Genomic DNA, 72,089 nt, shown 5'->3' with positions numbered 1-72,089 from the left:
CACACAACCACCCTCAAACAGAAACACACACAACCACCCTCAAACAGAAACACACACAACCACCCTCAAACAGAAACACACACAACCACCCTCAAACACTACCACACACAACCACCCTCAAACAGAAACACACACAACCACCCTCCAACACTACCACACACAACCACCCTCAAACAGAAACACACACAACCACCCTCAAACACAACCACACAAAAGTACTACCACACACAACCACCCTCAAACACTACCACACACAACCACCCTCAAACACTACCACACACAACCACCCTCAAACACTACCACACACAACCACCCCAAACACTACCACACACAAACACCATCAAACACTAACACACACAACCACAGAAAAGTACTACCACACACAACCACCCTCAAACAGAAACACACACAACCACCCTCAAACACTACCACACACAACCACACAAAAGTACTACCACACACAACCACCCTCAAACACTACCACACACAACCACCCTCAAACACTACCACACACAACCACCCCAAACACTACCACACACAACCACCCTCAACCACTACCACACACAACCACCCCAAACACTACCACACACAACCACCCTCAAACACTACCACACACAACCACACAAAAGTACTACCACACACAACCACCCCAAACATTACCACACACAACCACCCTCAAAACACGACCAAATGTATCCATATTTTTTTTTTCGTTACCCTCAAACACTACCACAAACAATCACACCAAGCATTACCACTCACAATCACCCTCAAACACTACAACACACAACCACCCTCAAACACTACCACACACAACCATCCCAAACACTACCACACGCAACAATCCCAAACACTACCACACACAACCACCCCAAACACGACAAAACACAACAGTCGCTATGAGGGGTGGCCAGTCCTTTTCTGGCTGTGGCGGGTGGAGATTATAACAGAACATGGCCAAGATTTTCAAATGTTCATAAATGACCGGCATGGTCAAATAACAATAATCACAGTAGTTGTCAAGATTGCAGCAAGTCAGCACCTCAGGAGTAAATGTCAGTTGGCTTTTCATAGCCAATCATTAAGAGTATCTCTACCGCTCCTGCTCTCTCTAGAGAATTAAAAACAGCAGGTCTGGGATAGGTAGCACGTCCGGTGAACAGGTCAGGGTTCCCTAGCCGCAGGCAGAACAGTTGAAACTGGAGAGGCAGCACGGCCAGGTGGACGGTGGACAGCAAGGAGTCATCATGCCAGGTAGTCCTGAGGCATGGTCCTAGGGCTCAGGTCCTTCGAGAGAGAGAAAGAAAGAGAGAATTAGAGAGAGCATACTTAAATTCACACAGGACACTGGATAAGACAGGAGAAGAACTCCAGATATAACAAACTGACCCTAGCCCCCCGACACATAAACTACTGCAGCATAAATACTGGAGGCTGAGACAGGAGGGGTCAGGAGACACTGTGGCCCCATCCGATTATATACCTGGACAGGGCCAAAAAGGAAGGATATAACCCCACCCACTAAGCACAGCCCCCACACCACTAGAGGGATATCTCCAACCACCAAATTACCATCCTGAGACAAGGCCGAGTACAGCCCACAAAGATCTCCGCCACGGCACAACCCAAGGGGGGCGCCAACCCAGACAGGAAGACCACGTCAGTGACTCAACCCACTCAAGTGACGCACCCCTCCCAGGGACGGCATGGAAGAGCACCAGTAAGCCAGTGACTCAGCCCCTGTAATAGGGTTAGAGGCAGAGAATCCCAGTGGAGAGAGGGGAACCAGCCAGGCAGAGACAGTAAGGGCGGTTCGTTGCTCCATAGCCTTTCCGTTCACCTCCATACTTCTGGGCCAGACTACATTCATTCATATGACCCACTGAAGAGATGAGTCTTCAGTAAAGACTTAAAAGTTAAGACCGAGTCTGCGTTTCTCACATGGGTAGGCAGACCATTCCATAAAAATTGAGCTCTGTAGGAGAAAGCCCTGCCTCCAGCTGTTTGCTTAGAAATTCTAGGGACAATTAGGAGGCCTGCGTCTTGTACGTGTAGGTATATACGGCAGGACCAAATCAGAGAGATGGGTAGGAGCAAGCCCATGTAATGCTTTGTAGGTTAGCAATAAAACCTTGAAATCAGCCCTTGCTTTAACAGGAAGCCAGTGTAGGGAGGCTAGCACTGGAGTGATATGATCACATCTTTTGGTTCTAGTCAGGATTCTAGCAGCCGTATTTAGCACTAACTGAAGTTTATTTAGTACTTTATCCAGGTAGCCAGAAAGTAGAGCATTGCAGTAGTCTAACCTAGAAGAAACAAAAGCATCCCGCAAAGACAGAGGTTTTGCTAACATTTACAATAGCAAATTTCAATTTACACACAAATAAAAATCGTCTTTTGAGCTTCTAGTCGTGAAATCTGTGCAGCCTACTCAATCAGTTGTTATAGCTACTGTTTACATGCATCCTGGGCCATATACAGCGTTCCTCACTGAGTTCCATTAATTCCTATCGGAACTTGTAGTCATAGCAGATAATATTCTAATTGTTGGTGATTTTAATATTCACATGGAAAAGTCCACAGACCCACTCCGACATGTCTCTGGACCTAGTTTTGTCCCATGGACAAAATGTTGTGGATCTTAATGTTTTTCCTCATAATCCTGGACTATCGGACCACCATTTTATTACATTTGCAATCGCAACAAATAATCTGCTCAGACCACAACCAAGGAGCATGAAAAGTCGTGCTATAAAATCGCAGACAACACAAAGATTCCTTGATGCTCTTCCAGACTCTCTCTGCCTACCCAAGGACATCAGAGGACAAAAATCAGTTAACCACCTAACTGAGGAACTCAACTTAATTTTGCGCAATACACTAGATGCAGTTCCACCCCTAAAAACTAAAAACATTTGTCATAAGAAACTAGCTCCCTGGTATATAGAAAATACCCGAGCTCTGAAGCAAGCTTCCAGAAAATTGGAAGGGAAATGGCGCCACACCAAACTGGAAGTCTTCAACTAGCTTGGAAAGACAGTACCATGCAGTATCGAAGAGCCCTCACTGCTGCTCGATCATCCTATTTTTCCAACTTAATTGAGGAAAATAAGAACAATCCGAAATTTATTTTTGATACTGTCGCAAAGCTAACTAAAAAGCAACATTCCCCAAGAGAGGATGGCTTTCACTTCAGCAGTGATACATTCATGAACTTCTTTGATGAAAAGATCATGATTATTAGAAAGCAAATTATGGACTCCTCTTTAAATCTGCATATACCTCCAAAGCTCAGTTGTCCTGAGTCTGCACAACTCTGTCAGGACCTAGGATCAAGAGAGACACTCAAGTGTTTTAGTACTATATCTCTTGACACAATGATGAAAATAATCATGGCCTCTATACTGTACCTTCAAGCTACATACTCAACCCTATTCCAACTAAACTACTGAAAGAGCTGCTTCATGTGCTTGGCCCTCCTATGTTGAACATAATAAACGGCTCTCTATCCACCGGATGTGTAATAAAGCCTCTCTTGAAAAAGCCAAACCTTGACCGAGGAAATATAAAAAACTATCGGCCTATATCGACTTTTCCCTTCCTCTCAAAAATGTTAGAGAAACAGCTGTTGTGCAGCAACTCACTGCCTTCCTGAAGACAAACAATGTATACGAAATGCTTCAGTCTGGTTTTAGACCCCATCATAGCACTGAGACTGCACTTGTGAAGGTGGTAAATGACCTTTTAATGGTGTCAGACCGAGGCTCTGCATCTTTCCTCATGCTCCTAGACCTTAGTGCTGCTTTTGATACCATCGATCTGTCACACCCTGAGCATAGTTTGCTTTGTATGTTTCTATGTTTTGTTTGGTCAGGGTGTGATCTGAGTGGGCATTCTATGTTGTGTGTCTAGTTTGTCTGTTTCTGTGTTTGGCCTGATATGGTTCTCAATTAGAGGCAGGTGTTAGTCATTGTCTCTGATTGGGAACCATATTTAGGTAGCCTGTTTGGTGTTGGGGTTTGTGGGTGATTGTTCCTGTCTTTGTGTTTGTTACAGCAGACAGGGCTGTTTTCGGTTTTTCACCTTTCTTGTTTTTGTATATTGTTCTATATTCATCTTTATTAAAGTTGTATCAAAATAACCACGCTGCGTTTTGGTCCGCCTCTCCTTCAACAGAAGAAAGCCGTGACAGATCACCACATTCTTTTGGAGAGATTGGAAACCCAAATTTGTCTCCAGGGACAAGTTCTGGCCTGGTTTAGATCTTATCTGTCGGAAAGATAACAGTTCGTCTCTGTGAATGGTTTGTCCTCTGACAAATCAACTGTAAATTTCGGTGTTCCTCAAGGTTCCGTTTTAAGACCACTATTGCTTTCACAATATGTTTCACCTCTTGGGGATGTCATTTCGAAAACATAATGTTAACTTTCACTGCTATGGGGATGACACACAGCTGTACATTTCAATGAAACATTGTGAAGCCCCAAAATTGCCCTCGCTAGAAGCCTGTGTTTCAGACAAAAGGAAGTGGATGGCTGCAAACTTTCTACTTTTAAACTCGGACAAAACAGAGATGCTTGTTCTAGGTCCCAAGACACAAAGAGATCTTCTGTTGAATCTGACAATTAATCTTAGTCGTCTCAAATAAAACTGTGAAGGACCTCGGCGTTACTCTGGACCCTGATCTCTTTTTTGACGAACATATCAAGACTGTTTCAAGGACAGCTTTTTTCTATGTAACATGTAACATTGCAAAAATGAGAAACTTTCTGTCCAAAAATGATGCCGAAAAATTAATCCATGCTTTTGTTACTTCTAGGTTAGACTAGCGCAATGATCTACTTTCCGGCTCACACACACAAACACTCCAAACGCGGCCACAGACAACCATCCCAAACACCACTGTGCACAAACATACCCGAAACACTACCACACACAACCACCAACAAAAACCACCATAAACAATCACCCCCAATAACTACGACACAAACCATTCCCAAATACTCCTACAAAAACTAAAACACACAACCACCCCAAAAATCTACCACCCCAAACATTATCACACAACCACCCAAAAGCACCACCACAGACAAGCATCCTCAAACTCTACCACACACAACCACCCCAAACACTAACACACACAAAATCCCTCAAGCACTACCACAGATAACCACCACCAAACACTACCACACACATCCACCCCAAACACGACAACACAACACCCTCAAACAAAACCACACACAACCACCCTCAAATACTACTGGACAAAACCACTAACAAACACTACCACATCCAACCACCCTTAAACACAACCACACACAACCACCATCAAACAATACCACACACAATCTCCCTCAAGCACTACCTTACACAACCACCCTAAAATACTACTAGAAACAACCACCCTCAACCATCCCAAACAGTACCACACACAACCACCCCAAACACTATCACAAACAACATCCCTCAAACACTACCACACAACCACACTCAAACACTACCACACACAACCACACTCAAACACTACCACACACAACCACACCCAAGCATTCCACCCTCCAACAATACCACACACAATCTCCCTCAAGCACTACCTTACACAACCACCCTCAAAAACTACTAGAAACAACCACTCTCAAACACTACCACACACAACCACCCTCAAACATAACCACATACATCCACCCTCAAATACTACTGGACAAAACCACTAACAAACACTACCACATCCAACCACCCTTAAACACAACCACACACAACCACCATCAAACAATACCACACACAATCTCCCTCAAGCACTACCTTACACAACCACCCTAAAATACTACTAGAAACAACCACCCTCAACCATCCCAAACAGTACCACACACAACCACCCCAAACACTATCACAAACAACATCCCTCAAACACTACCACACAACCACACTCAAACACTACCACACACAACCACACTCAAACACTACCACACACAACCACACCCAAGCATTCCACCCTCCAACAATACCACACACAATCTCCCTCAAGCACTACCTTACACAACCACCCTCAAAAACTACTAGAAACAACCACTCTCAAACACTACCACACACAACCACCCTCAAACATAACCACATACATCCACCCTCAAATACTACCACAAACAACCACCCTCAAACATTACCACACACACTTTCACACATAACCACCACGAAACACTGTCACATGCAACCACCCCAAACACTACTGTACACAACCACCCCAACCACTACTGTACATAACCTCCCCCAAACACAACTGTACACATCCAACCCCAAACACTACCATACACAACCACCCCCAACTCTACTGTACGCAAACACGCCCAAACTCTACCACACACAACCTCCCCCAACACTACTGTACACAACCACCCAAACACTACTGTACACATCCACCCCCAACCACTACTGTACACAACCACCCCCAACTCTACTGTACGCAAACACCCCCAAACTCTACCACACACAACCTCCCCCAACACTACTGTACACAACCACCCAAACACTACTGTACATAACCTCCCCCAAACACAACTGTACACATCCAACCCCAAACACTACTGTACACAACCACCCAAACACTACTGTACACATCCACCCCCAACCACTACTGTACACAACCACCCCCAACTCTACTGTACGCAAACACCCCCAAACTCTACCACACACAACCTCCCCCAACACTACTGTACACAACCACCCCAACCACTACTGTACATAACCTCCCCCAAACACAACTGTACACATCCAACCCCAAACACTACCATACACAACCACCCCCAACTCTACTGTACGCAAACACCCCCAAACTCTACTGTACGCAAACACCCCCAACACTACTGTACACAACCACCCAAACACTACTGTACATAACCTCCCCCAAACACAACTGTACACATCCACCCCCAAACACTACTGTACGCAAACACCCCCAAACTCTACCACACACAACCTCCCCCAACACTACTGTACACAACCACCCCAACCACTACTGTACATAACCTCCCCCAAACACAGCTGTACACATCCAACCCCAAACACTACCATACACAACCACCCCCAACTCTACTGTACGCAAACACCCCCAAACTCTACTGTACGCAAACACCCCCAAACTCTACCACACACAACCTCCCAACACTACTGTACACAACCACCCAAACACTACTGTACACATCCACCCCCAACCACTACTGTACAAAGCCGCCACCAACACTACTGTACACAACCACCCCCAAACACTACCTACTGTACACAACCACCCCCAAACACTACCTACTGTACACAACCACCCCCAAAACTACCACCCCAAACACAACTCTGCACAACCATCCCAAACACACATACACATAGACCTTTAATACCAGCACAGAGATGCCACAACAACTGTACCAACAGCTTTCTCCTATCTGCACCCCAAACATAGCTACTGTTCAGGGACTCTTGCAGTACACAGTACAGTGCAATACAGTACACCCCCCAATACTACACCTAAACCTCATGTTTAGGCATCCCAAATCATTATTTTTTATTTTATTTCACCTTTATTTAACCAGGTAAAATAGTTGAGAACAAGTTCTCATTTACAGCTGCGACCTGACCACGATAAAGCAAAGCCGTGCGACAGAAACAACAACACAGAGTTACACATGGAATAAACAAGTGTACAGTCAATAACACAATAGAAAAAAATAAAGTCTATATACAGTGTGTGCAAATGGCATGAGGAGGTACGGCAATTAACAGGCCACAGTAGCAAAGGAATTACAATTTAGCAGATTAACACTGGAGTGATAGATGAGCAGATGATGAGCAGATGATGGTGTGTAAGTAGTGATACTGGTGTGCAAAAGAGCAGCAAAGTAAATAAAAACAATATGGGGATGAGGTAGGTAGATTGGATGGGCTATTTACAGATGGACTGTGTACAGCTGCAGCGATCGGTTAGCTGCTCAGATAAGTGAAGTTTAAAGTTAGCGAGGGAAATGTAAGGCTCCAGCTTCAGCGATTTTTGCAATTCGTTCCAGTCACTGGCAGCAGAGATCTAGAAGGAAAGGCGGCCAAAGGAGGTGTTGGCTTTGGGGATGACCAGTGAGATATACAGTGGGGCAAAAAAGTATTTAGTCAGCCACCAATTGTGCAAGTTCTACCACTTAAAAAGACGAGAGAGGCCTGTAATTTTCATCATAGGTACACTTCAACTATGACTGACAAAATTAGAATTTTTTTCCCAGAACATCATATTGTAGAATTTTTAATGAATTTATTTGCAAATGATGGTGGAAAATAAGTATTTGGTCAATAACAAATGTTTTTCTCAATACTATATACCCTTTGTTGGCAATGACAGAGGTCAAACATTTTCTGTAAGTCTTCACAAGGTTTTCACACACCGTTGCTGGTATTTTGGCCCATTCCTCAATGCAGATCTCCTCTAGAGCAGCTATGTTTTGGGGCTGTTGCTGGGCGACACAGACTTTCAACTCCAAAGATTTTCTATGGGGTTGAGATCTGAAGACTGGCTAGGCCACTCCAGGACCTTGAAATGCTTCTTCCTAAGCCACTCCTTTGTTGCCCGGGCGGTGTGTTTGGGATCATTGTCATGCTGAAAGACCCAGCCAGGTTTCATCTTCAATGCCCTTGCTGATGGAAGGAGGTTTTCACTCAAAATCTCACGATACATGGCCCCATTCATTCTTTCCTTTACACGGATCAGTGGTCCTGGTCCCTTTGCAGAAAAACAGCCCCAAAAAGCATGATGTTTCCACCCTCATGCTTCACAGTAGGTATGGTGTTCTTTTGATGCAACTCAGCTTTCTTTGTCCTCCAAACACATATTAATGCCAAATCTGTTCAGTCTCCTGAGGGGGAAAAGGTTCACGGCTGTCTTGGTGTGTTTGAACCATGATAGTTTGTTGGTTAGGTCCAAGGGACTTGCAACTCTCGACCCGATCCACTACAGCCCTGTGGATGTTCTGCCCGCCTTTTCCTGTAGTCCACGTCTCTGACCTCCTCCTTGTAGTCTGTCTCATCGTTGTAGGTGATCAGGCTTACCACTGTTGTGTTGTCAGCAAACTTAATGATGGTGTTGGAGTCATGCTTGGCTAAGCAGTCGTGGGTGAACAGTGAGTACAGGAGGGGACCAAGCATGCATCCCTGAGCGGCCCCAGTGATGGGGATCAGCATGGCAGATGTGTTGTTGCCTAACCTTACCGTGGTCCATTGGGAAGCTTTTGTGGAGTGATGGGTAACGATGCTTCGAGGGTGACTGTTGACGTGTGCAGAGCGTCCCTGGTTCACGCGCAGGTCGGGGCGAGGGGATGGACGTAAAGTCTATACTGTTACATTGATGCTGTTGACCCGGGTAACTGGTTGCTGCGGAAAAGGAGGAGTTCAAAAGGGGGGTGAGTGTGACCGATGTGAAATGGCTAGCTAGTTAGCGGTGGTGCGTGCTAATAGCATTTCAATCGGTGACGTCACTCAGTTTGAGACCTTCAAGTAGTGGTTCCCCTTGCTCAGCAAGGACCACGGCTTTTGTGGAGCGATGGGTAACAATGCTTCGAGCGTGACTGTTGACGTGTGCAGAGCGTCCCTGGTTCAGGCCCAGGTCGGGGCGAGGGGACGGACGTAAAGTCTATACTGTTACATTAGCTTAGTGATGAGCTTGGTGGGTACTATGATGTTGAACACTGAGCTGTAGTCAATGAATAGCATTCTCACATAGGTGTTCCTCTTTTGTCATGGTGGGAAAGGGCAGTGGTTGGGTGGGATTGAGATTGTGTCATCTGTGGATCTTTCGGGGCAGTATGCAAATTGGAGTGGGTCTAGGGTTTCTGGGATAATGGTATTGATGTGAGCCATGACCAGCCTTTCAAATCCTGGAACATATTCCAGTCTGTGCTATCAAAACAGTCCTGTAGCGCAGCATCCACGTCATCTGACCACGTCCGTATTGAGTGAGTCACTGGTACTTCCTGCTTTAGTTTTAGCTTGTAAGCCGGAATCAGGAGGACATAATTATCCTCGCCCTCCATTGCCAAAAGAAGGGTGAGGGAGAGCTTTGTATGTGTCTGTGTGTGTGGAGTAAAGGTGGTCTAGAGTTTTTTTTCCTCTGGTTGCACATGTGACATGCTGGTAGAAATGAGGTAAAACGGATTTAAGTTTGCCTGCATTAAAGTCCCTGGCCACTAGGAGCGCCACTTCTGGATGAGCATTTTCTTATGGCCTTATACAGCTCATTGAGTGAGGTCTTAGTACCAGCATTGGTTTGTGGTGGTAAATAAACAGGTACGCATAATACAGATGAGAACTATCTTGGTAGATGGTGTGGTCTACAGCTTATCATGAGGTATTCTACCTCAGACGAGCAATACCTCAAGACTTCATTAATATTAGACAATGCGCACCAGCAGTTATTGACAAATAGACACACACCCCTGCTCCTCATCTTACCAGACGTAGCTGCTTTGTCCTGCTGAAACACGTAGAAGTCAGCCAGCTCTATATTATCCATAATATTATCCATATTATCCGAGTAGTTCAGCCACGACTCGGTGAAACATAAGATACTACAGTTTTCAATGTCCAGTTGGTAGGACAGTCTTAATTGTAGATCATCCAGTTTGTTTTCCAATGATTGCACATTGGCCAATAGTACGGATAGTAGTGGAGGTTTACTCACTCGCCTACGAATTCTCACACCCTGACCGCCGACCTCTTTTTCTCAGTCTTTTCTTCAAGCGAATGACAGGGATTTGGGCCTGGTCTCGAGAAAGCACTATATCCTTTGCGTCAGACTTGTTAAATAAAAAATATTTGTCCAGTTCGAGGTGAGTAATCACTGTTCTGATGTCCAGAAGCTCTTTTCGGTCATAAGAGACAGTAGCAGCACCATTATATACAAAATAAGTTACAAACAATGTGAAAAACATAACAGAAAGCACAGTTGGATAGCAACCCGTAAAACAGCAGCCATCGCCTCGGCACCATTATATCCCAAAAACCATATAGTTCAGTGTTTCTTTTTGATTTATTTCTCTGTGTTGAGAAAGGATGCAGTCATGCAATAATATTACATGTTCTTACAAAGATAAACATAAGAACTCAGGAAAAGTATGTGTACTGTAGAGTTTTCAGTGTTCCACTCTCCTATGGTGGGCTAAAGTACAGTAGGATGCTTCTAAAATGTCATCCTTTGACTAAAGGATGAATGTGGGAGTGGGGGTCTCACACAAACACACAGACACACACACAGAGGCACACGCACGCACACACGCTGCCTGATGTAACAGCTGGTCCAGACACAGCCGAGACCATCCAATCGGAAATAGTAATTAATGGCATTAGAATATCGCACAGTTTGGTGCCATTGAGGGACTTTAAAATGTGTGAATCCACAAATTTATCTGACCTAGTGACGGGTGGCTTTCCACCCTGCAGCTAAATAGGTGAATTATCACAAGGCCTATTTCTGCTCTCCCCACCACATGGATATGAGATAGACAGACACACTACCTATAAAGTTGGCAACAATTTCTGTGTATTAAAATGGTTATGAATATTGATCATAGCTAATGACTGAGAGCCTATGCATGTGTCTGTTATTGATATGGAGGATTAAGAGAGCAATGCCTTCACTGCATCAGTTTCAGGACTGATGTCTCATTTTATATCTCTATGTTTATGCATCAGACATTTGTTTGTTTCAATCAGTGCTTCTGTGACTCATTGACAAGCATTGTTGGTAAAACCCTTGGACTCTTATTACAGTAAAATATGCTTAATTTCTAACAGTATATACCTTCATGGACAGCACAGAGGGGAAATATACAAAGGGAACTACAATATGTTTTTGAGGTAAATTACAGAATATGTGAAACACCATTATGTTCTGCACTGGAACAAATCATCAGAGATCTTGACAACAAATAAGAAGAAATGAAAAATAACAAACCAACAAAAGGAGGAAATCCCTAAAATGGGAAGAGCAGGCAGGGATCTCTGGGGTAAGTATTAGTTGTCACCCTGTGATCAAATGGCACAGCTGTGGAGGCAACTACAGAGTGCCTTACTGGCAAAGAAATAGAAAGTCCAGATTTAATTCTGATACCGAGAAATAGAATTTCAAAGCTGGATGTCTTATCGTTGTCATGTCCCTTTGCCGGGCTGATTTCCCTAGCAAAAGCCTGTCAGTGCTATTATGTTGAACATGGAACCAATTTACTGCACCAGCTAAACAGGGTTACTGGCGCTCTTGTACCCCTTAAATGTTTGAAGTTATCGCACTGGGAAAAAATAGCATTTTGAATGTTTGGGTGGGGGGAGCGAGTTGGAGCAGGTTGGACGGAGCGACTGTAATTTCTAAGTATCAATCAAAAACAAGGCCAGGGCCAGCAGGGAAGGCTGTTATGGTAACCCAGTAGCCGGAGCAGGGAAAAGAGAGAGCCCAAATAAATATTTCCTTTGTATTGGTAATACACTCGTGCTCTCTAGGACTTAAACCTTAAGACCCAGGCAGCGGGCGGCTAGGAAAAAAGCACAGGTATCTGTGGATAGATGGGGACGAGTGCTTTTGGATTATCAAATGGAGCATGTGACCATTACAGGCCTGTTTTGTGACACTATCTGGACAGGGAGATAAAGAGCTTCGGATGCTCAGATGTTTCCAATTTCTATACATGAGATATGAAGACCTGGTGGGATAGGTTAGCCTTATATTTCCACCATCCGATTCATTCCTCATCTTCCTCTCGCTTTTTAACTTAACACTGCCGGCACTGTACATTACAAGTGTCCTTTCATATGTTCACTATAGGGTGCCTGACCTGACCAGGTAAAGAGATGTGGGTTCGCTGGCACACGGCGTGTTTGCACAGTGTAAACTAAGCGTGTAGTCAAGAGTTTGATGTAGTACTTTACAGTGGAGCGGTGTGTATACTGTGAAGGTGGAGACTAAAATGTAGGTTTCATTTCCACTACATACATTGGATATCCTATACTGCATGTTAACCTTTGCTTGAAGGAAAATGGAAGTTGAAGTTCTGTAGTATTACTAAAATACCAGACAAGATACAAGCTCAAACTATACCAGGTAGCCTAGCGATTTACAAATGTTGGGCAAGTAATCAAAAGGTCGCTGGTTCGAATCCCAGAGCCGAATGGGTGAACAATCTGTTGATGTGCCCTTGAGCAAGGCATTTAACCCTAATTGCTCTGGATAAGAGTGTCTCCTAAAATGTATATCCTTCTGTCAATATTTGTTTTTATAAAGACTGGCACTAATACTTCAATTGGATGAAGAGTTGTTTTTCTTTCATACATTATATTTGAAAGGAAACACAGTAGAGGTGATTGTATCACCCTTGTTGTGTTCTAGCCAACTCTCAGTCCGTTCTGATTACCCAATGACTTAGTCACAGACAACAGAAGGATTTATTCAAATAGGCTATTCTTCTAAGGGTCAGTCCACTATATCCTCTGTTCATGGGAAAAGGATATTGCTCAGCCATTGGAATTCCCAGATGACTCCTCTTTTCCTATGGACTTAGAATAATAAATTCCTCGATACATTAACATATAAGAAAGTACAAATGACAGTATAGCCAGTGGTTTCACCAAATAGCCCATAGTTAAGATACCCTTAGGTCAGGGTCAACGCCACAGAAATATGCACGGACTCCCTTCTGATGCAAACTGTTTTACAAGTTTCATCTCCTAGAAATGGGACACCGATGAGATCCTCTGAGCCAATTTCCGTGCTACTGCCACGCCGTCTGAGAATTTGAGCACACATTTCAATATCTATGCTTGAATTTACATCCAGAGAAGGATAGCAATAGACTGATGCTTAGTGGTACAGATATGTTAGTGTTTCTATCGGTAACATTTCATTATCTGTCTCAGTATTCATACTGTATATGTGCTGTTGTCACAATTCATGCACAAGTTTAAGTTTGACTGCAGGAGAGGTTTTGGTTCATATTCTTATTACAAATCAGTCTTTTGACATTAGTTTGTTAGACTAGAGTTGAAATAATGCGATAGCTGTACAGTATATTGATAGTAGTAGATCATAGCTTAATGCAGCCTACTGTTTTACAGTCCATATCCCATCCCCCTGTCCCTCTGTTCATCCATCCATCTATCCATCCATACACCCCATCCCTCTGTCTCTCTGCTCTGTTCATCCATCCATCTACCTATCCATCCATCCCGTCCCTCTGTTCATTCATCCATCTACCTATCCATCCATCCCGTCCCTCTGTTCATTCATCCATCTATCCATCCATCCCGTCCCTCTGTCCATCCATCCATTAATCTATCCTGTCCCTCTTTCCATCCATTCATCCATCTTGTCCCTCTCTTCATCCATCCACCTGTCCCATCCCTCTGTTCATCCATCCATCCTGTCCCTCTGTTCATCCATCCATCCATCTCTTTTGGGCTATCTATCTGTCTCTCCCAGCACATGAGCCCCATTTCCCCCCTCAGATACACACACACACTCACATGCACACTGCACCCCCCCCCCCAACCCACCCCCACACACACATACTATCCCCATACATCCCACCCCATCCTCTAAAAAAAATAGGGTGGAAGGCAAGGTTTTTAATTCAAATTTCATGTGGGGCGCCGCAGCCTGTAAGCTCACTCAGCAGTCACTGGAGTCTAAAGTGACTCTGGGGAGCCCTCTCACAGTTCTATATGCAAATAGGCCTGCACCTGGGCAGTGGAGCAGCCCTGCTGAGAGGTTACTTATGCAAATCTGATTGAGTGAGAGCATATTGCCAGAGCGCACACACAGCCCCTCCTCAGATACCGGCAGTTATATTTCACAGGGACGCAGGACGCCATGTTCCCCCGGAATGGAGAGAGAGAGGAAAGGAAAGCAAGGGAGGGGGAGAGAGAGAGATGTGTACAGATAGATGGCGGGAGATAGGGAGAGAGAGAGAGAGAGGGAGTGAGAGGGCAAGAGGGGGGGAAACAAATGGGGGAGAGAGGGTGAGACAGAGAGAGCGGGGGGGGGGTGAGTGAGTGGGCAAGAGGGAGGGGGAGAGGAAGGGGAGGGAGATACAGATACAGAGGTGGGAGAGAGGACAGGCATAGAAAAGGTAGAGGTGGGAGAGAGAGAGAGGGGGGGGACAGGCATATAAAAGGTAAAGGTGGGAGAGAGAGAGAGGGGGGGGGCAGGCATATAAAAGGTAAAGGTGGGAGAGAGAGAGAGAGAGAGAGAGAGAGAGAGAGAGAGAGAGAGAGAGGGGACAGGCATATAAAAGGTAGTGGTGGGAGAGAGAGAGAGAGAGAGAGGTCAGGCATATAAAAGGTAGTGGTGGGAGAGAGAGAGAGAGGACAGGCATATAAAAGGTAGTGGTTGGAGAGAGACAGAGAGAGAGAGGGAGAGAGACAGAGACAGAGACAGAGACAGAGACAGAGACAGAGACAGAGAGAGAGAGAGAGAGAGAGAGGGGACAGGCATATGTAAGGTAGTGGTGGGAGAGAGAGAGAGAGAGAGAGAGAGAGAGAGAGAGAGGGAGAGAGAGAGAGAGAGAGGACAGGCATGTGGAGGTGGGAGAGAGAGAGAGAGAGAGAGAGAGGGGGGCAGGCATATAAAAGGTAAAGGTGGGGGAGAGAGAGAGAGAGAGAGAGAGAGAGAGGACAGGCATATAAAAGGTAGTGGTAGGAGAGAGACAGAGAGAGAGAGAGGGAGAGAGACAGAGAGAGAGAGAAGGGGGACAGGCATATGAAAGGTAGTGGTGGGAGAGAGACAGAGAGAGAGGGAGAGAGAGAGAGAGAGAGAGAGAGAGAGAGGACAGGCATATAAAAGGTAGTGGTAGGAGAGAGACAGAGAGAGAGAGAGGGAGAGAGACAGAGAGAGAGAGAAGGGGGACAGGCATATAAAGTTAAAGGTGGGAGAGAGAGAGAGAGAGAGAGAGAGAGAGAGAGAGAGAGAGAGAGAGAGAGGACAGGCATATAAAAGGTGGAGGTGGGAGAGAGTTAGAGTTCTGGCTAGTTTTTCCTAGCCACCGTGCTTCTACACCTGCATTGCTTGCTGTTTGGGGTTTTAGGCTGGGTTTCTGTACAGCACTTTGAGATATCAGCTGATGTAAGAAATTTGATTGATTGATTGACATGGGGGATGGGTAATTTTCTATGCACACTTTGTGCTGAATCTCAGTATGTCCAACACCTTCTCTAACTCTACGGTAGGACAATATTGCCTAAAATTATAAAATCATTTTTTTTTTCATGGTTGATTCACAATATGTACACTATGCTGTATACACAAAAGTATTTAAATGAGTGGATTTGGCTATTTCAGCTATACCCGCCTTACTGAAGAGCTCAGTGACATTCAACATGGCACAGTCATAGGATAACACCTTTTCAACAAGACAGTTTGTCAAATGTCTACCTTGCCAGAGCTACCCTGGTCAACTGCAAATGCTGTTATTGTGAAGTCGAAACATCTAGGAGCAACAACGGCACAGCTACGAAGTAGTAGGTCACACAATCTCACAGAACTGGACCACCGAGTGCTGAAACGCGTAGCGTGTAAAAATTGTCTGGCTTCGGTTGCAACACTCACTAACGAGTTCCAAACTGCCCCTGGAAGCAGCGTCAGTGTAGCAGTGTGATGTTGTTCAGCTAGAATATGCACCAAGTTCCACACAAGGACCAGTTCAAATAGGCCAGCACCTATTGTAACTTGTGGGTCCTTGGAACAGTGTTTGAGTGAGTTTCCATGTGCTCACGCAGGTGCCTGAGAGCTGTGACTGCACTAAGGGCTAACATATTGTGCGTTGTCTCTTCGTGCGCAGGTATGTCTTTTATTTTGTGTGAATTATGTTGTGTATCATTTTACTTGTATTGTATTGTATGGTGTGCTGTTGTGCACTGAATGTGTGCACGCAGCACCTGTTATTTCCTTTTGGCTCTCTCTTGCCTGACCTTCAGCTAGCAGGGTGCCTGAGAGCTGTGACTGCACCAAGGGCTAACATATTGTGCATTGTCTCTATGTGCGCAGGGCAAATAAAAATCCAACAAGCAGACCTCCAGTTGTGTCCTCAATAAATTACACAACGCAGAACGAACCACGCTACATCAACACAAGAACGGTTTGTCCGGAGCTTCAAGAAAATCGCTTTCCATGGCCGAGCAGCCGCTTCCAAACCTAAGATCACCATGCGCAATGCCAAGCGTCGGCTGGAGTGGTGTAAAGCTTGACGCCATTGGACTCTGGAGTAGTGGAAACACCTTCCCTGGAGTGATGAATTACGCTTCACCATCTGGTAGACTGAAGGACGAAACTGGGTTTGGCGGATGACAGTAGAACGCTACCTGCTCGAATGCTTAGTGCCCACTGTAAAGTTTGGTGGAGGAGGAATAATGGTCCGGGGCTGTTTTTCATGGTTCGAGCTAGGCCCCTTACTTCCAGTGAAGGGTAATCTTAACGTTACATTATAGACTATTCTGTGCTTCCAACTGTGTGTCAACAGTTTGCGCAAAGAGTGGTCCATACAGAAATGGTTTGTTGAGATCGGTGTGGAAGAACTTCACTGGCCTGCACAGAGCTCTGACCTCCATTGAAGACCTTTGGGATGAATTGGAACGCCGAATGCGAGCCAGGGCTAATCACCCAACATCAGTACCTGACATCACAAATGGAATCAAGTCCACACAGCAATGTTCCAACATCTAGTGGAAAGCCTTCCCAGAAGAGTGGAGGCTGTTACAGCAGCAAAGGGGTGACCAACTCCATATTAATTCCCATGAATTTGGAATGAGATGTTCAACAAGCAGGTGCCCACATACACTACATGACCAAAAGTATCTTGATTTAAAAAAAAAATTGTCTAAATAAAATGTTATGTACAATTAATGGTCAAATAGATGTAATACATTCAGCAATAATGTAATACATTCAGGGCTTGTAAAATTATACCTAGGATAAATATATGCCTTACACAACTATAAGACCTCACTAATAATTTAATTATTTTATCCATATAGTTTAACCTGCTTTTTTGCAATAATTACTGATCTGGCTTTCAAGACTGTCTATTTGGTATTTGGTGTTTTATTAGTATCCCAATTAGCTGTTGCAAAAGCAGCAGCTACTCTTCCTGGGGTCCACACAACACATGAAACATAATACAGAATGACATAGACAAGAACAGCTCAAGGACAGAAGTACATACATTTGAAACCTGAAAATGCCCTTTTTGCCACATGTGATCAGATCCATGCATAATGCACATGTATTAATAATGACTAACGTCTTGAAGCAGGCATTATAGAAAATGAACACAGGTCTCAAAAACATTGTCTGAAGCCAAGCCCATACGCTAGTGAGTAGTCAGCTAACATTAATATTTCAAGTTTAGCCAACTTGGATCTATTTTCTAGCTCACAAGTTAAAACAGTTGAATTGTTATGAAAACACCCTTCTTTCTCCAACTGTTCGAACAACATGCAAGTGTGTTTGTTGAAATCAAGTGGCCTGCCTTATTTCTCAGAATGTGTTTAATGCTTAGTGCACGTTTATAAAAACAGACTAGACAGCTAGTATAATAGTCTTTGGCTGAAATACTGCTAGCGGTACATGGCACCACAATGCAGCACACAACACACTGAGCTTTCATTTTCCACAATCAATGTTCAGTGATACTGTTGTTTTAGTAGTTTCTCCTTTGCATGCAATTTGAGTAGTTGAGACATAAAAAGGGTTTTGTTAGAAACTTCTCCTCTATTACAGTAAATTAATGTCTCAATATTTTTTGGCGTCCTTATGACCAATTTTGTGTAGGACCAAACGTCAAATGCAAATAGCGAGTTGAAACCGCTTGTCAGAGAGGAAGAAGTGATCTCTTATAATTTGGACCTAAAACTTGCCGTCCGCCTTCCCGCCTTTGGGACAACGATTGTCATTGTTATGGCGGTGACACGAGTATCTCGTCATTATAAACAGATAAAAAAAATTTTTAAATACAGGCATTTTGAATATTTCGCAAAAACATACATTGAATTAATGAAATGAATACAATATAGCGCACAACCCTACTCTGAAGCTGGAATGAACCCAGTGATTAAACGGTAGAGGTTGGCTGCAGTTCAATCTGAGCTCCAATGTGGGACTCTGATGTAGACGAACACCTGGGAATAACACTGCAGGATGAATGGGTCTGGGATACACTGCCATAGGCTGTGTCCCAAATGGTACCCTATTCCCTATATAGTCCACTGCTTTTGGCAGTGAGGCTCATAGGGCTCTGGTCAAAACGAGTGCACTATATTGGGAATAGGGAGCCATTTGGGTTACATCCTGTATACAGTCTACCTCCAGCCAGGCCTGCCTGCTACACGACAAATGAATGAATGAGGAGATCTTGATACATTTATTATATTGGTAATTATTAGTCTTGCAGTATTATGTGAATGTGAGGTGTAAATGTAGCACCTTGTAAAAAGTATTTTGGGATTCCAGTTAGCCTTGGATGTTATGGGTTTAAGGGGGGTAGCCCTTTCCTGCAGTCAAATTACCTAGTGGCCTCAGGGGTGGAATGTTATATATTTCTGTCATGATTTCCAAATGAATAAACATTACGTAAAAAAGAACATGTTAAAATGTGGTGTTCCTATGTCAAACGGTTTTGTTATATTTAAGTCCTCTGTGATGTACAGGTATATAAAGTGTAATATTGGGATAAACTCCAAATTGAATACATTTCAATTCTATATCTGACATGACACAGGTGTCTTTTTTAAGCCCATAACATGTCTATGAGTTGTATACTTTTGTTTCAAAGTAGATTTGTTTAAGACTACCAAGTGCTGAGGAGTATTTTCTCTGTTCATACAGAACTAATAAATGAATAAAGGCAAAGTGCACTAATTTGGTGTATATATATATATATATATATATATATATATATATATATATATTTATTTATTTTTTGATTTGTCAGGGGGTGCTTTGACAACTTGTATAATCTCCTCAAATGGAACACATCCCACATGGAGGCTCATTACTGTTTCTATCTCCTCCCACCCGACACCGAGCTTCGCTCACTGATGTCCCTGCGCCATGTCCGCATTCTGTGGCGTGGTGCAACCAACCCCATTACATGCCAAGAGAATATCTATGTTTCCTTCCTGATCGATGACGCAATCCATAACCAGAAAGGACATACCATTAACTTTTACAGCTCTCCCTTTCATATTTACTATACTGTTTATCATTCAGGTAATGTGGGTTATATGCTGGAATAGCATGCCGACACCATTTCACTGGAAGTATCATTTTCTGTGTGAATAACATGTTGTGATGGTTATAGTGTTTTACATGATAACGTGCTGAATGCACAACACATTGGTCGCAAAACAACTTAAACCAGTGTATGGAATCCACATTCAGGAAATGTACGAGTTTCCATCGAGGAGGGAAATGACCCACTCTGTGCCAAAATAATACAATATTAGATTTACTGTAAGTGTGTATTCATTAAAATATTTGAGTTTGTGTGTGTGTGGCTGTGCGTGCGTGCATGTGTTGGTTGTGTGGTTGTGTGTGAGTATGCATGCGTGAGAGGTTGTGTGTGCGTGTGCGTGTGTGTGTGCATGCATGCGTGGTTGTGTGGTTGTGTGTGGTTATGCATGTGTACGTGGTTGTGTGGTTGTGTGTGTGTGTGGCTGTGTATGTGTGGTTGTGTGTGTGTGTGGTTGTGTGGGTGTGTGTGTGTGTGTGTGTGTTTGTGTGGTTGTTGTGTGGCTGTGTGTGTGTGGTTGTGTGTGTGTGGTTGTGTGGTAGTGTGGTTGTGTGGTTGTTCTGTGGTTGTGTTTGTGTGTGGTTGTGTTTGTGTGTGGTTGTGTGGTAGTGTGGTTGTGTGGTTGTTGTGTGGTTGTTGTGTGGTTGTGTGGTTGTGTTTGTGTGGTTGTGGTAGTGTTGTTGTGTTTGTGTGGTTGTGGTAGTGTTGTTGTGGTAGTGTTGTTGTGTTTGTGTGTGTGTGGTTGTGGTAGTGTTGTTGTGTGGTAGTGTTTGTGTGGTTGTGGTAGTGTTGTTGTGTTGTTGTGTGGTTGTGTTTGTGTTGTTGTTTGGTTGTGGTAGTGTTGTGTTGTTGTGTTGTGTGGTTGTGGTAGTGTTGTTGTGTTGTTGTGTGGTAGTGTGGTTGTGTTTGTGTGGTTGTGGTGTTGTGTGGTTGTGTTGTTGTGTGGTTGTGTGGTTGTATTGTTGTGTGGTTGTGTGTGTGTGGTTGTGGTAGTGTTGTTGTGTGGTTGTGGTAGTGTTGATGTGTGGTTGTGGTAGTGTTGTTTTATGGTTGTGGCAGTGTGGTAGTGTTGTGTTGTTGTGTGGTTGTGATGTTGTGGTAGTGTGGTTATGTTTGTGTGGTTGTGGTAGTGTTGTTGTGTTGTGTGGTTGTGTGTGTTGTTGTGGTAGTGTTGTTGTGGTAGTGTGGTTGTGTGTGTGTGGTTGTGGTAGTGTATTTGTGTTTTTGTGTGGTAGTGTGGTTGTGTGTGTGGTTGTGTGGTAGTGTGGTAGTGTGGTTGTGTGTGTGGTTATGTGGTTGTGTGGTAGTGTGGTTGTTCTGTGGTTGTGTGTGTGGTTGTGTTTGTGTGTGGTTGTGTGTGTGGTTGTGTGGTTGTTGTGTGGTTGTGTGGTTGTGTGTGTGTGTGGTTGTGGTAGTGTGGTTGTGTTGTTGTGAGTGTGTGGTAGAGTGGTTGTGGTAGTGTTGTTGTGTTGTGTGGTTGTGTGTGTGTGTGTGTGTGGTTGTGGTAGTGTAGTTGTGTTGTTGTGGTAGTGTTGTTGTGTTTGTGTGTGTGTGGTTGTGGTAGTGTTGTTGTGTGGTAGTGTGGTAGTGTGGTTGTGGTAGTGTGGTTGTGTTTGTGTGGTTGTGGTAGTGTTGTTGTGTTGTTGTGTGGTTGTGTTTGTGTTGTTGTTTGGTTGTGGTAGTGTTGTTGTGTTGTTGTGTGGTAGTGTGGTTGTGTTTGTGTGGTTGTGGAAGTGGTGTTGTGTGGTTGTGTTGTTGTGTGGTTGTGTGGTTGTGTTGTTGTGTGGTTGTGTGTGTGTGGTTGTGGTAGTGTTGTTGTGTGGTTGTGGTAGTGTTGATGTGTGGTTGTGGTAGTGTTGATATGTGGTTGTGGTAGTGTTGTTTTATGGTTGTGGCAGTGTGGTAGTGTTGTGTTGTTGTGGTAGTGTTGTTTTATGGTTGTGGCAGTGTGGTAGTGTTGTGTTGTTGTAGTGTTGTTGTGGTAGTGTGGTTGTGTGTGTGTGTGGTTGTGGTAGTGTATTTGTGTTTTTGTGTGGTAGTGTGGTTGTGTGTGTGTGGTTGTGGTAGTGCTGTTGTGTTGTTGTGTGGTAGTGTGGTTGTGGTAGTGTGGTTGTGTTTGTGTGGTTGTGGTAGTGTGGTTTTGTTTGTGTGATTGTGTTTATGTGGTTGTGGTAGTCTGGTTGTGTTTGTGTGGTTGTGGTAGTGTGGTTTTGTTTGTGTGATTGTGTTTATGTGGTTGTGGTAGTGTGGTTGTGTGGTTGTGATAGTGTGGTTGTGTTGTTGTGTGGTAGTGTGGTTGTGTTTGTGTGGTTGTGGTAGTGTTGTTGTGTTGTGTGGTTGTGTGGTTGTGTGGTTGTGGTAGTGTTGTTGTTTGGTTGTGTGTGTGGTTGTGGTAGTGTGGTTGTGTGGTTGTGTTGTTGTGTGGTTGTGTTGTTGTGAGTGTGTGGTAGTGTGGTTGTGTGGTAGTGTGGTTGTGTTTGTGTGGTTGTGGTAGTGTTGTTGTTTGGTTGTGTTGTTGTGGTTGTGGTAGTGTTGTTGTGTGGTAATGTTTGTGTGGTTGTGGTAGTGGAGTTGTGTTGTTGTGTTGTTGTGTTGTTGTGTGATTGTGTTGTTGTGTGGTTATGGTAGTGTTGTTGTGTGGTTGTGTGGGTGTGTGTGTGTTTGTGTGGTTGTTGTGTGGCTGTGTGTGTGGTTGTGTGTGTGGTTGTGCGGTAGTGTGGTAGTGTGGTTGTGTTGTTGTGTTTATGTGGTAGTGTGGTAGTGTGGTTGTGTGGTTGTGGTAGTGTGGTAGTGTGGTAGTGTTGTTGTGTGGTTATGTGGTTGTGTGGTTGTGTGGTTGTGTGGTTTTGGTAGTGTGGTTGTGAGTGTGTGGTTGTGGTAGTGTTGTTGTGTGTTAGTGTTGTTGTGTGGTTGTGTGGTAGTGTGGTAGTGTGGTAGTGAGCTAGTGTGATTGTGTGATTGTGTGGTTGTGGTAGTGTTTTTGTGTGGTTGTGGTAGTGTTTGTGTGGTTGTGCGGTTGTGTTTGTGTGGTTGTGTTTGTGTGGTTGTGGTAGTGTTGATGTGTTGTTGTGTGGTTGTGGTAGAGTGGTAGTGTGGTTGTGGTGTTGTGTGGTTGTGGTAGTATGGTAGTGTTGTTGTGTGGTTGTGTGGTTGTGTTGTTGTGTGGTTGTGGTAGTGTTGTTGTGTGGTTGTGTTGTTGTGTGGTTGTGGTAGTGTTGTTGTGTGGTTGTGTTGTTGTGTGGTTGTGGTTGTGTGGTTGTGGTAGTGTTTTAGTGTGGTAGTGTTGTTGTGTTATTGTGTGGTTGTGTTGTTGTGTGGTAGTGTTGTTGTGTGGTTGTGTGGTAGTGTGGTTGTATTGTTGTGGTAGTGTTGTTGTGTGGTTGTGTGGTAGTGTTGTTGTGTGGTTGTGTTGTTGTGTGGTTGTGGTAGTGTTGTTGTGTGGTTGTGTTGTTGTGTGGTTGTGGTAGTGTTGTTGTGTGGTTGTGTTGTTGTGTGGTTGTGGTTGTGTGGCTGTGGTAGTGTTGTTGTGTGGTTGTGTGGTTGTGTTATTGTGTGGTTGTGTTGTTGTGTGGTAGTGTTGTTGTGTGGTTGTGTGGTAGTGTGGTTGTATTGTTGTGGTAGTGTTGTTGTGTGGTTGTGTGGTAGTGTTGTTGTGTGGTTGTGTGGTAGTGTGGTTGTGTTATTGTGTGGTTGTGTTGTTGTGGTTGTGTTGTTGTGTGGTAGTGTTGTTGTGTGGTTGTGTGGTTGTATTGTTGTGTGGTTGTGTGGTAGTGTTGTTGTGGTAGTATGGTTGTGTGGTTGTGTGGTTGTGTGGTTGTGGTAGTGTTGTTGTGTGGTTGTGTGGTTGTGTGGTTGTGGTTGTGGTTGTGGTAGTGTTTTAGTGTGGTAGTGTTGTTGTGTTATTGTGTGGTTGTGGTTGTGTGGTTGTGGTTGTGTGGTTGTGGTAGTGTTGTTGTGTGGTTGTGTGGTTGTGTTGTTGTGTGATAGTGTTGTTGTGTGGTAGTGTGGTAGTGTGGTTGTATTGTTGTGTGGTTGTGTGGTAGTGTGGTAGTGTGGTTGTGTTGTTGTGTGGTTGTGGTAGTATGGTAGTGTTGTTGTGTGGTTGTGTGGTTGTGTTGTTGTGTGGTTGTGGTAGTGTTGTTGTGTGGTTGTGTTGTTGTGTGGTTGTGGTTGTGGTTGTGTGGTTGTGGTAGTGTTTTAGTGTGGTAGTGTTGTTGTGTTATTGTGTGGTTGTGTTGTTGTGTGGTTGTGGTTGTGTGGTTGTGGTAGTGTTGTTGTGTGGTTGTGTTATTGTGTGGTTGTGTTGTTGTGTGGTTGTGTGGTAGTGTTGTTGTGTGGTTGTGTGGTAGTGTTGTTGTGTGGTTGTGTGGTAGTGTTGTTGTGTGGTTGTGTGGTAGTGTGGTTGTGTGGTAGTGTTGTTGTGTGGTTGTGTGGTAGTGTGGTTGTGTTATTGTGTGGTTGTGTGGTTGTGTTGTTGTGTGGTTGTGTGGTAGTGTTGTTGTGTGGTTGTGTGGTAGTGTGGTTGTGTTATTGTGTGGTTGTGTGGTTGTGTTGTTGTGTGGTAGTGTTGTTGTGTGGTTGTGTTATTGTGTGGTTGTGTTATTGTGTGGTTGTGTTGTTGTTTGGTTGTGTGGTTGTGTGGTTGTGTTGTTGTGTGGTTGTGTGGTAGTGTTGTTGTGTGGTTGTGTGGTAGTGTGGTTGTATTGTAGTGTGGTTGTGGTAGTGTTGTTGTGTGGTTGTGTGGTTGTGTTGTTGTGTGGTTGTGTGGTAGTGTTGTTGTGTGGTTGTGTTATTGTGTGGTTGTGTTATTGTGTGGTTGTGTGGTTGTGTTGTTGTGTGGTAGTGTTGTTGTGTGGTAGTGTTGTTGTGTGGTTGTGGTAGTGTGTTAGTGTGGTTGTGGTAGTGTGTTAGTGTGGTTGTGTTGTTGTGTTGTGTGGTTGTGGTAGTGTGGTTGTGTTGTAGTGTTGTTGTGTGGTAGTGTTGTTGTGTGGTTGTGTGGTTGTGTTGTTGTGTTGTTGTGTGGTTGTGTGGTTGTGTTGTTGTGTGGTTGTGTGGTTGTGTTGTTGTGTGGTTGTGGTAGTGTGGTTGTGGTAGTGTGGTAGTGTTGTTGTGTGGTTGTGTGGTTGTGTTAATGTGGTAGTGTGGTAGTGTTGTTGTGTGGTTGTGGTAGTGTTGTTGTGTGGTTGTGGTAGTGTTGTTGTGTGTTTGTGGTAGTGTGGTTGTGGTAGTGTGGTTGTGTGGTTGTGTGGTTGTGTGGTTGTGGTAGTGTGGTTGTGGTAGTGTGGTTGTGTGGTTGTGGTTGTGGTAGTGTGGTTGTGGTATTGTGGTAGTGTGGTTGTGTGGTTGTGGTAGTGTGGTAGTGTGGTTGTGTGGTTGTGTGGTTGTGGTAGTGTGGTTGTGTGGTAGTGTGGTAGTGTGGTAGTGTTGTTGTGTGGTAGTGTGGTTGTGTGGTTGTGTGGTAGTGTGGTAGTGTTGTTGTGGTAGTGTGGTAGTGTTGTTGTTTGGTAGTGTTGTTGTGTGGTAGTGTGGTAGTGTGGTTGTGTGGTTGTGTGTTTGTGGTAGTGTGGTTGTGTGGTTGTGGTAGTGTGGTAGTGTGGTTGTGTGGTTGTGTGGTTGTGTGGTAGTGTGGTAGTGTTGTTGTGTTGTTGTGTGGTTGTGTTGTTGTGTGGTTGTCCTGCTGTTACAGTAACTTTGCTTTATTGGAACTTTGATATCTACACAATGAATCCATGTTTGTCCCTGCTTTGTAACTTTTCTTCCTGAAGTTTAAAAAAATCAAAACTCTGTCAAGCTCCCACCACAGTATATTCCTGTAATTACTGTACATTTCACAAATTCAGTGGCAATTTAATGAATTGGAAAACAGTCCTCTCTCTCAGTGGAGAGCTTGGCGTCGCCCACAAAGCTCCATGGTACTGTTGCCACGTGAAGTTTTTTGTGTCAGTTTTGGTTGAGTACATTTTTCCGCAGCTCACACACACGCACGTCATTATGCCATGCATCAGTCACTGTGTCTGACATACATTGTGTTTAATTAGTTGGACAAAATGTTGGAATAGATACCTGTCAGCTCTGCTGTGTGGGCTAACATGTCAATTAGCTCTTTAGTCTGTCACTTAAAGTGATGAATTGATTCTAAAAACGTATTATAATTATGGAAAGTTGGAGGGAAGGTGGGGGGTGGGGCTCCCTCCCCCACATAGTGACTTGTACAAATAATACGGCAATAATGTTTAAACAGGCTTAACAAGTGGAGGAATACATACTACCCTACAGTATGGTGGGCAGAGAGTTCTCACCATGTATCTTGTTGTGTGCCCCAAATGACACTCTATTCCCCATTTAGTGCATTCATTTTAACCAGGACCCATATGGCACTGGTCAAAAGTAGTGCACTATATAGAGAATAGGATGCCATTTGGGATGCAACCTTGATCTGAGTGGATCCTTAAAGCTTTAGGTTCATTATGATCACTGTTGAGCATTGAGACACATCTGCCCTAATGAAACATTGTTTTTATACTTGTTTTCTACAGAAGGGTGGAAAACCAAAAAGCAGTGAACAAGTAGCCCTATGTCTCTTGCTCTCATAACAGCCCAATTAAAAGACGCGAGCCCTAGTCCTCTTTAGGTGTTTCACAAATGGATTATTTCACCATGAGCAGGCAGGCCAACACTCCGACTCACAGAGATCAGCCAAGCCGAGGCGATCAGTTGTGTTTTATTCAAAGTGCATGGCAAGACAGAGACCGCCCGGGCCCAACCCACACCAATAAGACATAGTGTTCACACTTGTTAAGGCTTTAGAATGCTCATGCAAAACACAACAGCAATGTAATCAACACAGATGGAGGAGAAAGAGGAGGAGGATGAGGAGGGGTGGGGTGTGGAGGGTGTCAGGGAGAGAATTGTGCTCTCTTTCTGTAGGATAACAGCAGCATAGATACACACGCTGAGGCGTGGCTTAATGTGACCACGCCTCCGAGTAGGGTACAGCCGTAGGGTAATTTCATTACTTCCATGTATTTAGTTTAACTTTGGCGTCATCCTAAGCAAACTACTGACACATTTTATCCGTTTCAATAAACGTTTTCAGCAGCCTCACGTGTCGTTATTAACATAATTGGCTGTCACAAAAACAAATTATTTGCATGATACTTATTCTGCTTTTGTAAGGTGTTACTTGACCTGCTAACACTGACAGTAAAGCTAGTAAAGCTGTTGCAATATCCTTTTTCGCAGTTTAGCAGACGTTAGCTGGCTGGCTAGCGAGAGAAGTTCATCTCAATCTAATTTGCTAGTCTTAGATATGTAGCGTAACTACAGTACCAGTCAAAAGTTTGGACACATATTTATTCCAGGTTTTTTCTTTATTTTTACTATTTTCTACATTGTAGAATAACATTGAAGACATCAAAACTATGAAATAACACATATGGAATCATGTAGTAACCAAAAAAGTGTTAAACAAAAGTATTTTATACTTTAGTTTCTTCAAAATAGCCATGCTTTGCCTTGATGACAGCTTTGCAAATTATTGGCATTGTCTCAACCAGCTTCATGAGGTAATCACCTGGAATGCATTTTAATTAACAGGTGTGCCTTGTAAAAAGTTCATCTGTGGAATTTCTTTCCTTCTTAATGCATTTGACCCAATCAGTTGTGTTGTGACAAGGTAGGGTTGGTATACAGAAGATAGCCCTATGTGGTAAAAGACCAAGTCCATAATATTGCAAGAACAACTCAAATAAGCAAAGAGAAACGATAGTCCATGTACTCTCACTACTGGTACCTTTCCTTGAAGCTAAAGCTCCGTCATATCCTCACGTAGTCTCTCCTACCATTGCTATGCGGATGACACTCACTTTTTCCTTCCCTTCTTCTGACACCCAGGTGGTGACACGCATCTCTGCGTATCTGGCAGATATCAGCTTGGATGTAGGGACACCACCTCAAGCTCAACCTCTAAAAGACAGAGCCAATCTTCCTCCTGGGGAAAGCCTGCCCACTCCAAGACCTCTCCATCATCAAGGACATCAACTACCCGAGCCACAGCATGTTCACCCCAACAACATACAGAAGGCGAGGTCAGTACAGGTGTGTCGAAGCTGGGACTAAGAGACTGAAAAACAGCTTCTCAAGGCCATCAGACTGTTAAAAAGCCATCATTAGCCGGCTACCACCTGGTTACTCAACCCTGCACCTTAGAGGCTGCTGCCCTGTATACATAGACATGAAATGACTGGTCACTTTAATAATAGAACACTAGTCACTAATAATGTTTATATACTGTTTTTCTAATTTGATGTGTATATACTGTATTCTAGTCAATGTCACTCTGACATTGCTCATCCTAATATTGATATATTTCTTCATTCCATTCTTTTACGTTTTGATTTATGTGTATTGTTAGATACTACTGCACAGTTGGAGCTAGGAACACAAGCATATCTCTACACGCGCAATAACATCTGCTAAACATTTGATTTGATTTACTTACTATGACTGTGATATGTGGTAGTCGCACCTAGCTATGTTAAGATGAATGCACTAACTTTAAGTCGCTCTGGATAAGAGCGTCTGCTAAATGACTATAATGTAATATAAACATGCTTTTAGGTGTGATGTAAACAGTTTGTTGATTAATAGGACATGGAAGCATGTTAAAAATGGCCAACCAAGTACATGGGAAATGTTTATTGAGTGATAAAAAAAAAGCATACAGCCATGGTCGGGTTACGAGTAAAGTAGGCAATTTAACCTGGGAGTAACGGGAGCACCCAAGGCTGTACCCTACTGGGGGGCCTGGTCACGTTAATCAATGTCTCGCTGTGTGTCTCTATTAGTGTTTATTCCACTTTAATCATTTCTATGATAGCTCACTTCTTCCTCCCCTGCTTCTCTCCCTATCTATCTGTCACTACGTGTCCTCTTTCTCTCCCTGGTTTTTCCTCTCCCCATGTTCAGCTCTATAGCTCTATCATTCCCACCCCCTCCCTTTCTCTCTCTCTGTGCTCTAATATCATTTGATGAGATTAGGAGATTTGTCCCTCACTGCCTGACTTCCATAGCAGCCACCTCGGCCCCTTAATGAGTTCGCCTTTGAGGAACTCACGCACATACGCACACACACACACACACACACACACACAGGATCTGACACTTAACCACTAACATTAAATATTAAGTAACCTTTGACCTAAAACTCTGACTTATTGTGGATGGTCATAAATTAAACCTCCTCCCATACACGACAGCTGAGTGACAACAGGGTCCCTGGCTTCGTGATTGACAGCATCTCTAATTGTATGCACTCACTCATGACAATTTGATTAAAATATTACGCTGAAGTCTCGCCCCCTGTTTGTTCCTATCCTCCAAACCTAATTTTGATTTAAAAAATAGAGATTACCTCCACAAGCATGACTGAGGACGCTATTAACTTCTACTTCATCTTTATTACTGATGTGATTTTAACATATGTATGGCTTTGGTTTCGCTCCCTTTGTTTTCTGCACTCTCGCCAACCCTCTCTCTCGTTCTACACCCTTCTTTCTCTCTGTCTCTAAGAGTTCTTGACGAATACAGTTTATGGAAGGAGAAGAGACATCGGTTAGCTGGGGTTTGATGCACTGTGAGATCATCTCCAGACACAAGAAGATTCCAACATGATCTGATCCTTCTGGATCATTATAGATCCCATATGATCCAATGGGATGTTGAGGATAGTCAACAATTCATTGACAATGAGAATACTCATTCTAGCTTGTTGGGAATTCTAATACAGATGAACTATAATGTATTCTTAATGAGTTACCTATGAGTTACATGATTTAATACATATTGAAGTAATTAAGGAATAATCTAGAGCTTTGTCCTGGTTGACCAAATATTGAAAATCCAATGGCTATCTAATCCGAGTGGTATCCTGTCTTGTAGGCTCACACCATTACAATAGAGGGTAAACATTCCAGGACAGCTCATTTATCACGCCAACTGTATTTCCCTGGCATCCGTACAGATAAACATGACTGATACCAGAGAGCCCTTAACCCTTATTTCATACAGACGTATCCGACCTCAGACAGTGTCAGTTCACTTTTAAACACCAGCATTCCCTCACTCCTCCTAGGATTATAACATTAGCTGAGTACCAGGGCCAATGGAATATCAACCTCTGTCTCTTTTGAGTAGCTACAGTGAACTCTGTAAAATAGAGGTTGTCCGTCCTCGTTGTAGGTCATCAATTCAATTAGTTAATTCTCCTTTAAGATGACTATAAATCTGTGGTGATTTAACCTACTTCTCTTCTCAATAGAACACCTCTCTCCAGCACCCCCAAGCTTCCCCTCCTAAAGCCTTCCTGCTTCCCGCTGCAAGCTAAATAAATCCATTGTAATATGATAGCTGAGAGCAGGGGAAGCTTGGGGGTGCTGATACCATGTATCATTCACCTGATTTGAATTGTAGCTCTCTTCTTTGAACCACTGCCAATTCATTTTGTACATTAAAAATTGGTCAGGGTTGATAAGATTCCATTTTCACGGTTGGCAATGCAGAACTGGCGAAAGAATACAATTACAGACCCCAGGGTAAACTCTCCGAATGTCAACTTGATGTAAATGATCAGAAGCCGCTGCACAAAAGAACAGGCTTCAACTTCAACAACAACCCCCCCCCCCCACACCACACCATGCCTATCCCTCTTCTTCCTGTCTCTTACTTTCTCTCTCCACTCTGAACCCTTTCACAGTCATAGCTCAGCAGGGTTGTTATAACTGCCAGAAATGTAGAGTTTAGTCTGGGCTGAAAAGGAAAGGAGGTTAAGTAGGGTTCAGTCTGGGCTGAAAAGGAAAGGAGGTTAAGTAGGGTTCAGTCTGGGCTGAATGGAAAGGAGGTTAAGTAGGGTTCAGTCTGGGCTGAATGGAAAGGAGGTTAAGTAGGGTTCAGTCTGGGCTGAAAAGGAAAGGAGGTTAAGTAGGGTTCAGTCTGGGCTGAATGGAAAGGAGGTTAAGTAGGGTTCAGTCTGGGCTGAATGGAAAGGAGGTTAAGTAGGGTTCAGTCTGGGCTGAATGGAAAGGAGGTTAAGTAGGGTTCAGTCTGGGCTGAAAAGGAAAGGAGGTTAAGTAGGGTTCAGTCTGGGCTGAAAAGGAAAGGAGGTTAAGTAGGGTTCAGTCTGGGCTGAAAAGGAGGTTAAGTAGGGTTCAGTCTGGGCTGAAAAGGAAAGGAGTAGGGTTCAGTCTGGGCTGAAAAGGAAAGGAGTAGGGTTCAGTCTGGGCTGAAAAGGAAAGGAGTAGGGTTCAGTCTGGGCTGAAAAGGAGGTTAAGTAGGGTTCAGTCTGGGCTGAATGGAAAGGAGGTTAAGTAGGGTTCAGTCTGGGCTGAAAAGGAGGTTAAGTAGGGTTCAGTCTGGGCTGAATGGAAAGGAGGTTAAGTAGGGTTCAGTCTGGGCTGAAAAGGAGGTTAAGTAGGGTTCAGTCTGGGCTGAAAAGGAGGTTAAGTAGGGTTCAGTCTGGGCTGAAAAGGAGGTTAAGTAGGGTTCAGTCTGGGCTGAAAAGGAGGTTAAGTAGGGTTCAGTCTGGGCTGAAAAGGAGGTTAAGTAGGGTTCAGTCTGGGCTGAAAAGGAGGTTAAGTAGGGTTCAGTCTGGGCTGAAAAGGAGGTTAAGTAGGGTTCAGTCTGGGCTGAAAAGGAGGTTAAGTAGGGTTCAGTCTGGGCTGAAAAGGAAAGGAGTAGGGTTCAGTCTGGGCTGAAAAGGAAAGGAGTAGGGTTCAGTCTGGGCTGAAAAGGAAAGGAGTAGGGTTCAGTCTGGGCTGAAAAGGAAAGGAGGTTAAGTAGGGTTCAGTCTGGGCTGAAAAGGAGGTTAAGTAGGGTTCAGTCTGGGCTGAAAAGGAGGTTAAGTAGGGTTCAGTCTGGGCTGAAAAGGAGGTTAAGTAGGGTTCAGTCTGGGCTGAAAAGGAGGTTAAGTAGGGTTCAGTCTGGGCTGAAAAGGAGGTTAAGTAGGGTTCAGTCTGGGCTGAAAAGGAAAGGAGTAGGGTTCAGTCTGGGCTGAAAAGGAAAGGAGTAGGGTTCAGTCTGGGCTGAAAAGGAAAGGAGTAGGGTTCAGTCTGGGCTGAAAAGGAAAGGAGGTTAAGTAGGGTTCAGTCTGGGCTGAAAAGGAAAGGAGGTTAAGTAGGGTTCAGTCTGGGCTGAAAAGGAGGTTAAGTAGGGTTCAGTCTGGGCTGAAAAGGAGGTTAAGTAGGGTTCAGTCTGGGCTGAAAAGGAGGTTAAGTAGGGTTCAGTCTGGGCTGAAAAGGAGGTTAAGTAGGGTTCAGTCTGGGCTGAAAAGGAGGTTAAGTAGGGTTCAGTCTGGGCTGAAAAGGAGGTTAAGTAGGGTTCAGTCTGGGCTGAAAAGGAAAGGAGTAGGGTTCAGTCTGGGCTGAAAAGGAAAGGTGGTTAAGTAGGTTGATCCCAATATGGTTTTGTAATACTATGTATGGGTTATGTCCCAAATGGCACCCTATTCCAATATAGTGCACGACTTTTGACCACAGTCATATGGGTGTGTGTGTGTGTGTGTGCATATGTGTGTGCGTATGTGTGTGTGCGCATGTGTGTATGTGGACATAATGTTTCACATTGCATGTGTCATGTGAAGACTTGAGTCCAGAATGACACTAGCTACACAAACACATGTTTCCCGAAGCAACCAGGTGTTGATAAATGGTTGAAACAAATATTATAATGCCCAACTCACTCATCTCCGTTACAAGAACGTTTTCACTGTTTCAATGAAGACTTCAGTAGGAGCATCAAAATAGGCTCATTTCAAAGACACTTTACACGTTAATAATGTCATGTGCCTTAGCCCAAATACATATCAAACGAACTTCATTCAATATGTCTCAGACCTTCTTATATGTAGTCTGCACAAACGTGTTGATTAAGCATACAATGTTCAGAAACATTTCTGAGATTGGGTTGAGGAAAGTGCATACTAACCTTAGGATCAGCTTGCCAATGAATACTTTACTTTATATACCAAACTAAATAACAATATAATATAATACCCTGGTTTATGCTATAGAAATATAACAGGAGCCTTTCCATGCATGAAATCACTTTCTATAGAAAACAACCACTTTCTATATCTCACTTTGCTTGTATGCCAAGAGTTATCCTTCTCTAAGCCACTGAAAATGTTAGAGATTACAGTGAGAAAAGCCACACATTGTCACAATATGCAACTGAACAGAAGATACGGTTGTTGAGACCATTCCAGAAAACGCAGGTTGAAATATTGTCATGTTTATTGCACAACATGGAGTGCCCTTGCTAAAACCAGTCTGGTAAATAGGTCACACACACAACATGACCCCTACATGCTCTCAATGAGCCTTGGCTGTATTCCAGAGGTAGTACATTTCAACAATCACAAACAATTATGCTGCAGGCCATTACACAGAAAAGACAAAACAATCATAAAAGAAGAGAACAGAAAAAACTATAAGTATGACAGAGGGAGAGGCAGAAAACAAAAGAGCAAGAGATGAGGCGGACGGTTGCAACCGATATTGTCTCATCATGTGGCAGCAACACGGCCGTCTAATTGTGAGGTGTTAGAGCATCCAGCAGCCTGTGCACAGCGAAGTGACACCGGAGGACCGCGTGGCAGAAAAGGCACACGGTGTCAGAGTTGCCGACACTTGAATACCTTAGACAGTAGATATTTAGATACCGTAACACCCCATTACAGCCTGGAACAGAGACATCAGAGGGAACAGAGAAAAAAAGAATGCATGTTCAATTCGTAGCTGCAATACATGGACAGTGTGTCCTGTTGAGCCCAGGCATCTCTTGCTGACTTCCAGTTAGGTGTGTGTAACCACTGTAATAGGAGATCAAGCTAAGAGCCCGACAGTCACTTTGACAGAAAATAATGAGTCCAGAGAGTTCTACCACATAAAGGGGAGAGGTAGAAAGAGAGGGGGAGAGGTAGAAAGAGAGGGGGAGAGGTAGAAAGAGAAGGGGGTAGAGGTAGAGAGAGCGAGGGGGAGAGGGAGCGAGGGGGAGAGGGAGAGAGAGCGAGGGGGAGAGAGAGCGGGGGGGAGAGAGAGCGAGGGGGAGAGAGAGCGAGGGGGGAGAGAGAGCGAGGGGGAGAGAGAGCAAGGGGGAGAGAGAGCGAGGGGAGAGGTAGAGCGAGGGGGAGAGGTAGAGCGAGAGGGGGAGAGGTAGAGCGAGGGGGAGAGGTAGAGCGAGAGGGGGAGAGGTAGAGCGAGAGGGGGAGAGGTAGAGCGAGAGGGGGAGAGGTAGAGCGAGAGGGGGAGAGGTAGAGCGAGAGGGGGAGAGGTAGAGCGAGAGGGGGAGAGGTAGAGCGAGAGGGGGAGGTAGAGCGAGAGGGGGAGGTAGAGCGAGAGGGGGGGAGAGGTAGAAAGAGAGGGGGAGGTAGAGAGAGAGAGGGGGAGGGGTAGAAAGAGAGGGGGTAGAAAGAGAGGGGGGGTAGAAAGAGAGGTAGAGGTAGAGAGAGGTAGAGGTAGAGAGAGGTAGAGGTAGAGAGAGGGGGGAGAGGTAGAGAGAGGGGGGAGAGGTAGAGAGAGGGGGGAGAGAGGGGGACAGGTAGAGAGAGAGGGGGGAGAGGTAGAGAGTGGGGGGCGGAGGTAGAGAGAGAGAGAGATACCACCATACTTTACTAAGCTGTCTCACTAGCCTATTTCTCAAGAGACCAGATGGGTTGTATATTATATGATTGTTAATTTGTAATAAAAATAATTTCCTTTCACTTGATTTTAGCAATGATTTTTTTGTTGTTCTCTGTGTTGAGTTTTTAAAACCTCTTGTAGCTTTTCACTGTAGGCATACTCTTTGTCCTAACATTTGTGTTACTTAAGTGAAAAAGGCTTCCATCATCGTAAGCAACAGGCTAGCTTAGGTCAAGGCTCCTCTCTCGCTCTCTTCTCAGCTGCATGGGCACGTGCTCGCAAGGAGTGTGAGAATGGTGCTGAAGTGTGAATTCTGGGTGTAGATTATGATAGACAGCGCCCCCCCCCCAACCCCCACCCCTGAGAAGCATAGTTCGTCTATTTATTAAGTACAAATGTTTGTGTGTTAATTTTGGTGCTGCAAAAATAAAGAATAAAATAAAAAAACAACAATTTGGGCAGGTTACAATTTTATTTATCAGCAAACAAAAATACTGGACCAAATACTGGACCTACCTCTACCTGCCGACCGGCTAATGGAAATCCTGGTGTGTGCGTGTGTTCTCTCTATATTATATCAAATGCAACAGAGGATGGTGCAGATGGACCAGTACATCACCGGGTCGGGTTCCCCGCCATCCAGAACTCTATACCAGGCAGTGTCAGAGAAAAGGCCAGAGAATTGTCAAAGACCCCAGCCACCTAAGTCAGAGACACTTCTCTCTGCTTCCGCATGGCAAGTGGTACCGGAGCGCCAAGTCTGGGACCAAAAGGCTCCTGAACAGCTTCTACCCCCAACCCATAAGACTGCTGAACAGCTTCTACCCCCAACCCATAAGACTGCTGAACAGCTTCTACCCCCAACCCATAAGACTGCTGAACAGCTTCTACCCCCAACCCATAAGACTGCTGAACAGCTTCTACCCCCAACCCATAAGACTGCTGAACAGCTTCTACCCCCAACCCATAAGACTGCTGAACAGCTTCTACCCCCAACCCATAAGACTGCTGAACAGCTTCTACCCCCACACCATAAGACTGCTGAACAGCTTCTACCCCCACACCATAAGACTGCTGAACAGCTTCTACCCCCAAACCATAAGACTGCTGAACAGCTTCTACCCCCACACCATAAGACTGCTGAACAGCTTCTACCCCCAAACCATAAGACTGCTGAACAGCTTCTACCCCCAAACCATAAGACTGCTGAACAGCTTCTACCCCCAACCCATAAGACTGCTGAACAGCTTCTACCCCCACACCATAAGACTGCTGAACAGCTTCTACCCCCACACCATAAGACTGCTGAACAGCTTCTACCCCCAAACCATAAGACTGCTGAACAGCTTCTACCCCCAACCCATAAGACTCCTGAACAGCTTCTACCCCCAAACCATAAGACTCCTGAACAGCGTCTACCCCCACACCATAAGACTGCTGAACAGCTTCTACCCCCAAACCATAAGACTGCTGAACAGCTTCTACCCCCACACCATAAGACTGCTGAACAGCTTCTACCCCCACACCATAAGACTGCTGAACAGCTTCTACCCCCACACCATAAGACTGCTGAACAGCTTCTACCCCCAAACCATAAGACTGCTGAACAGCTTCTACCCCCACACCATAAGACTGCTGAACAGCTTCTACCCCCACACCATAAGACTGCTGAACAGCTTCTACCCCCACACCATAAGACTGCTGAACAGCTTCTACCCCCAAACCATAAGACTGCTGAACAGCTTCTACCCCCACACCATAAGACTGCTGAACAGCTTCTACCCCCACACCATAAGACTGCTGAACAGCTTCTACCCCCACACCATAAGACTGCTGAACAGCTTCTACCCCCACACCATAAGACTGCTGAACAGCTTCTACCCCCACACCATAAGACTGCTGAACAGCTTCTACCCCCACACCATAAGACTGCTGAACAGCTTCTACCCCCACACCATAAGACTGCTGAACAGCTTCTACCCCCACACCATAAGACTGCTGAACAGCTTCTACCCCCACACCATAAGACTGCTGAACAGCTTCTACCCCCAAACCATAAGACTGCTGAACAGCTTCTACCCCCACACCATAAGACTGCTGAACAGCTTCTACCCCCAAACCATAAGACTGCTGAACAGCTTCTACCCCCACACCATAAGACTGCTGAACAGCTTCTACCCCCACACCATAAGACTGCTGAACAGCTTCTACCCCCACACCATAAGACTGCTGAACAGCTTCTACCCCCAAACCATAAGACTGCTGAACAGCTTCTACCCCCAAACCATAAGACTGCTGAACAGCTTCTACCCCCAAACCATAAGACTGCTGAACAGCTTCTACCCCCACACCATAAGACTGCTGAACAGCTTCTACCCCCAAACCATAAGACTGCTGAACAGCGTCTACCCCCACACCATAAGACTGCTGAACAGCTTCTACCCCCAAACCATAAGACTGCTGAACAGCTTCTACCCCCACACCATAAGACTGCTGAACAGCTTCTACCCCCACACCATAAGACTGCTGAACAGCTTCTACCCCCAAACCATAAGACTGCTGAACAGCTTCTACCCCCACACCATAAGACTGCTGAACAGCTTCTACCCCCACACCATAAGACTGCTGAACAGCTTCTACCCCCAAACCATAAGACTGCTGAACAGCTTCTACCCCCACACCATAAGACTGCTGAACAGCTTCTACCCCCAAACCATAAGACTGCTGAACAGCTTCTACCCCCAAACCATAAGACTGCTGAACAGCTTCTACCCCCACACCATAAGACTGCTGAACAGCTTCTACCCCCACACCATAAGACTGCTGAACAGCTTCTACCCCCACACCATAAGACTGCTGAACAGCTTCTACCCCCAAACCATAAGACTGCTGAACAGCTTCTACCCCCACACCATAAGACTGCTGAACAGCTTCTACCCCCACACCATAAGACTGCTGAACAGCTTCTACCCCCACACCATAAGACTGCTGAACAGCTTCTACCCCCACACCATAAGACTGCTGAACAGCTTCTACCCCCACACCATAAGACTGCTGAACAGCTTCTACCCCCAAACCATAAGACTGCTGAACAGCTTCTACCCCCACACCATAAGACTGCTGAACAGCTTCTACCCCCACACCATAAGACTGCTGAACAGCTTCTACCCCCACACCATAAGACTGCTGAACAGCTTCTACCCCCACACCATAAGACTGCTGAACAGCTTCTACCCCCACACCATAAGACTGCTGAACAGCTTCTACCCCCACACCATAAGACTGCTGAACAGCTTCTACCCCCACACCATAAGACTGCTGAACAGCTTCTACCCCCACACCATAAGACTGCTGAACAGCTTCTACCCCCACACCATAAGACTGCTGAACAGCTTCTACCCCCACACCATAAGACTGCTGAACAGCTTCTACCCCCACACCATAAGACTGCTGAACAGCTTCTACCCCCACACCATAAGACTGCTGAACAGCTTCTACCCCCAACCCATAAGACTGCTGAACAGCTTCTACCCCCACACCATAAGACTGCTGAACAGCTTCTACCCCCAAACCATAAGACTGCTGAACAGCTTCTACCCCCACACCATAAGACTGCTGAACAGCTTCTACCCCCAAACCATAAGACTGCTGAACAGCTTCTACCCCCACACCATAAGACTGCTGAACAGCTTCTACCCCCACACCATAAGACTGCTGAACAGCTTCTACCCCCACACCATAAGACTGCTGAACAGTTCATCAAATGGCTAACTGAACTATTTGCATTGACCCTTTTTACAATAACTCCATGCACTGACTAAAGTCTACCCACGCAATCACACATACTTACACTGACAGTCCAACACACACATACACACGCACTACATACGCTCACCAGTGGTATAAGGACCTTAAGTGAAAATAATTTAAAGTACTACTTAAGTAGATATTTTTTGGAATCTATACTTTACTATTTATATTATTAAAGACTGTATTCTAGTCCTGGCTCATCCTATATAATACTGCTGTACACAACTTTTCTATTCATATACAAGTATTCACCCCCCCTTGGCATTTTTCTTATTTTGTTGCCTTACAACCTGGAATTAAAACATTTCTGATCACTCTTCCGTAAAACCCAGCTCTGTGGCATGTACGGCTTAAAGTGGTCCTATGGACAGATACTCCAATCTCCGCTGTGGAGCTTTGCAGCTCCTTCAGGTTATCTTTGGTCTCTTTGTTGCCTCTCTGATTAATGCCCTCCTTGCCTGATCCGAGAGTTTTGATGGGCGGCTCTATCTTGGCAGGTTTGTTGTTGTGCAATATTCTTAAAATGCTTTATTAATAGATGTAATGGTGCTCTGTGGAATGTTCAAAGTTTCTGATATGATTTTTAACCCAACCCTGACCTGTACGTCTCCACAACTTTGTCCCTGACCTGTTTGGAGAGCTCCTTGGTCTTCATGGTGCTGCTTGCTTGGTGGTGCCCCTTGCTTAGTGGTGTTGCAGACTCTGGGGCCTTTCAGAACAGGTTTATGTATACTGAGATCATGTGACACTTAGATTGCACACAGGTGAACTTTATTTAACTAATTATGTGACTTCTGAAGGTAATTGGTTTCACCAGATCTTATATAGGGGATTCGTAGTAAAAGGGTGAATACATATGCACACACCACTTAAATTTCTTTATTTAAAGTAATTTCTTTTCATTTCACTTCATCAATTTGGACTATTTTATGCATGTCCATTACATGAAATCCAAATAAAAATAAATTTAAATTACAGGTTGTAATGCAACAAAATAGGAAAAACGCCAAGGGGAATGAATACTTTTGCAAGGCACTGTACATGTTTCAAGCTTACCACCATATTCCCTGTGCCCAAGAACACCAAGGTAACTTGCCTAAATGACTACCGACCCGTAGAACTTACATCTGTAGCAATAAAGTGCTTTAAAAGGCTGGTCAAGGCTCATATCAACACCATCAACCCAGAAACCCTAGACCCACACCAATTTCTGGGACTAAACACCTCCCTCTGCAACTGGATCCTGAACTTCCTGACGGGAAGCCAAGGGGGGTGAATACTTTTGCAAGGCACTGTACTGTCCATCAGTGGCAGTCGGTGCCGTGTAAGATGTGGGAGGACGATTGATTTGTTTCATGAGCATGGCCTTGTATCTGTTACAGAATATTGGATGACATATTCCATTCACATAGTTCAATGTAACAGCGATAGGTTTAGGGTTCTACATGATACTTGAATTTCCCTATATCCATTACAACGTAGGTGCATACAGGCCAAGAGAAAAATTGGAGATGACAGAGAGTGACATATTCAATAACGCCTGAATCATTCAGTTATGTTTATCCCCGTTTCGTATCATTTGCTTCAGTAAAATAACTTTTTGCAACAGAATTGGCGGAATAAATACAACCTTGATGACGCGTAAAAACACAGTTCACTTCCATAGCAGCCACGTTGTATTCTGTTTCGCATCTATGTGCTCTCCTCTCACCTTTTACCTTCGCTTGTGGATTTCAATGCACAACACATCGGCAGTATGTGACCAGGCAAAAAAACTTTACAAGCCAAACCATATCATAACCACTACACACAGCCTACATCGCTGTCACCATATTAGCTAAAGTAACGTCATAGTCAAAATAGCTAAAAGAACTAATGCGTTAGTAACCCTGCTACAATCATGCAGTAACGTTAGTGTACAGTTAAATTAGTAAAACCAAAAGATTACCATGACTTGGAAGAGTTCCAGTGTTGTGTTGGAAAGTCATAGCCAGCTAACTAATATAGCATCAGTCTCTTTGAGCAGGGTGTTTGAGTAGGCTTAACTAGTTAGCTGCATTGGCTTCTCCTTTATTTTGGAGGAAATTCATTTGTTCAAAACTGTTCAACTATTGTCTTTCGTTTTCTTTGAGTGAACTACTCACCACACGTTATGAACTGCAGTGCTAGATAGCTGTAGCTTATGCTTTCAGTACTATATTAATTATCTGATCCTTTGATTGGGTGGACAACATGTCAGTTCCTCCTGCAAGAGCTCTGATACGTTGGAGGATGTTGTCCGGAAGTTGTCATAATTACTCTGTAAGTCTATTGAAGGGGGTGAGAACCATGAGCCTCCTAGGTTTTCTATTGAAGTCAATGTACCTACAGGACGGAAGGACCCTACAGAGTGCTGTTGAGGCTACTGTAGACCTTCAATGCAAAACAGTGTGTTTTAATAAATTATTTGGTGACGTGAATATATTTAGTATAGTTTTATCTAAAAAAGATAACTTTTTAAATGTTTTTTACAATGTATTTAAAAAAAAAAATGAAATTCACTGGAGGATGTTCTTCCCCTTCCTCCTCAGAGGAGCCTCCACTGCTGTCCATACTGTCTTTACACACCATTCACGTATATATGTAGATAGAAACATAAGCATTTTGCTGCACCGGCGATAACATCTGCAAACCTGTGTACGCAACCAAGAAACTTTTATTTGATTTGATTTATTTAAAGTTGGATCAACTAGTCATAACATCTCGTAGTGTTTAATTTACGACCATCCACAGTAAGTCAGAGTTTTAGGTCAAAGGTTAATTCATATTTAATGTTAGTGATTACGTGTCAAGTGCCTCAGATGTCAGTGAGGTGCTTTGCTGTGCTCTAAATGGCTGAAGTGTATTTTAAGCTTCCTTCCTCCTTCATGAGTCCATGGATCATCAATATTCATCCCTCTATGACAGACCCCAGTCTAGTTGTGTAACAGTTAGTACTTAACAAACCATGCACTCCACCACTTAAACATATGGCAGGGTGTCTCATGTTTTCACCAAGGTCAATGACAGGCTATATGTATACAAGCATACAGTAACATAAACATAGGCTAAACACACTTACACACAGGGAAACACACACGCTCACACACACACACACACACACACACACACACACACACACACACACACACACACACACACACACACACACAGGGAAACACACACGCTCACGCTCACACACACACACACACACACACACACACACACACACACACACAGGGAAACACACACACACAGAAGTATACACACATGGGGAAACACGCACACACATACACACATGCATACAAACGCACACACAGTCTCGGGAGTAGACAATGCTACTGGAGTTTGGCAGTGACACTGCAGTACAGAGTATCAGGGAGACATCATGTAAATGGGGGTTGACACCATGTGCAGAGGGCACAGCAGAGCAGGGGAGTGGATGAGAGGTTAGGCCAGGCATGGCAGTGCACAGACGGACCAGAGAGCATGCCAGGGAGGGAGGGAGGGAGGGGGCTGACGATCTCTCACCTCTCACTCACCAAACAGCCTTTGACACCCACGTGACACGGCTGCCTTCACTGTCCCTAATGACCACATGGCCATGGCAGGGAAGTGCGTGTGTACGGCCATGTCGGGGAGGAGGTGGGTAAACGTGCTCTGACAGCCATCTGATGCTTCCATCGGAGGAAAGAGGAGGAAGTGGATCGGAAGGGGTTACTTCATTATGCAGCAAATTAGAAAAATTCATAATTTATCATTACACCCATCCGAAATGCCACCCGACTGAGCCTCACCCCTGTGAAAAACATCACGCTGGGGGGGGAGAGAGAAAGAGAGAGAGAGCCCCCTGTAGCAGCCAACGGGCAAAATTAATATGCAAATGTATGCAAGAAATTAAAAAGCAGAATTACACAGGCAAATGAGGTAGCCACACTTGAATTGTTAGGATTATGAATAATTACTGCGAATTTCCTGCTCCTAATATAACTTGTTTTTTGATAAACAAAGACTTAATTATCGAGATGCGCTGGAGAATTTCCGCAGCACTCATTAATCTTGCAGGAAAAAAAACAGGTCCCCGGTGGCCGGCGGTAATGAAGAGAGCGTGCCCTGAATCGGCAGGAAGATCACAGCCACCAGGGTGCCAGGGTGCCTGAGACGACGCTCGCTGCCACTGTCCCTCACGCGTACCCAAGAGTGTCATAACTTCTTCCGCTAACTATCAAAGGGACTTATTTATGCTGGCAACACAGCCATAAGTCCAATTTTACGAGGCCTGAGGCGGCAGGGGAGGTAAGCGGGGAGAGAGGGGTGGAAAGTGTGATGGTAGGGGGGTGTTGAGGGGAAAATAATAGTGAGGAGTGTGGAGGGTGAGATGATGTGTTGGTGAGGGTGGGAGGGCGATGTGGGGCTGTCTGTTGATGCACTCTGGAAATGCCACTTTAGTCGTCTCCCCCTGCTTGGTCCCTACTGATAGCGCTGGGTAATGGAGCCCAAGGTGCCTTGGCAGGGAGAAAGGGTTGCTTGTTGACACGCTGAGTGGTGCCCACGGCCTGGTGGTGGTAAAACACAACAGGGGGTTAGTGAGAGGGCAGCAGGGGTATGGGAGAAGGGGGCGGGGGGGCATTGCCAGGGGTACTGGGAAGAGTGGTGACATTGGGGTGTTGAGAGGTGGGGGGAATAGGAAGGTGGTGCTGTTTGTTCTTCTGGAAATCAGTCATCCTCCCTCCAACCTTTACCTGCCTGCTGGAGCACCACAGAGAGGACCATAGAACTGCCTGCTGGAGCACCACAGAGAGGACCATAGAACTGCCTGCTGGAGCACCACAGAGAGGACCATAGAACTGCCTGCTGGAGCACCACAGAGAGGACCATAGAACTGCCTGCTGGAGCACCACAGAGAGGACCATAGAACTGCCTGCTGGAGCACCACAGAGAGGACCATAGAACTGCCTGCTGGAGCAGCACAGAGAGGACCATAGAGCTGCATACTGGAGCACCACAGAGAGGACCATAGAACTGCATGTTGGAGCACCACAGAGAGGACCATAGAACTGCATGCTGGAGCACCACAGAGAGGACCATAGAGCTGCATGCTGGAGCACCACAGAGAGGACCATAGAACTGCATGCTGGAGCACCACAGAGAGGACCATAGAGCTGCATGCTGGAGCACCACAGAGAGGACCAGAGAGCTACATGCTGGAGCACCACAAATAGGGAGAGAGAGCTGCATGCTGGAGCACCACAGAGAGGGAGAGAAAGCGAGAGAGCGAGAGAGCGAGAGAGAGAAAACTAGAATGCTATTTGGCCCTAAACAGAGAGTACACAGTGGCAGAATACCTGACCCAAACTTAAGGAAAGCTTTGACTATGTACAGACTCAGTGATGCACAGCCTTGCTATTGAGAAAGGCTGCCGTAGGCAGACATGGCTCTCAAGAGAAGACATGCTATGTGCACACTGCCCACAAAATGAGGTGGAAGCTGAGCTGCACTTCCTAACCTCCTGCCCAATGTATGACCATATTAGAGACACATATTTCCCTCAGATTACACAGATCCACAAAGAATTCGAAAACAAACCCAATTTTGATAAACTATTCGGTGAAATACCACAGTGTGACATCACAGCAGCAAGATATGTGACCTGCCACAAGAAAAGGGCAAACAGTGAAGAACAAACAACATTGCAAATACAACCAATATTTATGCTTATTTATTTTTCCCTTGTGTACTTTAACCATTTGTACACAAAACACTTTAAATATACATAATATTGAAAATTCTGTATTATTTTTATTACCTTTATTTAACTAGGCAAGTCAGTTAAGAACAAATTCTTATTTTCAATTAGAAACAGTGGGTTATCTGCCTGTTCAGGGGCAGAACGACAGATTTGTACCTTGTCAGCTCGGGGATTTGAACTTGCAACCTTCTGGTTACTACTCCAATGCTCTAACCACTACTCTACCCCGCCGCCCCAATGTTACAAAATTTTTACTGTTTATTTCACTTTTGTATATTACCTACCTCACTTGCTTTGGCAATGTTAACACATGTTTCCCATATGCCAATGAAGCCCCTTGAATTGAATTGAACTGAGAGAGAGGGAATAAATGAAGGAGAATAAGGAGTCAAGAACATGGTCTCTTTTTGCTCTGGGGTTGTCGTCTGATCAGCCCTGCCAGTCCTGAATGTACAACGTGATCTCTGAATGGAGCTGGAGTCACAGGCCTTGCCAGCTTGCTAACTAAAATGTTCTTTCTTTCTGTAGAATGACTTTAATAAAACACTTACTCACTATACAGCACAAATTGTGTGAGTGGCAGAGAGCTCAGCTCGGTTCGCCAGACATGAAGGGCATGGTAGTGTGAGTTAAAGGAGATATGTGCCAAGCAGAAAGCAAATTAATTCCACACAAATATTTTCGAAGAGATGAGAGAGACGTTTGAGGGCTTCATAAGCTCCAATGGAGAACTGCTGTCTGTGTGTGTGTGTGTGTGTGTGTGTGTGTGTGTGTGTGTGTGTGTGTGTGTGTGTGTGTGTGTGTGTGTGTGTGTGTGTGTGTGTGTGTGTGTGTGTGTGTGTGTGTGTGTGTGTGTGTGTGTGTGTGTGTGTGTGACTTAAATTGCTCTCAATATTTAATATTGACGAGCTGAACTTCATGTACTCAAAGATGCTAAGTGTTGCATTAATAAATATTGCAGGCCTATAATTCAATGTGGTGGAATGAAACAGTGGTTTGCGAGCGCTTTGGACATTTGTTCACACTTGAAATGCGTCAATAGACAGGCAGCTACAGTGCCTTCGGAAAGTATTCAGACCCCTTGGCTTTATCCACATTTTGTTACGTTACAGTCTTATTCTAAAATTGATTAAATAAATAAAAAATCATAAAATTGTACACACAATACCCCATAACGACAAAGTGTAAACAGGTTTTTAGAAATGTTTGCAAATTAAATACCTATTTACATAACAATTCAGACCCTTTGCTATGAGACTCTAAATTAAGCTCAGGTGCGTCCTGTTTCCATTGATCATCCTTGATTGGTGTCCACCTGTGGTAAATTCAATTAATTGGACAAACTCAGCAATCAGTCGAGAAGGGCCTTGGTCAGGGAGGTGACCAAGAACCTGATGGTCACTCTGACAGAGCTACAGAGTTTCTCTGTGGGGATGGGAGAACCTTCCAGAAAGACAACCATCTCTGCAGCACCACCAATTAGGCCTTTCTAGTAGAGTGGCCAGACAGAAGCCGCTCCTCAGTAAAAGGCACATGACAACCAGCTTGGAGTTTGCCAAAAGGCACCTAAAGACTCTCAGACCATGAGAAACAAGATTATCTGGTCTGTTGAAGCCAAGATTCAACTTTTTGGCCTGAATGAACCTGATCAAAAATTCTGGAGAGACCTGAAAATAGCTGTGCAGCGACACTCCCCATCAAACCTGACAGCGCTTGAGAGGACCTGCAGAGAAGAATGGGATAAACTCCCCATAAACAGGTATGTCAAGCTTGTAGCTTTAACAAACGTTGTAGGTGGAAGAAGGTGAGGACCAAGGTGTAGCGTGGTACGTGTTCATAATTATTTTAATAGAACACTGAAAAATACAAAAACAAGGTGAACGAATGAAACAGTTCTGTCTGGTGCAGACACAGAGACCGAAAACAACTACCCACAAACACAGGTGGGAACAGGCTACCTAAGTATGGTTCTCAAATAGAGACAACGATTGACAGCTGCCTCTGAATGGGAACCATACCAGGCCAAACACATAGAAATACAAACATAGAACCAAACATAGAATGCCCACCCCAACTCACGCCCTGACCAACCTAAAATAGAGACATAAAAAAAGAAACTAAGGTCAGGACGTGACAGTAGCGTCATACCTAAGAAAACTCAAGGCTGTATTTGCTGACAACGGTGCTTCAACAAAGTACTGAGTAAAGGGTCTGAATACTTATGTAAATGGGGATTATTTAAATAAATGTTTTTTATTTGTAATAAATTAGCTAAATGTTCTGAACCTGTTTTTGCTTTGTCGTGATGGGGTATTGTGTGTAGACAATACAATTTAATGCATTTTATAATAAGCCTGTAAAAAAACAAAATAAGGAAAAAGTAAAGGGGTCTGAATACTTTCTGAAGTCACTGTATATATGTAGACCCATATACTGTAGTGAGAGGGACCAACCAGAAATGACAACTGTACATAGAAGTAATTAGTAGGTATGGTAGCTGTGTGTTAGTAAGTATGCGATATGCAACTTTTCAGGGAAGTTAGGAAGCAATACACACAGTCAGTTAGGAAAGCAAAGGCTAGCTTTTTCAAACAGAAATTTGCATCCTGTAGCACAAACTCCAAAACGTTCTGGGACACTGTAAAGTCCATGGAGAATAAGAGCACCTCCTCCCAGCTGCCCACTGCACTGAGGCTAGGAAACACTGTCACCACCGATAAATCTACGATAATCGATCATTTCAATAAGCATTTTTCTACGGCTGGCCATGCTTTCCACCTGGTTACCCCTGCCCCGGTCAAGCTTGCCCAAGTCTCCCCCATTTCTCCTTCAACCAAATCCAGATAGCTGATGTTCTGAAAAAGCTGTAAAATCTGGACCCCTACAAATCAGCCCTGCTAGTCAATCTGGACCCTCTCTAAAATTAACAGCTGAAATTGTTTCAACCCCCATTACTAGCCTGTTCAACCTCTCTTTCGTATCATCTGAGATCTCTAAAGATTAGAAAGCTGCCGCGGTCATCCCCCCCTTCAAAGGGGGAGACAGTCTGACACCCAAACTTTTGCAGACATATATCTATCCTTCCCTGCCTTTCTAAAGTCTTTGAAAGTCTTTAAAAGCCAAGTTAACAAACAGATCAAATTAAAGCAGGAAGTACCAGTGACTCGGTCTATAAAAAATGGTCAGATGAAGCAGATGCTAAACTACAGGACTGTTCCAGGATTCTTCCAATGGCATTGAGGAATACACCACATCAGTTACTGTCTTTATCAATAAGTGCATTGAGGACGTCGTCCCCACAGTGACTGTACGTACATACCCCAACCAGAAGCATTGGACTAACCCGGAAGCTTACAAGGAATCCCGCTATGCCCTGCAACGAACCATCAAACAGGCAAAGCGTCAATACAAGGCTAAGAGTGAATCATACGACACCGGCTCCGAAGCTCGTCGGATGTGTCAGGGCTTGCAAACTATTACAGACTACAAAGGGAAGCACAGCCGCGAGCTGCCAAGTGACACGAGCCTACCAGACGAGCTAAATCACTTCTATGCTCGCTTTGAGGCAAGCAACACTGAGGCATGCATGAGAGCATCAGCTGTTCCGGATGACTGTGTGATCACGCTCTCCGTAGCCGACGAGAGTAAGACATTTAAACAGGTCAACATACACAAGGCTGCGGGGCCAGATGGATTACCAGGACGTGTGCTCCAGGCATGTGCTGACCAACTGGCAGGTGTCTTCACTGACATTTTCAACATGTCCCCGATTGAGTCTGTAATACCAACATGCTTCAAGCAGACCACCATAGTTCCTGTGCCCAAGAACACAAAGGCAACCTGCCTAAACGACTACAGACCTGAGACACTCACGTCCGTAGCCATGAAGTGCTTTGAAATGCTGGTAATGGCTCACATCAACACCATTATCCCAGAATCCCTAGACCCATTCCAATTTGCATACCACCCAAACAGATCCACAGATGATGCAATCTCTGTAGCACTCCACATTGCCCTTTCTTTAGGTTTTCTGACGATACAACAGTGGTAGACTTGATCACCGACAACGACGAGACAGCCTATAGGGAGGAGTTCAGAGACCTGGCCGGGTGGTGCCAGGATAACAACCTCTCCCTCAACGTAACCAAGACTGAGGAGATGATTGTGGACTACAGGAAAAGGAGCACCGAGCACGTCCCCATTCTCATCGACAGGGCTGTAGTGGAGCAGGTTGAGAGATTCAAATTCCTTGGTGTGCACATCAACAACAAACTAGAATGGTCCAAACACACCAAGACAGTTGTGAAGAGGGCACGACAAAGCCTATTCCCCCTCAGGAAACTAAAAAGATTTGACATGGGTCCTGAGATTCTCAAAAGGTTCTACAGCTGCAACATCGAGAGCATCCTGACCGGTTGCATCACTGCCTGGCCTCCGACCGCAAGGCACTTCAGAGGGTAGTGTGTACGGCCCAGTACATCACTGGGGCAAAGCTGCCTGCCATCCAGGACTTCTACACCAGGCCCTGAAAATTATAAAAGACCCCAGCCACCACAGTTCAAATAAAATAAAATAAAATCAAATGTATTTATATAGCCCTTCGTACATCAGCTGATATCTCAAAGTGCTGTACAGAAAACCAGCCGGAAACCCCGAACAGCAAGCAATGCAGGTGTAGAAAGGCCAAAACCTAGGAAGAAACCTAGAGAGGAACCAGGCTATGAGGGGTGGACAGTCCTCTTCTGGCTGTGCCGGGTGGAGATTATAACAGAACATGGCCAAGATATTCAATAGTTCATAAATGACCAGCATGGTCAAATAATAATAATCACAGGCAGAAGAGTTGAAACTGGAGCAGCAGCACGGCCAGGTGGACTGCAGACAGCAAGGAGTCATCATGCCAGGTAGTCCTGAGGCATGGTCCTAGGACTCAGGTCCTCCGAGAGAGAGAGAGAAAGAAAGAGAGAATTAGAGAGAGCATACTTAAATTCACACAGGACACCGGATAAGACAGGAGAAGTACTCCAGATATAACAAACTGACCCTAGCCCCCCGACACATAAACTACTGCAGCATAAATACTGGAGGCTGAGACAGGAGGGGGACTGTTCTCTCTACTACAGCATGGCAAGCGGTACCGGAGTGTCAAGTCTTGGACAAAAAGTCTTCTCAACAGTTTTTACCCCAAAGCCATAAGACTTCTGAACAGGTAACCAAATGGTTACCCAGACTATTTGCATTGTGTGCCACCCCCCATACACTGCTGCTACTCTCTGTTTATCTTATATGCATAGTCACTTTAACTATACATTCATGTACATACTACCTAAATTGGCTCGACCAACCAGTGCTCCTGCACATTGTCTAACCGGGCTATCTGCATAGTGTCCCACCACCCGCCAAACCCTCTTTACGCTACTGCTACTCTCTGTTCATCATACATGCATAGCCACTTTAACCATATCTAATATGTACATACTACCTCAATCAGCCTGACTAACCGGTGTCTGTATGTAGCCTCGCTACCTTTATAGCCTCGCTACTGTATATAGTCTTGCTATTCTTTTTTCTGTTTATTCTTTTTTTACTCTTTTCTCTTTTTACTGTTGTTTTATTTCTTTACCTACACACACACACACACACACACACACACACACACACACACACACACACACACACACACACACACACACACACACACACACACTTTTTTTCTCCGCACTATTTGTTAGAGCCTGTAAGTAAGCATTTCACTGTAAGGTCTACTACACCTGTTGTATTCGGCGCACGTGACAAATAGACTTTGATTTGATTTGAGTAGCTAATCATGAAACATACATCCCCGCCTTTCTTCCCAGAGTTATTCTTGTCTGCGCGATGAACTGAGAACCCAGCTGGCTGTATGGACGGGGACAGTATATACAGAGACAGCCATGATTCTGTGAAACAGGGTATGTTACAGTCCTTGCTTTGGAGCAAGACATGTTTGTCGGCGCCATCTTACTCAACTGGCATACTGTGTCAAACCCATCAGCTGGCATACAGAGTGAAAACCATCTGCTGGCATACAGAGTGAAAACCATCAGCTGGCATACAGAGTGAAAACCATCAGCTGTCATATGGAGTTAAACCCAAATTCCACAAAATCATCTCAAGTGTATAGACCCAGTAATTGAATCTCAAATAAAAATGTTAAATAACGCCTCTGTTTTCACTATTTAGCAACAATAATGTCCCTGTCCTCAAACTAAAGTAAATGTTAAATTCAGGTCAGTCCCGAAATCAGTTAAAAAAATCCCAAAATAAGTTTGGATTTTACCTGTTCAGTTGTTAGTCTTTGTAAATATGCCGCTTCCAAGAGAACTCGGAGACTCGGAACATATGAGTAAAAATGTGCACACATTTTTTTGGTAGAGCTTCCTAATGATCGATTCTGATATTTTAAACTCGGGCCTCATCTTTCTAAAACGAGTTCTCAACTTGGAAATGTCATTGTTTCCGAGTTGTCTTAAACACAGCAGTAATCCAAAGGAAAATAGTCCACGGATTAAAAAATGTACAAGTAGCCCTTTCCTTCACACTTTGTTTTTTGGAAGTCAATAGTCCAAAGGAAACCCAAATTTATGATCAATATAATATCCCTTACAATTCATTGAGAACATTGTCAGTTGTATGTAGTGATAGAAGTTGGCTTTTAAACTTTAATCAGTTTCCTAGTTACCAAACATGTCTTACACATAGAGACAGTTAGAGGACACAACATTGTATTAGTCCCATTATGGCATCTGTGACAGCATGGGCAGCGCCATTGAGACCATCTCCATTTTAAAGTAGTCAATGTTCTTCCTCTACTAGTTCTATGAGTTGATAAACAAACTGAAAGGGTGCACACTGCCACCTGGAGTGTGTTGTTTGAACAGGTATAAAACCAGATTGGCATTTTACTGCCACATGCAATTATGGAAATTTTGCTCACAGGTTTAATTAATTGACTGATCCCTCCTGATGACCTGGATCAAATGATGTGATCCTTCCTTGACCATTAGGAAGTTCCACCCAGTTGACTACTTCAAAATGGTGAAAGTCCTCAATTGTGCTGCCCATGTTAAAGTTCGCTATCATTCTCTATGGTCTGACCACATAAATCAGTCCAAGATGTGCTTCCTTCTTTCTGACACACCCACTTCCTATTTCACTCAAACCAGGAAGAAATTAGTGTGGCTGGGGAGTGACCGGGGTTGAGCCGTCTGCCAATACACGTCTCAAGAAACCATAACCTTGTGGGTGACAAAGTGTAATTCTACGTGTCCTTAAAAGCGATTGTTTGGCACAGTAATGTTAGCTTATGGCAGTATGTAACCAATTACCATTAAACCCGTAGGAACTTTTTGTTGTACTAAAGCTGTGAAACTTGTTCATGCATGAAATAAGTCAACACACTAATTAGTACAGTATACAGTATAGGCTGTATCTAGTGAAATGGACCAGTATCCTTAAATGTTTAGTAGGCATACTTGCCCTATGTAGCTCAAAGTAGGCATATGTAGCTTTGTGTAGATTTGTTTTGACATGAAAGCGGTATTTTATCTTTATGCCTGCCAACCCCCCTCTCTCAAAATGATATCAGTTGATGGTGATGAGCAGATACCTTTTTTTTTAGGTCAACACAGTGAACACTCTGTTATTAATTAGACTAACTTTGTGTCTTCCACACCATTGGCCCAACACAGCTGCATGTAACCAACTAACATTAAACCCTTAGTCTTCAAACCCACAGCTACTTATTGTTGTTCTAGAGCTGTGAAACTTGTTCAAACTTCAAATAAAGTAGTCTCTCTCTCTCAACATGAAAAGGAAAATCATGTCTTTAAGAGAGCAAAGCCCTCCATGCCACAAAATATCACAACACAACCTCTCAAATGTAAGTAATAGGATATAGTGTTTTTATTACAACAGTTGTGGACATTTTATGAAATGTGAGTTACAAGTAGATGTGTGTGTGTGTGATTGTTCACTCTCGTGTGTGCATACATGTGAATGAGTGTGCATGTTTTTGTGCTGGGCAGTCTAAACACACCACCTCCTAGATTAATACCCTGATGCTTTGAAAAATAATGGCCATCGTGTCAATGGTGTATTGCTGCTGGTGGTGGTGGGGACTGGGGAAATGGGTCTCTATTGGATCCTGTTGTTTAGCGAGGCAATGTGCTTTAGCAATGTCAGAGTAGTGGTTGTAAAGTGGCCGAGGGAGGGAGGTCACCCAGCCTCCAGCATTATTAAGCTACTAAACCCCAATTAAAAGCCTTGTGACCCAGAGGGGGCCGGTCATAGCTCTTTCTCTACCCTCACTCCCAAGTGCCTCGCTGGGGCTTCGTTTCAGGGAAGATGCAGGGGATTGATCTCCAAGGACGCCTTGGACATACAGAAGAACAACTCTTATGTTATGCATACACACACAAGAATGCAAGTGCACACACAATTGCTTTACCGGCAACAACAACACCACACACATAAGTACAACCACTGTGATTGCATCAGCAGCAGCAGCACTGTGTGTGGGAAAGAAGTGTGCATGACAGCATTGGTAAAATGTTAGGGGAACATTCTGGCCACCTAACCTGCAGGAACATACATGAACACACTAATCACACAAACAAACACACAGAAGAGAATGACGAATTATATTGAATAAAATATTTAATGAGAATGTATATCCTCTATATGGATGGATATTAAGTTACTTTTATGAACACAGTGCAAGTTGACAGACTCATTGTAAGACATACTGTAGGATACAACATATATAAAGACAATTCTAATCTATAGGATACTATATCAACACACATTCCAATATATAGGCTACTATATAAATAGCATCCTTCTATATAGCCTCTTCTTTGAGAGCTCCCTTGGAGGACCATTAATGCCACATGATGAAAAAGGAAAACCCAACTTAAATGGGCCAAATGATCCTTTTTAAAAGCTACAAAACACTATTGACGCTTAACAGCTGTGTTGTGTCCTGAGCCAAGATCACGACTCCACAATCAAATTTTGAGGTATAGGAGGCTTATCCCACTTGCTGAGAGAGAGAAAGAGAGAGAGATTGAGAGAAAGAGACACGGAGAGAGAGAGAAGCACTTTTGCCCCCGTTTCCCCCTGGCAAGAAGTAAAGAAAGCTTAATGAAGAGGGCCTGAAGACATGCCTCGAGGTAAGGGTAGGATAGCTAGCACTAGGCTGGCACTGAAGCACGCTGCTCTAGCTGACAGTTTATATATGCATCCCAAATGGTGCCCTATTTCATATGTCGTACAGTCTTTTGAAAGAGATAATTATGGGATCTGGTCAGGAGTTGTGCAGCTATATTGCAGGGTTCCCTAACAGCTATATTGCAGGGTTCCCTAACAGCTATATTGCAGGGTTCCCTAACAGCGATATTGCAGGGTTCCTTAACAGCTATATTGCAGGGTTCCCTAACAGCTATATTGCAGGGTTCCCTAACAGCGATATTGCAGGGTTCCCTAACAGCGATATTGCAGGGTTCCCTAACAGCTATATTGCAGGTTTCCCTAACAGCTATATTGCAGGGTTCCCTAACAGGCGGCCCGCAGGTGATTTTATTTGCCCCCCCCCCCCCCCATGTTTTTACTGTTGGACATAAAATACTGTAAAAACACCAGAAAATCAGCTCAAAGGGATTTTCATTTGGGACATCTGTTCCGAAGTACACTCCATGAGCAAAACTATGTGGACACCTGCTCGTCGAACATCTCATTCCAAAATCATGGGCATAAGTATGGAGTTGGTCCTCCTTTTGCCGCTATAACAGCCTCCACTCTTCTGGGAAGGCTTTCCACTAGATGTTGAAACATTGCTGCGGGGACTTGATTCCACTCAGCCACAAAAGCATTAGTGAAGTCGGGCACTGATGTGTGGCGATTAGGCCTGGCTCGCAGTCGGTGTTCCAATTCTTCTCATAGGTGTTTGTTGGAGTTCAGGTTAGGGCTCTGTGCAGGCCAGGCAAGTTCTTCCACACCTTTTCTCGACAAACCATTTCTGTATGGACCTTGTGAACAGGGGCATTATGCTGAAACAGGAAAGGGCCTTCTCCAAACTGTTGCCACAAAGTTGGAACCACAGAATCGTCTAGAATGTCAGTGTATGCTGTAGCTTTAAGATTTTCCATCAATGGAACTAAGGGGCCTAGCCAGACCCATGAAAAACAGCCCCAAACCATTATTCCTCCTCCAACAAACTTTATGGTTGGCACTATGCATTGGGGCAGGTAGGCATCGCCTGGCATCCCCCAAACACAGATTAGTTTGTCAGTCTGCCAGATAGGGAAGCGTGATTCATCACTCCAGGGAAGGTGTTTCCACTACTCCAGAGTCCAATGGCAACGAGCTTTACACCACTCCAGCCGACACTTGGCATTGCACATGGTGATCTTAAGCTTGTTTCCAGCTGCTCGAACAAGGAAACCCATTTCTTGAAGCTCCTGACAAACAGTTATTGAGCTGACATTGCTTCCAGAGGCAGCTTGGTACTCGGTAGTGAATTTTGCAATCAAGAAAAGACCATTTGTACATGCTGTGCGCTTCAGCACTCGGTGGTCTTGTTCTGTGACCTTGTGTGGTCTACCACTTCGCGGCTTAGCCGTTGCTGATCCTAGACGTTTCCACTTCACAACAACAGCACTTACAGTTGACCGGGGCAGCTTTAGCAGGGCAGAAATTTGAAGGCCATGCTACTGCCAATGTTTGTCTATGGAGATTGCATGTCTGTGTGCTCAATCTTGTACACCTGTCAGCAACTGGTATGGCTGAAATAGCAGAATCCACTAATTTGAAGGGGTGACCACATACTTTTGTATATATTGCCTATGTGTATACAACTGTGTTCGCGTAATGGGATTAAAGGGTGACTGGGTTTGTGTGTGTGTGTGTTTGCATGTCTGTATGTACCTGCCTACATAAGAGAGTGCGTTTGTGTGTGTGTGTGTGTGTGTGTGTGTGTGTGTGTGTGTGTGTGTGTGTGTGTGTGTGTGTGTGTGTGTGTGTGTGTGTGTGTGTGTGGGGGGGGGTCAGGGCAGGGGGCTCCATAGCGCCCGTGGAGAGTGCTCCCTCCAGGGAAGTCTGCAGGCGAGCTTCAGGACAACAGCAACATGCTATCACCGCCCCACCGAGACACAGGCAGCCACCGCTATAGTGAGAGCACTGCTGATGTTATATTTATAGCCCTCCATTAAAAGTTAAACCTCTCTCTGATAACTGGTTCATAGCCAGACAATGAGAGGAAAAGTTCACTTCCCTATATGCGTCGTTGGGCATGTTTTTTCTTGTCTCTTTTCTCATTCTGTATTTACTATTCTACAGTAAGTAAATCCTCGTGGGGTGGACAAAGTAGACTAGTAAGTAACATTAGATAGATAGAGACAGACAGACAATATATGTTTTTATTTAGTCACATGCACAGATGTAGCTGCAGCATACAGTGGAATTCTTAAGCTCCGAGCTCCAACAGTGCAGGTGCTAAAGAAACTAAATAAAAAATCATAAATAATGGCGCAGCGGTCTCAGGGATCGTACCACAGGCAGTTGTGACGATGCAACACTGCCTGTGTCACAACCGGCCGCGACCGGGAGTTCCATTGGCCGGCGCACAATTGGCCCAGAGTCGTGCGGGCCAATATTTTTATTTTATTTTTTATTTAGGGGTGGATGAGCTTTAATGTTGCGGATAGATTGTTGTTTCCATCAATGTAATTAATTGTCTGCATCATTTCCAATTCCCCATATATTTTCGGGGTAAATACACTACCGTTCAAAAGTTTGGGGTCACTTAGAAACACACATTTTTTGTACATTAAAATAACATAAAATTAATCAGAAATAGATTGCAGACATTGTTAATGTTGTAAATGACTATTGTAGCTGGAAATGGCAGATTTTTTTATGGAATATCTACGTATGCATACAGAGGCCCATTATCAGCAACCATCACTCTTGTGTTCCAATGGCACGTTGTGTTAGCTAATCCAAGTTTATCATTTTAAAAGGCTAATTGATCATTAGAAAACCATTTTGCAATTATGTTAGCACAGCTGAAAACTGTTATTCTGATTAAAGAAGCAATAAAACTGGCCTTCTTTAGACTAGTTGAGTATCTGGAGTATCAGCATTTGTGGGTTCGATTACAGGCTCAAAATGGACAGAAACAGATAACTTCCTTCTGAAACTTGTCAGTCTATTCTTGTTCTGAGAAAGGAAGGCTGTTTCATGCAAGAAATAGCGAAGAAATGTACAATGCTGTGTACTACTCCCTTCACAGAACAGCACAAACTGGCACTAACCAGAATAGAAAGATGAGTGGGAGGCCCCGGTGCACAACTGAGCAAGAGGACAAGTATATTAAGAGTGTCTAGTTTGAGAAACAGACACCTCACAAGTCCTCAACTGGCAGCTTCATTAAATAGTACACACAAAACACCAGTCTCAACGTCAACAGTGAAGTTGCGACTCTGGGATGCTGGCCTTCTAGGCAGAGTTCCTCTCTCCAGTGTACACAACATTTATTCACTCAAGAGCACCCGTACCGCTCAACAGCACCCGTAATCTAGCATGGGTAGGATGGTCATCTGAATCAGGTTTAGTTTGGCAGGTGAAAGAGGAGCGATTACGATAGAGGAAACAAAGTCGATTTAATTTTAGTCTGCAGCTTTGATATGTGCTGAGAGAAGGACAGTGTACCGTCTAGTCATACTCCCAAGTACTTGTATGAGGTGTTTACCTCATGCTCTAAACCCTCAGAGATAGTAATTACACCTGTGGGGAGAGGGGCATACTTCTTATCAAACCACATGACCTTTGTTTTGGAGGTGTTCAGAACAAGATTAAAGGTAGAGAAAGCTTGTTGGACACTAAGAAAGCTTTGTTTGGCATTTAACACAAAATCCAGGGAGGGGCCAGCTGAGTATAAGACTGTATCATTTGCATATAAATGGATGAGAGCGCTTCCTACTGCCTGAGCTGTGTTGTTGATGTAAATTGAGAAGAGCGTGGGGCCTAGGATTGAGCCTTGGGGTATTCCCTTGGTGACAGGCAGTGGCTGAGACAGCAGATTTTCTGACTTTATACACTGCACTCTTTGAGAGGTAGTTAGCAAACCAGGCCAAAGACCCCTCAGAGACCAATACTCCTCAGCTGGCCCACAAGAATGGAATGGTCTACTGTATCAAAAGCTTCAGCCAAGTCAATAAAAATAGCAGGACAACATTGCTTAAAATCAAGGGCAATGGTGACATCATAGAGGACCTTTAAGGTTGCAGTGACACATCCATAACCTGAGCGGAAACCAGATTGTATACTAGAGAGAATACTATAGACAAGAAAGCCAGTCAGTTGATTATTGATAAGTTTTTTACAGCACTTCGGATAAACAGGGCAAAATAGAAATAGGCCTATAACAGTTAAGATCAGCTTGATCTCCCCCTTTAAATAATGGGCAAACCGTGGTTGCCTTCCAAGCAATGGGAACCTTCCCAGAAAAGAGAGACAGGTTAAAAAAGATTGGATATAGGTTTGGCGATGATAGGGGCAGTAACCTTAAAGAAGAAAGTGTCTAAACCATCTGAACCAGATGTTTTTTGGGGGTTAAGATTTAGGAGCTCCTTTAGCACCTTGGACTCAGTGACCACCTGTAGGGAAACACTTTGTAACTTTGACTATCGGGGATAGTCGCATTGGAAGGGGTTGGAGATGAGGAAATGTTGGACGGGCAAGGAGGCATGGCTGAGTCAAATAGGATTCCTGACTTAATGAAGTGGTGATTAAAGAGCTCAGCCATGTGCTTCTTGTCAGTAATAACCACATCATCAACTTTAAGAGGGCATGGGCAGCTGTGAGGAGGAGGGTTTATTCTCCAGGCCTTTAACCATTTTCCAGAACTTCTTGGCGTTAGACCCGCAGAGAGAGAACTGCTCCTTAAAGTAACTAACTCTGGTCTTCCGGACTTGAATAAGTTCCTCTATTTCTTTTTGGTTTTCCTCTAACTTATTATGTGCCTCTATGGTACAGTTTTTTTATTGCTATCTATCTGTACTATTAGTCCTTCAATTTCCTTTGTTAATATAGACTCTTGACCTAAATTGCTTTGGTTTTATATTTGTGTACTGAATTGCATGGCGTGTAAAGGCACACTTAAAAGTCTCCCATACAATAAGGGGATCTGCTGTACATATGTTATGTCGGAAAAAGTCAGTTATAAATTCTTCTGTTCTAGTTATAAACAAGATATCATCCAGTAGGCTTTGATTACATTTCCAGTATCCTCGCCAGAGGAGGGGGGTTCTTGGCTCATCACGCTCTAGCGACTCCTGGTGGCGGGCCAGGGTGCCTGCAGGCTGACTGCGGGCGTCAGTTGAGCCTTTTTTCCTCCGACACATTGGTGCAGCTGGCTTCTGGGTTATGCGAGCGGGTGTTTAAGAAGCGCGACTTGGTGGGTCATGTTTTGGAGGAAACATGACTCGACCTTCGTCTCTACCGAGCCCGTTGGAGAGTTGCAATGATGAAACAAGATAGTAATCACAAAATTGAGGAGAAAAAGGGGGTAAAATAAAATAAAAATATATAATAATATATACATGTTTACAACTGTGACAATTATAAATATAAATGGGGGGCAGCCCAACAGTATGCACTCGATGGTGCTCCTGTAGAACACTTTGAGGGCCCTCGGGGACAGGTCACACTTCTTCAGCATCCTGAGGTTGAAGAGTCGCTGTCATGGCTTCTTCACCAAAGTGTCTGTGGTTTGACCAGCTCCTTGGAGATGTGTTCTGACCGTCTTCATGGCGGCCCCGTTGATGAGGATGGGGTGTGCCCAACCTGGTTCTTCCTGAAGTCCACAATCAGCTCCTTTGTTTAGCTGACGTTGAAGGAGAGGTTGTTTACCTGGCACCACACTGACAGAGTGCCAACCTCCTCCCTGTAGACCATCTCGTCATTGTTGGTAATCAGGCCTACTACTGTTGTGACGTCAGGGAACTTGATGACTAACACACAAGTACACAGGGAACAATGAAAGGAAAATATATCTACTATAGTTCTGTCCTTCTGTTTATTTCAATAAGCATCTCTTCTATATTTCCCCCATGTGGGTTGAATGGAGGAAAAGCTATGCAGCCAGAGTAGTTAAGAGGACGAAACGCAAACACAGAGTGAGCTCAGGGAAGTGCTGGAGCTGTCTAGGCTAATGCCTTTTAAAAACACTAGTATGTCACTAACCTCAGTAGGTACACAACATCAACTGTATGGTGTAGCACACTGCAATCAGTCCCACTGAGGCTGCCTGTCTGAGAAGATAGTATGTGACTGGTGGGGTGGGCAGGGCAGCCTGATTAGACAGGCTTTCATCCTATGTGGCAGCAACATTAACAAATCAACTTCATTACAAGGCTTGGTGCCTGTATGGCGGCGGTGTCCCTGTCAGACTGCCGCTAAAACGGAAAGACACACAAGTCACAATTAATCACAAGCAAAGCCACGCCAATGATGAATTTATAAGTAAACTCCCAAACATTAACATGTGCCTACACACACACACTCCTCTAAAGAGACAGACGGAACTGCAGCCACACACACATTACGCGGTACGGTACGGTAAGGAATATCATGCCATTTAAAATTCATATTGATTCTGTTAATGAATTTCTAATATTTTTGGGGGTCTGAACGCATGAAGGGGAATTACATACCCTCTGTGTGTAATTAACATTTCTCTCCTTCCTCTCTCCACAGGTTTGCTCTGACTGTGCAACTGGGTCACACTGTTTATGTGTGTGTAAGTGTGTGTCCATATACAACAGTATGTCATTGTTATACTGTATATTTATGTTTGTGTGTGTGTGTGTGTTCTACATGAAGCCTGTGTGTGTGTGTTCTACATGAAGCCTGTGTGTGTGTGTGTTCTACATGAAGCCTGTGTGTGTGTGTGTTCTACATGAAGCCTGTGTGTGTGTGTGTGTTCTACATGAAGCCTGTGTGTGTGTGTGTTCTACATGAAGCCTGTGTGTGTGTGTTCTACATGAAGCCTGTGTGTGTGTGTGTTCTACATGAAGCCTGTGTGTGTGTGTGTTCTACATGAAGCCTGTGTGTGTGTGTGTGTGTGTGTTCTACATGAAGCCTGTGTGTGTGTGTGTTCTACATGAAGCCTGTGTGTGTGTGTGTGTGTTCTACATGAAGCCTGTGTGTGTGTGTGTGTGTGTGTGTGTGTGTGTGTGTGTGTGTGTGTGTGTGTGTGTGTGTGTGTGTGTGTGTGTGTGTGTGTGTGTGTGTGTGTGTGTGTGTGTGTGTGTGTGTGTGTGTGTGTGTGTGTGTGTGTGTGTGTGTGTGTGTGTGTTTTACATGAAGCCTGTGTCCCTTTCCCCCCAGGATGTCCCTCCTCCCTCGTCTTAATGAAGTCCCAGGGAAAGAAGGGAGGAGAGGAGAGGCCTGGTTGTTTTTCTCCTGGTCTTCTTTTGGGCCACAGGCTGAGTATCCAATTACCACCGACCTCGAGCCCAGGCCCATAAGGTGGCTAAACTAATAGTGCCACTGTCCAGAGGGTTGGATGGTTGGTCGGGGACTGAGGTAGTAGGCTGAGTTCCAAATGGCTCCTTATTTCCTATGGAGCTGCTTTAGCTGGTAAAAAGTAGTGCACTATGTAGAAAATAAGTGCCATTTGGGACGCAGAGGCTCTCAGAGGGTCCATCGTTTAGCCAGAGAGGCCAGGGGGCGCTCATTAGCGTGGGACACTGATCATTTCATAGGTGCTCTGCTGTTCACCATTCCCTTTCCCCCTGACCCTTCATTCATTCACGCTAAAAGAGAACAACACAGGGTTATTAATCCAAGAAGGAGGGAGGGAAGTATACACACATGCAAACAGAGCCCGACATCCTTTTTGTAGACCTGCATGTAGGTCAGAGACTGGCGTGGTGTGTGATTGTTTGTGTGTGTGTGTGTGTGTGGGGGGGGGGGGGGGACAGGGAGGACAGGCGGGGAGTGGTCGGGAATCCCAGTTTAATGCCAGGGGGACGCAGGAGTCCCTCAATCCCTACTTCATTAAAACCAAATAAAACACTGAGGCCATTTATCTCTTTTCCTCCAAAGCGATAAACACAAATAAGTTCACCCCCTCCTTTCTTTCTTCTCCTCCTCTCCTCTAGTCTCCACTGCTCTTCTCTCCGCTCCTCTTCCATCAACTGAGCCTCACCCCTATGAAAAACATCACGGGACGAGAGAGAGAGTAACAGAGAGAGGGAGAGAGAGACAGAGAAAAAGAGAAGAAAAGAGAGCGAGAGGGAGGAAGTACAGCAGTGACCTGCACCTTTTTCTTTAATACCCAGGCAACATTAAATCAATCTCTCCATTCTAATTGGTCAGTGGCAGTTCCTTTCTTCTCATGTAAATAATATAACGGCATCCTATCATCCTATGCACAGATGATTTAGTGCAGCAGAGGGTGACAGAAGGGGGTGAGGGAGAAGAAAGGGAGAGCAAGGGAGGAGGTAGAGGGTATTTAGTGAAGGAGGTGAGGGGCTTAGGATGTAATAGGGGAATGGTAGTGTGTGTGGGGGGGTTTAGATGGGGGGTGTTTGGTGAAGAGGTGAAGGAGTGAAAGATGAGGGAGGAGGTGAAGGGGTGAGGGGTTGTCTCTCAGAAGCTTGCAGTAGGCCATTGTGCCTGTTATTAATTGGATTACAATTAGCAGAATTAAACCCTATTAATGAAGTCTGTGTTAAGATGATGGCCCTTACCATGGGTGGGGACACCCCACACACAGACAGATGCACGCTCGCTCGCATACAGGCAGACAGACGGATGCACACACACGGGTAGACGTGCATGTACACCCCCCCAACAAAAGCACACACACACACACAAACCTCCAATGAGCTTAGTCAATGCTCCCCAGATAAGACAAGGATTGTGTGTGTAGGGGGGGGGGGCGGGTCTTACCCTCAGAAAGAAAAATAACCTTTTGTCCTGTCTTACCCTCAGAAAGAAAAATAACATATTGTCCTGTCTTACCCTCAGAAAGAAAAATAACATATTGTCCTGTCTTACCCTCAGAGAGAAAAATAACATATTGTCCTGTCTTACCCTCAGAAAGAAAAATAACATATTGTACTGTCTTACCCTCAGAAAGAAAAATAACATATTGTCCTGTCTTACCCTCAGAAAGAAAAATAACATATTGTACTGTCTTACCATCACAGGGGAGGAGGGGAGGAGGGGTGAGAAGAAAAGAAGACAGGAGAGGAGGAGTGAGAAGAGGAGAGGAGAGGAGGGGTGAGAAGAAGAGCAGACAGGAGAGGAGGAGTGAGAAGAGGAGAGGACAGGAGGAGAGGAGGGGTGAGAAGAAGAGAAGACAGGGGGAGAGGAGGGGTGAGAAGACAGGAGAGGAGTGAGAAGAGGAGAGGACAGGAGGAGAGGAGAGGTGAGAAGAGGATAGGAGGGGTGAGAAAAGGAGATGACAGGAGAGGAGGGGAGAGAAGAGGAGATGAGGGGTGAGAAGAAGAGGGGACAGGAGGAGAGGAGGGGTGAGAAGAAGAGAGGAGGGGTGAGAAGAAGAGAAGACAGGAGGAGAGGAGGGGTGAGAAGAGGAGAGGACAGGAGGAGAGGAGGGGTGGGAAGAGGAGAGGAGGGGTGAGGAGAGGAGGGGTGGGAAGAGGAGAGGAGGAGTGAGAAGAGGAGAGGACAGGAGGAGAGGAGGGGTGAGAAGAGAGGACAGGAGGAGTGAGAAGAGGAGAGGGGGGCTTTTAGGCTACAAGTCTTCGTAATGGAGGCATTTTACACAGGTCATATTAAAACACTTCATAAGACATGACCCCCCCACCCACTACTAACCGCATCTGTGCTACTCTCTGAGTCACACCATCATTCATATCCCAGTCTAGTAGTACATTAAGCTGTAAAAAAAATACAATCTGAATATATGATTTAAAATCAAACTCATGCTCAACCACAGCCCTGTAAATAACCTATTGTCCCATCTTACCCTCGGAAAGAAAAATACATATTGTCCTGTCTTACCCTCAGAAAGAAAAATAACCTTTTGTCCTGTCTTACCCTCAGAAAGAAAAATAACATATTGTCCTGTCTTACCCTCAGAAAGAAAAATAACATATTGTCCTGTCTTACCCTCAGAAAGAAAAATAACATATTGTCCTGTCTTACCCTCAGAAAGAAAAATAACCTTTTGTCCTGTCTTACCCTCAGAAAGAAAAATAACCTTTTGTCCTGTCTTACCCTCAGAAAGAAAAATAACATATTGTCCTGTCTTACCCTCAGAAAGAAAAATAACATATTGTCCTGACTTACCCTCAGAAAGAAAAATAACCTTTTGTCCTGTCTTACCCTCAGAAAGAAAAATAACATATTGTCCTGTCTTACCCTCGAAAAAAAATATATATTGTCCTGTCTTACCATCGGAAAGAAAAATACATATTGTCCTGTCTTACCTTCAGAAAGAAAAATAACATATTGTCCTGACTTACCCTCAGAAAGAAAAATAACCTTTTGTCCTGTCTTACCCTCAGAAAGAAAAATAACATATTGTCCTGTCTTACCCTCAGAAAGAAAAATAACATATTGTACTGTCTTACCATCACAGCAAGAGCAAACGTGCATCCGGTTCTATGTTATTTTTCAGCAGAAATCCAATTCCATACCTCATCTGATCTCTCACCAGGTACACATCATCTTAATGTTGTGTTTTGAGACACCACTCATCTAATCTCTCACCAGGTACACATCATCTTAATGTTGTGTTTTGAGACACCACTCATCTAATCTCTCACCAGGTACACATCATCTTAATGTTGTGTTTTGAGACACCACTCATCTGATCTCTCACCAGGTACACATCATCTTAATGTTGTGTTGAGACACCACTCATCTGATCTCTCACCAGGTACACATTCTTAATATTGTGTTTTGAGACACCACTCATCTGATCTCTCACCAGGTACACATCATCTTAATGTTGTGTTTTGAGACACCACTCATCTGATCTCTCACCAGGTACACATCATCTTAATGTTGTGTTTTGAGACACCACTCATCTAATCTCTCACCAGGTACACATCATCTTAATGTTGTGTTTTGAGACACCACTCATCTGATCTCTCACCAGGTACACATCATCTTAATGTTGTGTTTTGAGACACCACTCATCTAATCTCTCACCAGGTATACATCATCTTAATGTTGTGTTTTGAGACACCACTCATCTGATCTCTCACCAGGTACACATCATCTTAATGTTGTGTTTTGAGACACCACTCATCTGATCTCTCACCAGGTACACATCATCTTAATGTTGTGTTGAGACACCACTCATCTGATCTCTCACCAGGTACACATTCTTAATATTGTGTTTTGAGACACCACTCATCTGATCTCTCACCAGGTACACATCATCTTAATGTTGTGTTTTGAGACACCACTCATCTGATCTCTCACCAGGTACACATCAACTTAATGTTGTGTTGAGACACCACTCATCTGATCTCTCACCAGGTACACATCATCTTAATGTTGAGTTTTGAGACACCACTCATCTGATCTCTCACCAGATACACATCATCTTAATGTTGAGTTTTGAGACACCACTCATCTGATCTCTCACCAGGTACACATTCTTAATATTGTGTTTTGAGACACCACTCATCTGATCTCTCACCAGGTACACATCATCTTATTGTTGTGTTTTGAGACACCACTCATCTGATCTCTTACCAGGTACACATCATCTTAATGTTGTGTTTTCGGTTTCCTGCGGTTTGATGTGGAGAGGTTTCTGTAAATGGTTTCCAAGGGGACCGTAACCACGGCAGGGTCACAGAGACTGTGTTAGTGGTAGAGAATGGGAGAGAGTTGTAGGGAGGTGGTAGAGTGGTAGGAAGGGGTAGAGAGGGTGAGAGGACCTTAGGGCAGTGGTTCTAACCGATGAGTTTCCGCTGTGAATTAAGGACAGTTTGACTGCGCCATAGTGAGAAAGTAAGGTACACAAATACTAATAGATGACACGCAAAAATGTGAGGTTAAATCAGTAAGTGATTTACAGAATATAAGATTAACATCAATGTCTATCCATTCACTGTGTTTCACACAAAGACTATTAAATAAATTACACATACACTGATGAATAGGCTATCTCTGGTTCAGCAGAGGAGGGGTGAGAAGAGGAGAGGACAAGAGGAGAAGACAGTAGGGGAGGAGGGGTGAGAAGAGGAGAAGACAGGAGAGGAGGAGTGAGAAGAGGAGAGGACAGGGGGAGTGGAGGGGTGAGAAGAAGAGAAGACAGGAGGAGAGGAGGGGTGAGAAGAAGAGAAGACAGGAGAGGAGTGAGAAGAGGAGAGGACAGGAGGAGAGGAGGGGTGAGAAGAGGATAGGAGGGGTGAGAAAAGGAGATGACAGGAGAGGAGGGGAGAGAAAAGGAGATGAGGGGTGAGAAGAAGAGGGGACGGGAGGAGAGGTGAGAAGAAGAGAGGAGGGGTGAGAAAAGGAGAGGACAGGAGAAGAGGGGAGAGAAGAGGAGAGGAGGGGTGAGAAGAAGAGGGGACAGGAGGAGAGGAGGGGTGAGAAGAAGAGAGGAGGGGTGAGAAGAAGAGAAGACAGGAGAAGAGGAGGGGTGAGAAGAGGAGAGGACAGGACAGGAGGAGATGAGGGGTGGGAAGAGGAGAGGAGGGGTGAGAAGAAGAGAGGAGGGGTGGGAAGAGGAGAGGAGGGGTGAGAAGAGGAGAGGAGGGGTGATTAGAGGAGAAGACAGGAGGGGAGGAGGGGTGAGAAGAAGAGTAGACAGGAGAAGAGGAGTGAGAAGAGGAGACGACAGGATGAGAGGAGGGGTGAGAAGAGAGGATAGGAGGAGTGAGAAGAGGAGAGGAGGGGTGACAAGAGGAGAAGACAGGAGCAGATGAGGGGTGACAAGAGGAGAGGAGGGGTGAGAAGAGGAGGTGAGAAGAGGAGAGGAGGGATGAGAAGACAGGAGGAAAGGAGGGGTGAGAAGAGAGGACAGGAGGAGTGAGAAGAGGAGAGGAGACAAGAGAAGACATGAGCAGAGGAGGGGTGGGAAGAGGAGAAGAGGGGTGAGAAGAGGAGAGGAGGTGTGACAAGAGGAGAAGACAGGAGCAGAGGAGGGGTGGGAAGAGGAGAGGAGGGGTGAGAAGAGAAGACCGGGGGAGAGGAGGGGTGAGAAGAGGAGAAGACAGGAGGAGAGGAGAGGACAGGAGGAGGTGAGGGGTGAGAAGAGGAGTGGAGTGGTGAGAAGCAGCAGTCCTTTGGACTTGAACTTCAAATTGACCCTTGATCCCCCTCCAGCTCAGATATCAAAACACAGTGCCATCTGGCCCTGACACACACACAAACGCACTCACACGGAAGGACAGACATACACACAGAGTTAACGGGGGGCTGGGGAGCACAGGGGTTAATATCATAAGGTTAGGCAGTGGAATAGAGACCGCAATTATCTTCAATTCCAAGACAGAAAATCCTATTATTTGATGGTGAGTCTAACAGATGGACAAGCCAGCCAAATCCTCTCATCCCATTCCTGAGCAAGCCAATCTGGAGGCCAGGGGTGAGGAGGGCGGAGAGGGGAAGGGAGGAGGACGGGAGGGTGGGACACAATGGAACACAATGGTGGGAGAGGGCAGAAGGGGCAGCTAGGTAGTGTGGTCGCTTTAGGTGGCAGGTGGAGAGGGGAGGGTGTGCCCATGAAAGCTGAGATTTAGAGGGTCGTCCCTTCTCGCCCCTCGGCCACAATGAGAAGCAGGGCTGTTTGAAGAGCTCAGCTGTTGGGAAGTGAGATGACAGATGAAGATATCTACTCCCTGGGAACAGCAGGGGAGAGGGAGGAGAGGGAGGAGAGGGAGAGAGAACATATTCCTTTTATTTATTGTAGTGAAGACATTTGGAATATTCTACCATATTTAAGAACATTTTACATTTAAATATTACAGTATGAATAACAGACAAAGTGGAAGAGGACAAAAATCAATGGCCTACAGTATAGAGCAAAAACTGTTAAGAGGTGTACATCACACACAACCCCAGAGTCTCTCTGCACACCAAGGTCTTTTCCATTTAGACAGAGAGTTGAGTGTGGATTCAGTAGCGCTGAGTTACTATCAGACCCAGGAGAGCAGCTTTACAGGACAGGAACCAGAGAGAATATAATTGTAATTACAATCTATCAGGAACATCAAAATGTTGTATCTCCCAGTTTAAATGGAAAGTGGGACTAATCAAACACTTGCACTGAGGCAGACAGTGAATACATCAACACTAATGGTGTCATGGATACTTTGTAAGGCTTTGTTTGTAGCTTGTTTTTTAAAAAGTTGTACATTTGGTTTACCAGTGAGACATATCATATGTCAATTCAATTTACTCGTGAGGCTGATGAAAAAGTCATATTTGCCATCTACTCTCTTCCCCAACAAATCCACAGCCAGATACAGTTTACCACTTCAACATAAAGGGATATTTCACCAGGAAAGCCAATGGCTTACAGGTAGACAGATGTTCCTCCTCAGACCACAGACTGACCACAGACTGGTTGTCCCAGACCCTGAACAGCCTACAGGATACTGCAACAATGTGCTGTGGCCCATGTGTGGGGACATTGCCCTGGGCAACCCACCAGGCCTCTGTTCAGTCAACGGGAACAAGTGCCCCAATGGACCATGTCTTCCACACCCTCCAACACCATCACCCACAGCACTCACTCCCCAGTCAGAGGGACAATGGCCTGGGCAACCCACCAGGCCTCTGTTCAGTCAACGGGAACAAGTGCCCCAATGGACCATGTCTTCCACACCCTCCAACACCATCACCCACAGCACTCACTCCCCAGTCAGAGGGACAATGGCCTGGGCAACCCACCAGGCCTCTGTTCAGTCAACGGGAACAAGTGCCCCAATGGACCATGTCTTCCACACCCTCCAACACCATCACCCACAGCACTCACTCCCCAGTCAGAGGGACAATGGCCTGGGCAACCCACCAGGCCTCTGTTCAGTCAACGGGAACAAGTGCCCCAATGGACCATGTCTTCCACTCCCTCCAACACCATCACCCACAGCACTCACTCCCCAGTCAGAGGGACAATGGCCTGGGCAACCCACCAGGCCTCTGTTCAGTCAACGGGAACAAGTGCCCCAATGGACCATGTCTTCCACACCCTCCAACACCATCACCCACAGCACTCACTCCCCAGTCAGAGGGACAATGGCCTGGGGCCAGTCTACCAGCCGGACCCCGTCGCCCCTCCCAGACATCCAGGAAAATAAAACAGCAGCCAACTCTCCGGACTCAACACACAGTGGCTTGCGAAAGTATTCACCCCCTTTGCATTTTCCTATTTTGTTGCCTTACAACCTGGAATTAAAATGGATATATTGGGTGTTTGTATAATTATTTACACAACATGCCTACCACTTTGAGGACGCAAAATATTTTTTTATTGAGAAACAAATAAGAAATAACAAAAAAAAAAGAAAAGACAACTTGAGTGCATAACTATTCACCCCCCCCCCCACCCCAAATTCAATACTTTGTAGAGCCACCTTTTGCAGCAATTACAACTGCAAGTCTCTTAGGGTTTGTCTCTTAAACTTGGCACATCTAGACACTGGGATGTTTGCCAATTCTTCAAGGCAAAACTGCTCCAGCTCCTTCAAGTTGGATGGGTTCCACTGGTGTACAGCAATCTTTAAGTCATACCACATATTCTCAATTGGATTGAGGTCTGGGCTTTGACTAGGCCATTCCAATACATTTAAATGTTTGACCAGTTTCCCAGGCCCTGCCGTTGAAAAACATCCCCGCAGCATGATGCTGCCACCACCATGCTTCACTGTGATGTTGTTGTTCTCGGGGTGATGAGAGGTGTTGGGTTTGCACCAGACATAACGTTTCCTTGATGTCCAAAAAGCAAAATTTTTGTCTCATCTGACCAGAGTCTCACACATGCCTTTTAGCGAACACCAAACGTGTTTGCTTATTTCTTTTTTTAAGCAATGGCTTTATTTCAGGCCACTCTTCCATAAAGCCCAGCTCTGTGGAGTGTACGGCTTAAAGTGGTCCTATGGACAGATACTACAATCTCCGCTGTGGAGATTTTCAGCTCCTCCAGTGTTATCTTTGGTCTCTTTGTTGCCTCTCTGATTAAAGTCCTCCTTGCCTGGTCTGTGAGTTTGGTGGGCGGCCCTCTTGGCAGGTGTGATGGGCGGCCCCCTTGGCAGGTTTGTTGTGGTGCCATATTCTTTCCATTTTTTTAATAACGGATTTAATGGTGCTCTATGGGACGTTCAAAGTTTCTGATATTTTTTATAACCCAACCCTGATCTGTACTTCTCCACAACTTTGTCCCTGACCTGTTTGGAGAGCTTCTTGGTCTTCATGGTGCCACTTGCTTGGTGGTGCCACTTGCTTAGTGGTGTTGCAGACTCTGGGGCCTTTCAGAACAGGTGTATATATACTGAGATCATGTGACAGATCATGTGACACTTAAATAAAGTCCACCAGGGGGCAATCTAACTAATTATGTGACTTCTGAAGGTAATTGGTTGCACCAGACCTTATTTAGGGGCTTCATAGCAAAGAGGGTGAAAACATATGCACACACCACTTTTCCCTTATTCAGAGAGGGCAAAAGGTAGGGAGGAAGGAGCAGGTGGGGGGGTGGGGCACCAGAGAGGACAAAAGGTAGGGAGGAAGGAGCAGCTGGGGGGGACCAGAGAGGGCAAAAGGTAGGGAGGTAGGAGCAGCTGGGGGTTGGGGCACCAGAGAGGACAAAAGGTAGGGAGGTAGGAGCAGCTGGGGGTTGGGGCACCAGAGAGGGCAAAAGGTAGGGAGGAAGGAGCAGCTGGGGGTTGGGGCACCAGAGAGGACAAAAGGTAGGGAGGTAGGAGCAGCTGGGGGTTGGGGCACCAGAGAGGACAAAAGGTAGGGAGGTAGGAGCAGCTGGGGGTTGGGGCACCAGAGAGGGCAAAAGGTAGGGAGGTAGGAGCAGCTGGGGGTTGGGGCACCAGAGAGGGCAAAAGGTAGGGAGGTAGGAGCAGCTGGGGGTTGGGGCACCAGAGAGGACAAAAGGTAGGGAGGTAGGAGCAGCTGGGGGGGGGGGCACCAGAGAGGGCAACAGGTAGGGAGGAAGGAGCAGCTGGGGGGGTGGGGGACCAGAGAGGGCAACAGGTAGGGAGGAAGGAGCAGCTGGGGGGGGGACAAGAGAGGGCAAAAGGTAGGGAGGAAGGAGCAGCTGGGGGGTTGGGCACCAGAGAGGACAACAGGTAGGGAGGAAGGAGCAGCTGGGGGGTGGGGCACCAGAGAGGGCAAGAGGTAGGGAGGAAGGAGCAGCTGGGGGGGTGGGGGACCAGAGAGGGCAACAGGTAGGGAGGAAGGAGCAGCTGGGGGGGTGGGGGACCAGAGAGGGCAACAGGTAGGGAGGAAGGAGCAGCTGGGGGGGTGGGGGACCAGAGAGGGCAACAGGTAGGGAGGAAGGAGCATCTGGGGGGGGTGGGGGACCAGAGAGGGCAAGAGGATGTATGGAGGCTTGAGAAGTCAGCTAAGGGCATATTTTGGGGAAAAATGACATCGATTGGCAAAAAATGCTAATCAGCATCATGTAAATTCATGAGGCATATGAGGCCCCGTCTACTGTAACACATAGGAGTCAACAACCCTCCCTCCCTGATTATCAACTAATAGGTGCTCCACATCCAACATGTAAATAAGTTAATGAATATGTTCACATAGGTTTATTTCCCCTTAATGGTGGTCCCAGCATGTTGGCCATTAGACACTGTGACCTAATTTAAGAGTCATTGCTCACACATTACGTTAGCATCATCAGGGCTTTGTGGCAGCATCACAAATAGCACCCTATTACCTATGTAGTGCACTAGCTGGGGCCTGATCAAAAGTAGTGCACTAAACAGGGAATAGGGTCTATTTTTCACGCATTCTATCCCCACCGCCTCTCCTTGCCTCGTCTTCACGCTGCTCCTACCTCTGGCGCCACTGAATGACAATGAAGGAGGTCGGCATAATGTAAGTTTGAACGTCCTCTTTAGGACCCCTTCAGAATTCATTAGAAGCTCCAGCCAACACTTCATTATTAAGACGTCTCTGTCTCCCTCTCTCTCTTAGTGTGTGTGATACGTGTCTGTGTCAGAGTAATTAACAACTGCCATGGCTGCTGCCGTGGTTGACGCTGCAGTATCACCAACATTTACCCACTTCCCTAACATGGCCGCGGCTGACAGTCATCACTTGTCTAAGTGGCAGAGTGGTTGGGAGGAAGTAGGGGGAATGTTTGAAAGCTGAGTAAGGTGATGGTTTGGGAGGGAGGTGATGGGTGGGGAGGGAGGTGAGTGAGGAGGGAGGTGATGGGTGGGGAGGGAGGTGAGCGAGGAGGGAGGTGATGGGTGGGGAGGGAGGTGAGTGAGGAGGGAGGTGATGGGTGGGGAGGGAGGTGAGTGAGGAAGGAGGTGATGGGTGGGG

Source organism: Oncorhynchus masou, chromosome 32, assembly GCF_036934945.1.
Source record: "Oncorhynchus masou masou isolate Uvic2021 chromosome 32, UVic_Omas_1.1, whole genome shotgun sequence".
Taxonomy (NCBI): domain Eukaryota; kingdom Metazoa; phylum Chordata; class Actinopteri; order Salmoniformes; family Salmonidae; genus Oncorhynchus; species Oncorhynchus masou.
The sequence above is the reverse complement of the archived record's forward strand: the minus strand, read 5'-3'. Positions refer to the sequence as shown.